Source organism: Brugia malayi, assembly GCF_000002995.4.
Source record: "Brugia malayi strain FR3 genome assembly, contig: Bm_v4_Chr3_scaffold_001, whole genome shotgun sequence".
Lineage (NCBI taxonomy): Eukaryota > Metazoa > Nematoda > Chromadorea > Rhabditida > Onchocercidae > Brugia > Brugia malayi.
The window spans coordinates 7,140,888-7,201,257 of NW_025062477.1; the positions used below are offsets into that span (position 1 = coordinate 7,140,888).

Below are 60,370 nucleotides of genomic sequence, written 5' to 3' on the forward strand. Positions count from 1 at the left end.
AGATCTGTCTATCTATTTTCTCTTCTCCAGTTATCGAGTTCGATAGCAGCTTAGATTTTATCTCAGCAAAAAAAAAAAAAAAAAAAATGAAAAAAAAAAAACAAAAGGTTCAGTAATAGCTATGTCCCCTATAAATGAAAAACCCCTTGTTCAGCAGCTTCAAATCAACCAGTCTAACCACCATAAGTTTGTTTCGTTATTAACCAAATGGCTTTCTCATTTTTCAATTTTCAATTTTAAGCTTAAAAAACTAGGACAAAAATGCCGCTCTATCCAAATGTTATTTACCAACCGGTAGAATTTTAAAATGATTCATCGCTTCTCGTTTCCACACACTTGTTTTGAATTTCCTTCTCAATTTTTAAATTAATAGCCACTCTATCTTTTGTTGGTAAAATTAATTCCCACTATTCAAATTCTGTATATTTATTCCCTTGCCAACGTGTCCATCTACAAAACAACAATAATAGATGAAATGCTTCAACCTACAGGAAGTTCCACAGTCCATAGTGATATTCACTGCAACAAAGCCAAAGTCATTGTAACAAAAATAAATTTGCACTGATGGAGCGCTTTGTGTAATTGTTGCGCTGTCGTCTCATCCCTTTTACTTACGTGCTTACGATTTGCATTAGGGGCGACAAACTGATAAATCGGTTGTCCATCTGGCGTTATTTATTTCAGAATCATCAACTTGTCGTATTTGACTTAGTGAGAAAACTTCCCGTTTGACATGCAATGCCAGTTGTACAGATAGATGTGTCCACTGCGAATGCAAGCAAACAGTCACATTTACGACCTGATGGAGCAATCGTTCCGGTGGTACAGGATGAGTCTCTCGAGCAGCACCAGTCAGTCAGGTAATCTGCTCAGAACCGGATAGTCAGTATTTCATCTATTATGTGTGTAGATGTTTCTTGCCAAAGTGCCGGGCAGTTTTGCTCGAAAAAAACCACTGAGTTATTCGGTAGGCTGTTGGAGAGGTCTAAATTGTATTCTTGTCTTCAATTTTTTCCTTTTTCTTAACGGTTCAATTTGATCTTCTGAATTGAGGGTGTTTTCAGCTGCTCTTATTGGTAGTAAAAATCTTCTTGTCAGTTCTCGAAAATATTTACAAATTTCAGCAGCAAGAGGACAGAACCTGGCAATGTAGTCGAGTCACATGATTCTTGCTATTCGAGCTGTTCGGAAGAATCGCATAGCTCGTCATCGCGAGAACCATTGGATAGTATCGCGAAGGGAATCGCACAGCTGAGCACATCTAGTACAGAATCTAATTCAGCAGATTCCGGATTTGAGCAGCAGCACCCTTCAAAACATAGATTTCTTCAGAATGTAGATTTCGTAACACGACTCGGATATTCTGTACAACAGTTGGAAACTGTCCTTGGAAAGCTTGGAATGAATGTCAGAAAGGTGGGTCGGAAAACCGAGGGAATTCAAGTTCGGTTAATTTTATCCTTTTATTCGCTTTCAACTTCATCTTTAGTTAATTTTATTCTAATTTTTCTTTCAACTCTTCCAACCGTTAATTATTAGTAGATGAATATATAGTTGAAATGTCTTATCTGATATTTCAATGCATATATTTCAGCGATGAATTTGTAAGTTTGTCCTTAGTTGAATAATAGTTAATTGAATAATAATAACTTATTAATATACCTAGTAATATTTGTTTAGATTGGTTGATATAAGAATATTTTGAATATTTCGATGTGAGAAGTAAATAGAAAATAGACAAATGTTTTTTTCTCAAATGTTTTAATTGCCAATATTTTATTGCATTGTTGTAAGAATAATTTCATATTTAATTCAATGATTTTCGGTGCTCTTTCTCACTCTTTGCTGCTTTCTATGAAAACATCTCGTTCCACAGTCTATTTATCATCCTAACTGACCTTCATTATATTGAATTATCATCGAGTTCATCTTTGAGAAGTAGATTTCTACTTACCTCCTATCCCTATGATATATGAAAATCCGTGTGGGCATCAATATGAAGATCAATTGAAATGCCAGATTGCACATGCACAAATCTATGCAAACTGCAACTCATGTTCGGGCGATGAGTATAACAAAGATTGTTGGGCATTAATATTTGATTACTTGAAATAACATTTTCTTGTAGAAAACAAGTTGTTTTCAGAACTAATTTGGAATGATGCTGATAAACGCATGCTCAAAAGAGATTCTGGTGCATTTGTTTTTTAAATAGCGGAATATATAATATGATAGGTGTGCAGTAATCACATTCCAATCAATTTTCTTAAAAAACAAAGTTTGAAAAAATATAGGACCATAATTATTTTAGCTCACTTCTAGATCAAATTCCAGGATCAAATACTTGATGAGCTGATCAAGTTTGGGCCTGGAATGGTGGATCAAGGTTCGAAAGTGGTTGAAAGTAAGTCACCAAACACACTCACCACAGAACTTCGCAGCATCGTTATCGATGGTTCTAATATCGCTATGACGTTTGTTTCACTTATCACTTGTTGGAAAATTGAATATTCTTTTTTGGCTTACATTTAAGTGTATTATTTATTATTAACATCTGAATCACTGAAACCAAGTACTTCTAACTGAATATTTTAAGAGCTTACGATTATATTGAAATACAGTCGAATATAAAATTATGAATGATACTAATGATCCATAACAGTAAAATTAATTCTTTGATAAGTGATTTTAATTTCCTTTTCCAGTACTGAGTCTCGAACCAGAACTTACCAATGACCTTCATTTGTAGTCCATATTGAATTACTGAAATCATATTTTCAGAGCAAATGTAGTCCATTGATTTGTCTAGATCTTAACATTGATCAGCTCATCCGTCATTCTTGTCCTGTCCAAAAGTGTCTTTGATCAGTGAAAATTGTAAATTATATTCTATAAAAATTTTTACAATAAAAAAAAAAAGAATAGTTAGAATTACATACAAATTAGTAATAATTTCTACTACTAATATTTTTGCTGACATTTTCTGAGTTTTGTGTATTAAAAAGATATTTAATATATTTATGAATTTTCAATGGTGCAGCAAAATGAAGTGTTAGAAATGTGACAGTTATGTTCGATCTTTTCTGCTAGCATTGATAATGTGAAAAATGCAGCTTGATTTACTTAATTAACTTTTTTCAAAATTAGAAAAACAGGATTATTGATAATATAGATCTCTGTGATAACAAATTTGTCACAGTTATCCTTGAGACTCACCAACGTACGAAAATAGATAAAAAATATTGCTTATTTAATTTGTTACTGATATTAATTGAAACGGTCACTGTTTTCATTTCTAATCAGTTCATTTGCCTTTCCTCGTCACTTTGTGTTGTTAAAAAATATGTCTCACAGTTTTGTCGCATTATAAATTTTTTTTCGATATAAGTAGCTTCGATTACGCTTTCCATAAGTTTTCCATTTACCAAATATTTATAAAATTAACTGAGTGAAGTCGATGAAATCATTTCATTCCCTCAGTTGATCAATTTTTGCCCTTTCAAGGCCATGGATTCAAGAGAGTTTCAGATACGGCCGCAAAGAGGTATTTTCTTGTCGTGGTATACGTGAATGTGTGCAGTTTTTCCGTAATCGCGGTCATACAGACGTAATTGTTTTCGTTCCTCAATTTCGGCGTGAAATAGCCCGTTCAGATTGTCCAATTACCGATCAATATATACTTTTCGAATTAGAAAAGGAAAATGTCTTAGTTAGTTTTAATTTTTTCTTTTTCGCTTTCGTAAAGGCAGCGGAGACCGTTAAGTTTAGAATTCAAAGTAAGGCGTTTATTTATTCGGAATCACATTTTCGTTCGCCACCTTTATTTATCTATTTCCACAACTTGTTATCAAAGGTTCATTCAATTTTTCATCATTTATTGCAAAGTTTCAACACTGGCTTAAAAAATTTTGGTAGAGGTTAGGAAAAATGATGATGATGATTTTAATATTACCGTTTTAGCTTCAGTGAATGTAGAAGTAATTTATAGATATGGACACCATCGCGTCGCATCAATGGTCGCCGAATTGTATGTCATGATGACCGGTATATCCTGAAAACAGCGGAAGAGAAGGATGCAGTAATAGTAAGTAATGATGAGTATCGAGATTTAATCAAGGAAAATCCACAATATCGAAAACTAGTCGATGAAAGGCTTTTAATGTATTCATTCGTTGATGGCAGGTATAGTTTTGTCCTATATATCTTCAGAAATTTCATTCTTTTTCAAATGCCTTTGCAAATGATCATTTTTATGGCCGAATAATAGTAATGATTTTGGATTTTTAATGGATAAAACTGTGAAATAAGATGATACCTATGATAGCGTTCACATCGTTGTTGCTGCACTTCTCGATTAACATTGACGAATGAGCTTTTTTAATTTTCTGGTTGACCTTTCTAATTACTCTAATTGTTTCGCTTCAGTTCATTTGTTTCAGAAGTTTAATTTTCGTATTCGTTTCATTTTCATAGCCTTACTTAGTATTTATGAAGCAAATGGGGCAAAGTATGACCTGTCTCATAAAATTTTCTGAGGACTTTTTGGCTTGTTTTGCAAGATTTATGCCACCCGATGACCCACTTGGAAGACATGGACCAAAGTTAACAAAGTTCTTAACGAAGGGAAATCGACAGTCTCAATCCCAAATTTGTCCATATGCGCGGCGATGCACTTACGGGAATAAATGCAAGTGAGATTTGGTGAAAGATTTCTATTGAACTGGACAGTGTTTTTAAAATTCTGCATAAGCTTGAAATTTTGAAAAAGTGACAACTTTCGAAGTTGAAAAGAAATGAAAGACATTTGAATTTTTCATATAAAAAAAACTTCACACTTCCCTATTACAAAATTTAAATAATACAATGATCTTTATCAGATATTATCATCCGGAAAGACCAAACGGTATTCGTGTTAGTGTTACGGATCGGTTGATGAAAGAAAAACGAAGGCAGTTCCATCCTATCTGTTTGTTCTTTTGTGATGGACCTTATTGATTTTAACTGTTTTCTAAATATTTTTTCTAAAAAAGGATTCAGTTTTTTAAGTTGATAACTTTTCAAGCATTAGAATTGGAATTTGAAGTTATTCATATGAAAAAAATCAGAGTTCAATGAGCGAATAACCTTCATATCTTTGAAATATTAATTAATGAATTAGTGTATTATGTTAGAAGTTAAGAATAGTTTGCACGTTTTCATGTATATTGTTTTGAATCTAATCCAGTGTGTACCACAATCATTTACAGATTTATCCCAACCAAAGACAATTCTTTGTCAATGTATGGATCATTCGACACAAAATTTGAATATACCAATTTCAGAGAAGATGATTGTATGTGAGAACGATAAGGTAAGTTGTTTTAACAACTTAGTATATTAACTTTTTATAGTTCAGTTTGAAACTAAAGTTAAATTTCAGAAGCTGATGCAGAACTCACCGAATCATCATGAGAAGGACGCGACACAATCTCTATCTCCTATACCGTCATCTCAACTTTCTGTTTTTAGCGTTCAACAAACCGCCATTCCATTTCTACCATTATCAGTTGATCGGATTCATCAAATTCGAGAACAGCACTGCTTCACCCCATCGAACGACCCTCGGAAAGTAACAAATTCGAAGCGTTCCCTACCTTTGACTCCTCTAATAAGATGTAATCACTCTGCAACAAATGTAACTCATTATTATACAACGGTACTTCCTTCACCCTATCCATGCATCAATTCATTAAATTCATATCGTATGTTCTTCTCTTCTTCTTTTCTTGATTAAAAAAACGCAATAAGCAACTGAAAGATTTGCAGAAAAGTAGAATAATTTTTTAGGTAGTGTTGAAATATTTTATATAGTTAAAAAATTCGTAGCGGTTTACGAAAAATTCAAAATATAAAGCTTTCTGAATTCCGTTACTCTTAACTTGTTCACAATGAGGGTGAATTTTAAAATTCTCTCTAACTTGTATTTTTTTGGCCGAATCATTTAGAATTAAGAACTGTTTAGAAGACTTATTTCAAAATTTACAATATATAAATTGAATCAAATAAAGATCTGATATAACTTACTGTCAACAAGATTAATAAAGATTTTGAATTTTAAGTTTGCTTACTTCCAGACAACGATCTATCTCCCGACTTATGCGGTTTATCGCTACCGCAGCATTTTGTACGAAATCCGGATACTTTAAGCGACGCATGTGAAACCCGAACCATCACACCTCCACATTTTCTTACTCCGTGTATAAACCTTCGAGACGAATCGAAATTTAGCTTGATAAGGCAATAATAATTCCCTCATTACACATGATCAGTCCTTAAAATGCTAATTCGGATTACTATGCATTTTCTCTGTGGAGCTTAGAAAAAAGCGATCTCCGAATGGTCATCGAGCTTTGAGTCTACATTTAAAGTAGTTTCGAGAAACTTAAAGTTTATTTTCAAGGACGAATTAGGATTGTATTATTTCCAGATCATCTGAACCAACTTGTCCAGAGGTAATAAACGAACGACATCGATTACAAAATATATTGTGTCAGCTGTTTCCGAAGCAGATCGTATTGACTGTAATGAAAGCGTTTCCGTATGAAAACAACCCACGAGAGCTTTGCTCATTGATCATAGCAGAACTTCAGAAAGATGATGGTGATAGATTACCAGACAACTTGCTGGCTATTCCGTAGAAGATAAAGCAAGCTTTGGTGCTTTTACAAAATAAATCTTAGTCTCCTATGCAAGTCTCTTACACTTTATGATGTAATTTTATGATATCCGAAAACTAATTTGAAGTATCTTTTTATATCTTTTCAAAATATAGTGATACAACTTCGGAAATAATTGTGATTATGGCTTTTGAAATTTATGAAGTTTTTGAGACTGATTCCTACAGGTCTAACACATGATGAATCAGAATAATTTGCAGGAAAATTTTTCCACTTGTTGATATCAAACAAACCGCTGAATATTGGAGAATAAAGATCTGTTGATAATAAGAAGACATCGTAATCTCTTCTGTCATGGATTTCTCCAATGGTCATTGTGAACAAGTTTTTATTTCTCCGTGATCATCATCGCCATTCCGGTGCTCTGTATAGTCGATTTCTTGACTGACTCACACCACATGACATTACGGCATTTGCCCGTTGTCTGCTTACGTCATTATCTTGTTAATATGACTAACTATTCCAATACACTAACGTTTCATTTGTTTCTATTTTGTGGGTTTAATCATAACTTATTCATCAATTAATCATTAAACATATTCTGCGTGAAACAGGTTGAAGGAAAGTTTACTGGCCCATCCATGCTTCATAAGTATCATTGAACTTGATCGTTAACTACCACTGCACTGCAAGCAACATTCACTACTGGTCATATCGCAACTAACTACTTCTACCACTTCAGTAAATCTGTGATGGTTGGTCAGCACTGAGACACTTTCTCTTAACTGCTCAAAGCACGACCAAACACATTGAAGTACCAATTTTTGTTTAATAATTGATGTTTAGTGCCACAGTTGTCACAGTTGAATCGGATATGCACAGATCTTTCTTCTAGGTTCACTCGAAATTGGCATTAAAATCTGTTTGTTACGCAAGTAACAAACAAAACCAAAAACAGATGAAATGACAAATTAATGGACAATATAGAATCTTGACATTGAAGGGGTAAGTTGAAGAAGGGAATTCCGATTTATTACCAATCACTTAATATGCAAGCAGACTCGCACGATTATATTTTTTTTTAAATATTAGAGAATAAACCTAACAAATAAAATTAAAGCTTTCAACGAAAACAATAAATTCCACAATTCTGAAAACCCGTAAGGAGAAAATGGATGCTTTCTCTTGCGACAAAAACAGAAAGACTTGGAAATGATAAAAACAAACTTCTGAAAAGAAAACATCGAAAACTAGTGTCAATTTTTTTCCCATCAGGTATCAGTTAATACTATTAATGAGAACGGATAACAGAAAAATAGCAATTTTGTCAACTGCTAGGTAATATTATTACTATCCATTGTAATTATTATATAAATAACAGAAAAGTTTTGATTTGAAGTTAGAAAGAAGTCTAGGCCTACCCATAGACACTGACAAATATCACTAATACAAAATAACGACCTAAGTGTTTCTGGGACCTAAATAATACATCTCTCATCCAAAAGATGGTAATTTTTGGTTTCCCTTTAGATTAAAAACGGAAGGAAAAGTAAATAACGAGGCTCTCGTATCTTAGATAAAGCAACGCTTAGGACGAATGAAAAAAAATCCGAACCCCACCACTAATCAATTAGGAAAGCGTACAAATATTTGATATATATCAGTTCCGAAATGCACAAAAAGAGATAAACTCTGGATAACAGCCAACCATTTCTTAAAGAGAGGACAAGCTATCCTCACTCTCCATATTCCTTTTTTTATGAAATTTTATTATGAAGAACTAAGTCAATACACGACGGAATTCATCAACTTCCCTGATGCTTGATGCATATCTACCGAAACTTTGGAACAACGAAACGACCTCATTCCTGAAACAATAAATGAATGAGATGTCAACGAAAGGAATCAACTATAACGGTTCTTCTCACATCATGCAATCAATAACCAAAAAAGTCTGAAAAAGAAAATGGTCATGACAATTTGTTCTCCAGAACCTTCATCTCTAAAATAAGTGAATCATGAAAAGTTCCTAGACAAAAAACTGAAGAGCGAGTGGTGAAGGTAAAAGTAGACTTAATGAAAAACCAGTATTGGAAAATTGTGCTAACGTCTATCCTCTGCAGTAGATTATAGTTTCTTTGAAAAAAAAAAAAAAAAACAGAAATCATAAAACAGCATAAAACCAAGTAAATAAAGTTTAAATAAACAATAAGAGCAATAAGACAATAAGAGTCTTACGAATCGCTTAAGAGAAATTATACCTTGTTAACTGGAAAGGTGGATGAACAATGCCATCTTGAGTTTTATAATGAGAAGTTGGTAAATCAGAAAATAATATTTTCAGTGCTGTGCCCATTCCATGTGTCTGCAGTTTTCCCCACAAACGACATTTATCACAGCCAACACAATCCATAATTCGTGAAATGTTGAAAAAATGTTGACGGAATTCTTCACGCAATTCCCGGGCCGTTGCTTCAACACCCTATAAATAAGGAGATAAAAACATCTAAACACAGTATCTAATTCAGAAGCTTTGCCCAATTAGTATAAAGAACTGAATTAGTTGAATCAAATTCAAAACACTCAAAAAAATCAAGAAATCCTAAGAAAAACAATGTAAGGGAAACAACAGCCTAGATTTTTACAGCAGAGTCCCATTTTTCTCTAAAACTTATATCAATATATTCAAAACCCACTGTGAACATTTCAGTCTCATCGAAAGGATCACTGAATTTTTTCAAAGCACTCATTAATTCTTCCACTGTTTTACGTGTTTCTGCATCTTCCTAGAATAAACAATTTTCAATGTTATTTATATTAATGAATCGTATTCTTTTTAGGAATTTTACAATAAATTTTTTTACAAATCTTTTTCTTTTTTTACAATACGCTTCAGGAAAAGGATTCAGTTTTACTTTTCAAAATCCAAGAAAACCTTTGGATTCCCAGTGTAAAATAATTCTTTGCGAAAATAAGGTGTTGCTTTTACGAGTGCTCTCAGTTCAAAAAGATAGACGAAATAAATATTTTTTAGCCTCTGTGGTCCTTCAGGTGTCCATTTTGTCCCGAAACGATTTTTGAAAAGCTCCGTATTTCTAAACCAAATTCCATCTCCAAAACCAACATGACCTAAATGGAAAGAAAAGTAAGAATTGCTTCAATTACAATTTTAATACAGATTAAACTGAAATTGTTATGCTTGTCTATGGTCACTCCTCATCAGATGGTCAACACCACAACATTATCTAAACTAGAGAATGATTACATAGATTAAATTCTTTTGTTTATTTCTATGCTTAAATAGTAAGTTACATGCTGAACGGACTAATTATCTCTTATAGTGTCCAAAGAACCATTTTCGCTCCCAAAATATAACGATTTTCAACAGACATTGTCACTATGTGTTTGAAAATGAAAGATGAACGAAATGAACAAAGAGACTTTTATAGTTAAAGATTTTTGCTATTTGACAGTTATAAAAATTTCACTTGATTTGAAACTGTTAGAAGCGATCGATATAGTAATCGCAGAATGCAGACCCGAAATCAAACGATAGAAAACACGTTTTTCAAAGCACATTCCTACAAAAATCTTTAAAGAGTTTTACACCAGCAACAAACGCAAATGTGATTAATTGTTGTCCATAAAACATAAGTTTACGTATGCAAAGAATTTCAAATACGATACCTGCAACAAAAACATTTGAACTCACCGAAGGAATTAGGATGAACAAGGAAATTTTTGTCAAATTTCATATTTGGTCTGAAAAAACAAAAGAATGTACCAAATTTCAATTACTACACGGAAGAAGCAGGCACTCAATGAGTGCAGTTATTTTTACTTCGAATTATTTATTGTGTAATTTGAATTATTGCTTTGTTGCGTGTATGAATGATCACTTGTGGAACTTTCTAAGGAACTGTCAAAATTGAGTGCTCAGTAAATATATTCAATGCTCAAATTATATAATTTTCCATCAACTGACAACTGGGAACAGTTTTATAATTACAACAGTATAAAAATATCCCAGCAGTAATTTTTTTGACTAACTTGAAACAGTTTTCTTGATAAATACAAGTCCACACTTTCTGTGCGCTATCGCCTTTGTAACCCGTATATCGTTCAGGATTTCTGGATAAGTCGACATAATGCATAGCTGCTGATCCTTCATCTGAAATAAATCGTATCATTCGATTGATAATTTCTCTGCGGGTAAAATTTTATCAGCAAATAGCACTCGACTAATCTCTGACACTGTACAATGAAAACGAAAGAAATTGTTCTACATATGGTGTTTCCTAACAAGAAAATTTATGTCGCTCCTTCAAAGTGTGAAAAATGGAAAAGCTTATACAAAGACACTAGATTTTCGAGAAGAATCCATTAGAGATCTTCACAAGTCTAATAAAGTAAACCTTCGAAGTCACAAAATTTATCTTCATTTTCATCGTGCCAGTCCATGTCATTCAGTTGTCGTCGATCACCTTCCGTTAAAGTTGTATCCAGCGGATCAAATGCATTACTTTCTTCTTTTTCACAGGTTGAATCAGTTCCACCAATCTGAGTTATAAGAGAATCATTTTTCAAAGAAGTTCGAATGAGTTCAGAACGAACCACTGATATGCTGGCTGGTTGTTTCAAGCCTGATGGAACTTCGTCATCACAATAACCAATGCCACATTCCTTGCTCAAGCACTGCCGATCATCTGGCCAAAATGGACATGTCTTTTCCATGTTAACCTAAAAAGACAAAATTTAATGATATAAAGCTCTTTTCCGATGCTACACTTAAAAATATAAACAAATACCTAACCAATAATATTATTATCCACGTTTCTTTCATTTATCCTTTTTTTTTTTTTTCATTTTCTTTGCTGCTCACATTTCAAGGAAACAAAACTGATGTGACATTCAAATGCACGTGAATAGTAACTCACTTTATAAAACCTGAAAAAATCACGAGTTAGGAGCTTCTGCAATATGGGAAAAACCTCATAGTTGTTGAAATCATCAATGCTCTCCGCTGTACATCTGGAATAAGTTTAAATATAAAATATCACGGAGGGTTATAGATACTTAACGTGGTTACAAACAGTATTTTAAGATACAAACTTTTCAAGCATATTTCAAGTTAATCAAAGCAAATTCTTTCGAATTACTTCACTTATTTGGCTAAATGAATCGAGAAGAGACTAACCGACAATCATCGATGATTCCTTGTAATTTACAGAAACATTCTCTATTAGGCTCAAACTGTGCCCAAACTTCACATCCCAACAAACATAATAGTAATAACACAAAAGTAACTGCGAATACCCCGGATGAAGAGATTTGTTTCGCGACAATCATTTATCAGTGATAGCGTTGAACTGTCGTTGTTTCACCCATACACAGAAAGAAAATACATATTATGCAGTTCGTATCACTGGCTTTGTTAATTGCACACGGAGATATGCAAAAGGTAAGCTAGACGAATTCGCAAAGAAAGTTCCTTAACTGATAAATGACAAATATATAGGGGATGGATGGAGAGAGGAGTAGAGAACACATTGAAGTAGCGTTGGCAATGGAAGTGAGGGAGCGAAAATGGTAGAGAACACGGTGGAACGATGAGAGGAAAGGAGAGAGAAAGGGAAAGGGAGGGTCGCAATGGTATCATCTGTCGAGAAAAATTGTAGTAACCCACTTTAAGAGTAAGTGTCGTGTATGTCGCAGAAACGATGAAAGATTTCAATGAGTTTCTTCAGTCCTGTCAATTTAAAACAAAACTGGAAGGATATCTTTATCAAAGCAGCAAATAACACTCTATACTCTACTAAAAGGTCAGTTAGGAACTTTTTTCTTTACACCGGATGACCTACTTGATCATCATTTACTAGCATCATCAACAAGTTGTACCAACTCATAAACATATTTCCTTCAGCTCCTATTTCTTTTACAATTTATATCAAACACCTCAACAATTTCTGCCATTTCCATCTTTTAGTCGTCTCTTCTTTTTCACACACCTGTCCCAGGTATGAAGAAAGGAATGATGACGCGTCAGTTACGGAATGGTAAAGTAAGTGGACAGGGCGGTACGCTTCATACAACAATGGTCCGGGGTAATTACAATGAGGTCTCAGGAAATTTAATCCGGATACGGTTTCAAGAGAAATCAGGTGGCAGTTCCTGAAGACTTAATCCGCAGAGATCAGCTCATCAGAATTAATCTGAATCTTTCTGTAAACTTGTACATTTGTTGTCTTTGAATATTTAAAACCAAGAAATCAATAAACTATGCTAAAGGAGCACACAGATAGAGAGGGAGTGAAGAAGGTTAGAGATAAATTTATCTTCATTGTGCACAATAGATTCACGTGTGGTAAGATAAACACAATGAAAGCAAATCATCCATAAAGACATCGGACGATTCAGTGAGTGAGAAGGGTAGAGTGTTGATCATAGCAGGTGGAGGAGGTATTCGAGAACAGGTCGACAGGTAAATTTATTTTAAGTCATGCCTTGAACTTCGATACACAGCAATACTTTCTGTATAGTTTTCATGAATTTTGGTACTAGGTGTTGTATCTCAAATAATTTTTCATTTAAACTGTGAAATAAAAATGGAAAGTAAAAAGCAAATTGAAAGTTAGTATTTAAAGCAATTATATCCTACCATGTCTGAAAAAAGAGTGGATAAGTATTAAATTCAAACATTTTTAAACTGTTACGAAGTACATGATCTCAAGCAGCATCTTTTTTTCTATGTTTAATCCTATTTTGTTTTCCTCTTTGTCAAAAAATTTTAATTTTTCGAGACTTTATTCCCAGTGAATTTCATTCACGAAATTGAAAAAGGAACGAATGTTTGTTTGATTTATTTTAGCATAAATCAATTAAGAAGAATTTACGTAAATTTACATGATATATCTTCCGCAGATAATGTATTCCAAATAAAGAAGGAATTTTTCTTAGGTCTAAAGAGGAACTAGTATTATTATTGGAAATTGGATTGAATAATTATAAATTGAATAACAACTCAATAACTAAATAATTATAGCCTATTTATGGAAACAGTTTCATCAATAATTTCTTAAATCTTTATTTTTGCTTTTTCCCTCTCTTCAATGTTAGAATAATTGAATGAAGTATGTTATTATTCCAGTGTTGCGTTTGTAAGAATTTTAATAATACCCTGTCTTGTACCTAATATTGTTTCACATTGGATTAGAAAAAAAAAATATCCTTCATTTCTTCGGTTAATCTTTATTTTTAGCTATTAAAAAATGGTTGTGGTATTAGTAATTAATGTAGCACTAAAAAAAATTCAAAAAAAAATTAGATTAAAAATTGCGCAACTATCAATACTATTGGCAATTATTAAAAGGCTTCCAGTGTTGCTACGCTCTTTTATCCTAAACGATTATCTCCAAAATCCCGCAGGTATATAGTTTTTCTAATCAGAACTAATGTATGGAACTTTTTTCTAGTATACAAGTTTTTCTAAACAAAGATAATGGTGGCGAATTTCTAAATTAGTAGCGCAAGATGTTGCAGCTTTTGTTAATTAATATTTCTTCAATATAAGTTGTTGGGTACGTTAATAAAATGAAATGATGATGATAAAGTGCTGTTTTGTTCTACCGGAAGGCTCTTTCAAAGTATCTTTCATTCGTTAATGCAAATACAGAGAATGGTTTTTCTCTTTTAAGAAATAATTTTGAATGCGTTGACATTTCAAAACGGTGGAGAAATTTGATCATTCTTGTTATCGACTTAATTATTTCTTTGATATAAATTGGCTTCGGAAAGGAAATAACATTCCTTATACATTCCTAGCCTTTTAGATTTAGTTAGATCCAAGAAATATACTTTTAGGATCCTTAGCATCTATAAGTATTGTTATCGTAATATTTCTTTAGTTGTGAGCATATTTCTTGACAAATTCAACTTTACTTACCTCATTTGGATCTTTATTAACAATCATCTGCCTCTCACTTTATTAAAATCCACAACGCACACTGCCCTTTCCGCAAATTGCCCTAGATAATATAAGGAGCTGTGTTCTTTATCTTTTACAAAGCACTTTCTTCCAAACAAAATTTCTGCATAACTATGCCATCTCGCGATAGACACATTTCTTCATTTAGTCCTTTATTTCTGGATAACAGGAAAACCAATCCGTAGATCAACTTAATATTCTAATTACTTCTAAATAATTCTAATTTATTAGTTTTCAAATTTTTATCGACTCCCAGTTTTCTGAAGAAAGCAAGTAGTTTTCGACAAATACTTCTCTCTAGTTTATTCATAGCTTCTTTGAGATATTATGCCGAATATCTGAGGCAAACTGTAAATCTAGTTTCATGTTGGAATCCATGAAATTATTTCTGAAATTAGAAGTGTCTTAATTTTTTAAGAATTGAAATAAATCCAATAAGTTGGTATTTTTCTTCATGGAACACTTCACTTGTTTGGTTTATTTCTGGAAATTCATTTTTCTTTCAACTATCAGAAAATCTGTTCAGACTAAAGCAGCCGTAAATGTACCGGTAACATTTGTCCTGAAATTGAAGTAACTTTTTGGTCAGAAGAGTAGATGATTTGGGTTAGTTAAATTCATTTGACTTATTTTAAGTTTGTAGAATTTGAATTGCACCTTTTACTTCTTGTCTACGAGCAACATCGACTCAAATGTCATTTATTTTCTTTATAAATGTGAGTCTATACAATATCAGTCGAATAATTGAAACAGCTAAGGAAAGAATGGTACTACTGAATAACGGTGAGAAAACTGCCACCGATCGTTTCTTTTTTATTAACTAATTAGAGAAGATTTCTAAAGATGTGGAAAGTGCGCTGGCTTAGCAGATTAGCAATGAAGACATTTACTATTTGAGATTTAGATAAAGGATTCACTGTTTCAAAGAATGGGATATAACAAAGGAACATTTAGTATGTAATAAATATTTTTTCGGTTTTTCGACAACATTTGTGTAACATATATGTCCAAATGTTCTTTTCAAACTCATAATGAAATTGAAATCATATTTTACTGAGTACTATACTTTATTATATGGCTGTTAACAATTGTTATATCAGCTGTAATTTTTAAAAATAGAAGGGTTTTTGTATGTGTTGTGATAAGTTTGGAAATATTTTCTTTGTCTATTCTATTAATTGAAATTCTTAAGTTAAGCTTGTGAATTAATTTTTTTTTTTAAATTAGTTTTTTCATTTTCATCACAGGTGGCATTCTTCTTTAAATCACAAAATCAAAATGTTTTGGATTTTTTATCTAATTTTTTTGAATTTTAATTTCCTTAAAAGTTTCGATCACTGTTTATTTCACTTTACAAGGATATATACATATGATAATGAACTATGCAAGAATTAAATAATAATTCGAGTTGAATAATGAAGTAAATAACAATGATAGCGATTCGTTATTCAAAGAATTTGACAATTTTTAAATTTAATAAATTTGCTTACTCCCTAAGTTTCGATAAACACTGTAAATTTCTGAAAATTTTATATGTAATGAGGCTACCGTCTGATGATATGAAATTCATGTAATTCATTCGTTTCAGAGCTCTTTTTAGACTGCAAACTAGAACCGAGTTTCTCGCATGTCGAATCTTAGTAGTAGTGCCTTTAATTTGCTGGTCATTCAGAGATCCCCGTGTTTCTTTACCTTCTTCACTCCAAGAACTATTCTTTCATTAATTTTAAAGAAAATATTTGAATTGCATCATAGACTGACGAAGAATTCAAATGTGTCATATTGAGACGTCTTAGATTGGTTAGACTGCATTCACTCCAAGGTTCTTTTGGGATTCCAGTTAACACCAAGAATTTTTTTAAATTAATTCATCTCTCCTCGATACTTAAGTAAATTCTCTATCATTGGGGAGAAATTCTCTTACATTCATTATACTATTAAAGCGAAACTTCATAAGTGCTTCTTCAATTCCCTTAGTTGATAACATAACATTATCAATGTAAAGGTTTTTTCTTATATATAAGACAGTTTCGCTTTAATAAGTTCCTAGATGATAGTTAAGAATAGCTAGTAATGACGTTATCACCCTTAATGGAACTCTTTTGTAATGATAAAAGATTATATTTCTTTGGTCACTTGTTCTTCAGTCAAGGAAATTGAGTACATTTGGTTTTAAATCTGGAAGAATAATCGATCCACTATACAAGACATCGTCAAAATTTTTATTCCGTTAAGGAAAGCTAATGCATCATAAACAATTTTTAATTTTGGTATGCTTTTTCACGAAATTATAATTTCACACGAGGAAATAATGTTATCAAACTCGTCCACTTCGTCTTATACTTTTCTGATTATTGGTTTATAATTGATCACAATTTATTTTATCGAATTTATGAATAAATATTCATTTTTCTGAAATAATTTAATTATGATTTTAAATGACCGAAGTATGAACCAAAGTTGTCATTCAACCTGTTTTTATTTCTCTTCATGGCCAAGAGACTTGTTATCTTAAATCCTTTCCAATGATGTTTCTTTGAAATTGTTTTTTCATTTGTTCATTGTAATTAGGCTGTTCCTGTATGCCTATGAATTCGAATTTCCAGAATTGAGTTATCATAAGTCAACCTTTCCGAGAACCAAGCAGATGCCACGTCATCCATTTCATTTGCTGAATGAAATCAGAGTGTATATACCGAGTTGTTTCCAATATGCTCCTTTATCATCTAATAGTTTCTGGCTTATTATAAATGGCAAATTGTGACAGTCTGACTTAACTATTTGTAATTTCTCTGTTAAACAATTTAACTTATATGTTTCAAGAGCTGTAATTTCTTATTCAACGGGGTTTCTATTACTTAATAATAGTAATAGATAGATGCAATTTTCCTTTTTGATTTCTTCTGATTTTAATCGATGTGCTAATTCTTTCGATATAGGTGATTGTGGGCAATGTCAGTAATGTTAAAACTCATTGAATTTCCTGCACGTTCTAATTTTAATTACTTAGATCTATTTGCATAAAAGATTTCCTAACTTTTTGGATCAGTTAGTTGAGTACTGAATTAATTATAATTGTTAAACTCATTTCATCTTTGTTTTATCCAGTACTTTGCACTGTATTTCACATGGCAAATAGTATTGTGTGTCGTTTGGAAACGTAAACGTTTTCTTCTATTACAAATATTTGTTGTTTGTCCTATTTGAAGACTAAATGAAGAAATAAATTTTCTCAAACATTCCACTCACTCTGTTTGGTGGAATAAATTTGACAGTCTGTTATCAGTCTCTGTCATAGCATTCAGTTGTACAATGTCACTTAATTTCAGTTCTTTCATTACAACTAAGGCATATGATGTTGTGACATGTTATTTCCGATTTTTATTAGCCTCTTTTTCTTACTAAGTGAATGACTCCTAGTTATCTTCTCTTTATTTGCACCAATTCCTTACAATTTAGTTATTGCATTGATTCTTTTTTTTTTTGTTAAGTACTTTTTTCTCTTTGAACATACTACAATCTTCCAAAACTTCGTCAATTGCTCTTAACTTTCGGAATATTCTTTTAATTGTTGCTTTCCAGTCCAGATCATTTAGTTTGATAGGTCGTGATTTCGCATAAAATTTTTTTTAACGGATGTCTTTCTGAATTTTTCAATTAAAACATTTTTAATGGTATCGTAATTTGAGGAGCAATATCGCAACCTCCTAGTCGAGTTTCTCCTTTTAGGCAGAACATTAAACAATTCATTTTTTGAATGTTTGGAGGTGGAATGCGACATCAAAACTGTTCCAGAATTGTCTCCTACATTCTTAGATCGCTCTAATTTCGTAACTGCAACTGTGGTAGGTTTACTGTCACTTATGAAGCCATTTTAGGTATTTGTTGTGTTGTGCGTTCTGCATTTAAGCGACGAATGCTAACTCATTTCTATATAGTTTTTTCTTGAGGAGTATCCAAAGCAAAACGAGAGTTTCACATTTAAATAATTTATTCATAAGCCATCAGTTGGAAACGAGGAAAGCGAGAAAGGTTGGTTTAAACCTAACTAATCTTCAATAAAAGTTTCCTTCAAGCATTTCTGCCAGTTTAAATGGACTAGTGAATTTCAGCACATTTCAAATTCTATAATTCATCTCGTTTATTATTATATCGGTGACACAAATCATTTCCAGCTTCTGCTTTGCATCGCTTCAACTCAAAATGAAACATCCTCCTCGCTTAATGTGGACATCTGTGACATTATAACATGCGTGTGCAATCCGGTTAATCCCCAGCAAAATTCCCATTGCTTCAGGCCCAACGGGAACAGTGAACATTCCTCAGATATTGGTCCAAATATGGATAATAGTAGTGAAGAGTTGCTTAGGATTACCACACAGCAAGGCCAGCTTATTGCTTCCCCACATAATAAAATGGCTGTGCAGAGTTAAGCATTGCTCAAAAAGCTTCAGTACTTGTAAAGCCGGTTCGGGACCAACTTTTGGTCCAAATATAGATAATGGAAATGCGAATATCAAAATCAGGTGAAGATAAATCAACTTTGAAGCAAAAAAGAATCGACAACCAAAATTGAACTCATTGTAGCGAAAAATTCGTAGTATGTATTATGACAAGAAAAGAGCCTCCTGTGATCTGAGTTGATTAAAATGAGATGTATTTTATAGCACTGGTATTTTACGACCAGTTTTTAAATCACATTGATTAACTCCAATGGCAAAAATGAATTCCTAAAAAGTTTTTTAAGAGGAGCAAACTTATGAGTGTACTTTTTGTGTTGTTTGAATGTATAGTAGTCATTTCTCGATACCTAACTCATTTCATGAATTTTATCTTTTTTTCTGGCTTTGTGTTTGTCCTCATTAGTATAGCATTTTACTCATGATTTTAAATATTCCAATTGCTCATTGCTACACTAAGTAAATGAAGCCGAAATAAAATTCCATATTATGATAATTTTGGACAGTGACAGGGACAATTCTGCACAGTTTAATCAACCTTTCTGCAGCTTAATATTTGTCTGATGTGAAGCACTTTTATCTCAACCATAAATTGCTACGATATTTCTTTGCTTTTCTTCTTTTGTAATGAATCTTTTCACAGTAAAAAAAATGCAATAACTGTTTCCGTAATTCACAATTGTTATTTTATTCATTTTGAGGTTTTTGAAGAAACTCAGTTTAAATCATAGACGGCTCGATCAATAAATCTGATCAACGCATTGTTGGTAGAGAAAATATGAACGGCCAGAAAGCGGACATCCTTTAGAAGAGCAGTTGATTGAGAAAGACACTGAAATTTGCTTTCCAGTTTTTTTCTCAGCTTAGAAAACATAAAATCATTTAAAATTCAATTTCTTCAAACATTAAAGAAACATTTTACTGAGCGAATAAAAAAAGAATAAAAACTTGTTACACATCCAGTTTGAACTACAATGCTTAAAATCTTTTGTTATCTGATAATGTCTAACATATGACTTCATGCAAGCCTTCTGGACGAATAGCTGGTACGAATACCGAAATATGTACATTTTCCAGAAAATAACTGTCAGTCTGTTCGCTGTATTCCATAAATTGTTTGTTTCACCTTTGTCCACACTTTTCTTCATTTAAACTTAACAATTTCGCTTTCCTAACAAACACGTTTTCTTAAAGAAAATTTGGAGGCATTTATTCTTTCCGCTCATTGTGTTACCATTTTAGAATGGTAGAAAATGAAATCTAACTGTCTTCATATCTACACTACCTTATTAAAATCACCTGATCAAAGTTTCTTCTTATTCCTAGTCTACCTAAATTCGTTCCCCTGGATTTTTAATCACCTCTCTCCCAAGCACTTTTGCAAAATTATAACTCCCTTGAGGAAAAAGAAACAAAAAACGACTGAATAGCAGAAGGAGAGAAAAGAACAGTTTCAGTCATTTCTCTTTTCCCATAAATCAAAGATAATTGCCACTTTAGACAAAAATTAGTTTAAAACAAAATCGATCTAAAACTTAATCAAAAACTGCCCACAGTTATCATAATGAATTTTATTATAACCTCATAACAGTTTAGCAAAGCAATTACAACATTTAAAATCATAAAATGTGATATTAACAAGGGCAAACATAAAGAAATGTAAAGGTAGAAGAAAAACGAACTAGATATCAAGAGAAACAGTTGCTGTATATCGATAAAAAATATGCAGATTTTAAGTGGAACAAAAAGATATGTTGGATCTGGAACAAAATACCGAAAAGTCAGAAAAGTAACTGGTGAATCTCTTAATATTATGAGCTCAAAAAATTATCGCAAAAAATATCATTTTCAATTCAAAATGCATTGCACTTTGAGTTCCAATTTAAAATAATGAAATCAAATTTTTTCTCTCGAGTAAAAGAAAAAGAGAATATGTGAGGCTAAAATAGTTTTGCAGCTAATTTAATAAAAAAAGAAAAAGTTGTTCAATTTTGGTTTAGAAAATTTTAAAAGGAAATAACATGTATATGGATATAAGTGAAAATTATACTCCAGTTAAAGCCCTGCAATAAATCACTTTCTTTCGGGAATTAACGAAAGAGATATAGTAAAGCAAAGGACAATCCGAAAGAGAAACAAAAACCTGCCTCAAATGAAATAATAAAACCCTGCAAAATTAAATAAACTGTCTTCTAACTAGGTTAAACGGAAGCTGTGTGACTCGTCTTTCTCAAATATCAAGGCTGATCTCTTAATATTATGAGCTCAAAAAATTATCGTAAAAAATTCGGAAATGGATAAGTGGGTAGGCCTGAAGGAAATAAGGATGACTGAAAATCATGATGGACACACTTTTAGAGATGAATAACTGATGGTTCGCCACTATAAGCTCCAGTAAAATAAAGATCGACATATGCTGAAAGTGGTGGAACTCTAACAAAGAAAGTTAATGATTAGGTGGTTATTCAGATGACATGTTCGTTTATAAATTGGAAAATCAGAATTACTGCGTAAGAGATTATAGGAAATTAATGTTATTTTTTTAATAAATAAAATTAACATATCTCTATTTTCACTATTGCAGTTTTGCGAAATTTTCTAAATCTTTTATAAAATTCTATTAAGTAAGTAAAATAAGTAATTGAACAACTATCATGCTATGTGCACTCAAGCAACATAATCAGCTCTTGAAACAGCAAGACTTCCCAATTTTATGATCATTAAGAAGATCGAAATTATTAGTGGTGTCCGACTGCATCGATTTTGCATTTCTCTCACCGTTCTGACGTTCTAGTAAATGCTCTGCGACAGCAGTAATTACTTTACGAATACCTTCACCATTCATTGCCGAGGTTTCGTGAAAAGCAGCACCAATTTGTTCGGCATATTGTGCTCCTTCATGATACTGTACCACTCGAGCACTTTCCAAATCTAATTTATTGCCAACAACAAATAAGGAGACAGGAACTGTCGAGCCACGTTCGACTTCTACAAAAACAAAAACTAAAAATATTAAAATGAAAAAAAATATTGGAATGAATTGAGAACATTCAACTTTACTTTCATAGTAAATATGTAAATCAGGAACAAAAGTCAGAAATTTTCTATTTTTAGAACTGCTTCGTACAAGTAAAACCAGTTTGCTGTACATAAGAAACCTAATCAATACAAAAGAATATCTTTCAATTTAATTCGAGATATGTATTTGGCTTTTCTTTAGCATTACCCAGTTATCTCCACAGACAAAACAATTAATAAGCACTAAAAAAAGAAATAAATAAACTCACCATTAACCCACTTCTTGATCTCTAAAAATGAATCGCGATCAGTTACATCGTAAACGATTACTGCTGCAACTGCGTTACGCAGATACATCGGAAGCTAGAAAACGATCAACAGTTTTAAATAACTGACTAAGAAAACAAAAAAAAAAATTCTATTTATTCTATATAATTTTCACTTCAAAATAATCTAAAACAATACATTTACCATGGATGCATAGCGTTCCTGCCCCGCTGTGTCCCATATTTGCAATTCGACGTTTTTACCATCCAAAAATCTTAAAAAATAATAAATTTCAGATTAAATTTTAAGATTTAAAAAGTTGGGCAATATGGAAATTTTAGTTATAAAAACTAATGAACTAGTATGTATGCTTTCACCAGAATTCTTTCATCAGAGAAGAACAAAGTCCAAATAAAAAGTTCAAATAATTCTACTTAATATATATTTGATTTACACAGTGCCACCTTTATAACCAAAAAGAACTTTAATGCACCGAAACATACACAATGACATATAAAACGATGTCCACCATCCCAAATCAGTTTTATCAAGCAGTAGTATTTACTTTAAGGAATACTTTATAACCTACAAAAACGAAGAAATAAAGCTAGCTCCTAGTGTCGGGCTGACTTTACTATAGAAACCTTGACCATCATGTCGAAGAATGATGCTCGTTTTCCCGACACCTGAAAATTTGAAATGTAATGAGTGCACAACAAATATAATGACAAATAAACGGTAATTTTGATCCCAGCAAAAATATAAAATTTAACAGCAAATAAGTGTTTGGTTTAAGTCCAAGAGTTTTCTTGACAAAATCAAACATTAATATGTTTATGAATTATTCTTATAAGAGGCTACTAATCTTCAATTTAAAAATCAAAAAGAAGCGATTAGAGGAAAACCGTATCCGTTCACTTACCGCTTCTGCCAACAAAAATGATTTTAGCTCTGAGATCTGGTCTTGCAATTTGAGAAAAAGCTGGTGACATTTAAGTGAGATAAATTTCTTCGATTCAATAATGTGAGATAAAAATCTTAAATAAAAAAGAAGCAAGAATTTTATAACATACAAGGGGATATAAAAAAAATTTATCCAGTCACTCAGAAGATAGAAGACTGGATAAACTTTTTGCTCTAAGGAAGATGCCATTTCACTTGAAGCTGACCAAAACCGCTTCTGGAGGGAAAAGAAAAAAACACGCTGAATACATTAAATGACAAATATTATTAAACTTTTTTCACTCCAGTAGTATATAACGGCAGAGTTCAAAGCAAAAAGCACAGTTGCATAAAAACATCTCTCGTTCTCCAAATCTCTATAAGTTTCATATTAATGACGTTTCACTTCATTTCACGCATTTCTCTAACATTTAGCATGAACTCCCACTCCAAATCTCTTCATGAAGAATTACTTCTGAAACACGGAAGTCGATTCCAAATTTCCTAATGATATACTAGTATAAAGACGAAAAAATAGAAAATAAAGACATAACTCTAAAATGGGACAGTTCGAAATTAGCATATTCTGAGCACCACGAAAGTGTGTGCTGTCACATATGTATAACGAACGCTGATATTTTCCTCTCTCTTCCGTTTTTGAACCCTAGAAATTTTAAAAGCATCATCCATAAGACCAACTTTCCAGCTTACACTTATTTACATAAAAACATCGATATCCACTGAAGTGGTAAGAGAAATCAAATCAGCAACCCATTTTCAAGAGAGATTGTATTTTTTTACATGAAGCAAAATCTCAAAATGTCGATAAGAGATTATGAGTGGAATTGCACAGTTACAATGTAATGCACAGAAAACCTTATATGATGTATACTTGAAACAGCATACAGCATTCTGTTTCATTTTTGATACAAATGAAAACATGCACGAATTTTAGAATTAATCATAGCTTCAAATAATTTTAAACAGCAGACTGCTTTTCAACTAATAAAAGACAGCACATACAATCGTGAATAATTTTCAAAACGCTTAAATATTGATCAAAATTATTTATAGAACCACTGTTTGATTCATCATCTAAAGCCTCAGTTGACAAGCATAATCCAACTTCTTTACTTACAGTGGTCCTATATAACAAATCAACATGATGACTTCAGTATTTACAAGGGCAAAAAAATTACTGAGAGGAAAGAAAGACAAAAAACGTGAGTCTCTCGCGTTCGAAAAATTCCTAATCGCCGTATCGGATACAGCCTATACAATACTTAACGAATTTTAAGAAGGGAATAAATATGGAAAATATCAACACAAAATGAAGGAACTTCATTTTATTATCGTCACGGAAAAGTAATTGCCAATATACCGGACATAACGAGCTTCATGAATTTGAACTCAAGCATCGGAAAATTCATTCACTTCACATGAAAAATTAATAAATTATAACGTTCCAATAATGTCACGATGAAAAATGAAAGGATAGATAATATTAACGAGTAATGCATGGATGACACTCATCAAATAACAACTCGATATAAGCAATTTGATACCACACAGCTAAAAAACTTCGGCTTATGCTAAAAACATCGATGACAAAAAATATGGAAAAAGTCAGCCTGTTTCACCTACAACTTCTAAAGACCAAATTTTATTAAATTTACACTTCCTACAAAAACATCATAAAAAACGCAATTTTTATCACTAGTAGACCAATTTTTGCTTCCGAGGATGAACTTTTGATCATATATTTTTGGAGATATAAAATGTACATCGAATTCTATAAATAAATCAGTTGATGAATTAATAAAATAAATGTTGAAAATTCAAGTTTAGATTTTTAAGACAAGCACTCCTGCCTTAAATATTTTTGAAACCATTCAAATCGCCCTATGTTTATACTCTTTCTCTTCACTTCCTAGTTTTCCTATGGATCGAGTACTCGGTGACGGTGTTGAATGTAGTGGAATTTCGTATGGACCTGAAATAAAGATATTCATATTACATTATATTTTTGCAATTTTACTTTCAGAAAGATGAAGGTTAATATTTTGAAAATCGAAGGGACAAAATAAGAAGCTCGGAAGAGCCACTTAAAAAAAAAAAAAACAAAAAAAAAAAAAACAAAAACAAATGGATGACACTACAAAAGGAAATGATTTCCATAGATGTGATGATGAAGCAAGTCGAGAAAACAATATACAAGGATGAAAGAGTCAACAGAAAATTGATGAAATGTCAATATGTAAAACAGGTGAAACATCTCAAAAATTTATTAAAAGCAATACTAGCAATCTCTACTGTATGCACAACAAGCTGTCAGTTTTGGAAGCAATTCAGTGATTTTAGAAAATATAAACGATTTAGGAGAAACGGGCATTCAATACATTAACATCTATGCAGTGCCCAAACTTTATGATCTGAAAACCTAGCAGCTGAAAAAGACGGTGGAAATCTAGTCTAGTCCTTTTGTCTTTATAGAGAGCAAATTATAAATTGACTGTTAGCAAATTATAAATTGACTGTTAGCAAGGCAAAAAGCAAAGTCAAGAAATGAATGCAGATGACACAAAGCAGTTAGAAACAGTTTGATAACCATGAGGTCCACATTTTCAGTCTCGATCCCTCATTGAAATCATTGTACGAAAAAAAAAAATAAAACCTATAGCGGTGAGCAAGCTTAAAGTAAAGGAGTAATTACTGAAAGTTGGGATAACACAATTACCACATAAATTAACTTTTTAATCTTTACTCTCAAAGACGAGTCAATATAAATTGAGTGAAAAAAAGAAAAATGGTAGTATAATTTGTTAGTAAATCAAAGATGGGAATGGCAAATAGCACGTGCAAAAATTTTTGATTTTTCAATAAAGGTTCCATACTTGATGATACGGCGTAATCCAAAGTTGCATATTCGTCTGAAAATCAAGATATATTATAGATTTTTCATTTTCTTTTAGTTTGAAATGAAATATGATGAAAGTAGAAGACAAAGTTCGTTACTTCATATAAAAGCAAGTATACAAAAGAAATATGTACGTGTAACTGAAGAACTTCTTAGCTGCTCACTCTTAGCGATAGGTACTGGTTCATCCGGTATCACTTTTACCGGCACTGTCTCAATTGTTGGTCTACGGTACATTGGATTGTTGAATTCTCGTGTTTCAATTTCATTATGAGTTAAAAGTTCTTTGACATTTGGATAATAACTGAAAGCTGATAACGGTTCAATCTGAATATAAGGATTGGAAATTTAAATTTATGGATCATAGTGAACGAAGAGAAACCTCCTGAAATTACTACACTTCGCTGCTGCATTTCCTGTAAATAATTTGTCAGAAAAGCTTACGTAAGAATTGGAAAATCAGGATCCCTTTCCTTTCTATATTTTCTTCGATAGAAAACTGTTCCAAACGATAACAAGATAACAGCAAATAACAATGTTAGCAGAGCAGGAAACACCCAACTGCTACTTTCAGCATATTCTTTCATTGCTGCATTACCTGTAAATAATTCTATATATTTCAATAATATTCATCCCAAAATTGCGGACGTTGTTGTTATCTTCCTCACAAGAATTCTATCAGTTCCACTTTTCTGGCTGCAATTTCTATGCTTCTTAAATATAAAGGTATAAAAAAAGGATCTGAACAAAATACAATGGGATAAAAATATGGACTGAGATCTAACAATCTCTATCATTCATTAATCACGGTTAAAAGGAGCACAAACTAACTCACGTATAATACGGCATGGTTTTGTATGCAGATCGCAGCATCCAATCACATTATCGCACATTTCATTTTCAGAACAGTTACAAAGTAAGCTGCAGTTATTGCCATAATAACCTTCTAAGCAAACTGTAAATTCAAAAAACACAAAAATTTGTGTAATGATAGAGTATAAAGTGATCGTAAGATCGTAGAAAATTGTTTATCCTAACTCACACGGAAGAACATTCGCTACAAAGTTTTGTTTGCTGTCCGGCATAGACAGTACGAATTTTACGAATACTTCGACATTCCGGTCTTTGAGAAAAGCCATCTCCGTATATTTTATGCAAGAAAAAAAAAAAAAAAAAAACTAATCAGTTAACAAGTCAATACAAATTAAACTTGGGTTTGAAAATTCAAAACGTATACAGCTACTTTACCTTCACAGGTCTCCTGTGGTGTTTCGTAGTATCCAGAACAGCATTTATAGACAGTTACCTTCTTTTTCGTTGGTAACGCTTTATACGAGATCTTTGTACCGTTACTGAAGAACATTTATTTTGTACAGAAATTATGAATTTTGGTCACTCATTTGTGTGATTAGCTTTTACTAACATTTGTTTCATTATTCAAGATCTGAGAATTATATTCTCAAATATATGGTGCTCATATTTCCAATGTACTATTAACTATATAATGAATCTAATAAACGAAATATTTTGCTTCTTAAAGTTGGTGGTCATTTTTAGCTCATTACAAACATTTGTAACCATATATCCACTATATACTCACCAACCTACCTGTACTTAAATTTTAAGCATGACAATCATTGCGGCCTAATAGAATTTTTTGATGTACAACATTTGTTATCAACAAAAGACCGATGTAATAAAAAGATTATGTGGAAAAGAATTCAAATCAAATTTTAGAAAAAGCTGCAAACTTACGTCTTCACTTTACAACGGAATCCTTGTGAGACATCCCAGCAAGCTTGCGTTGTATGTAGCATAACAGTTTGTTCATGCTTCTGCAAGCTCAATTCCTCAGCTCTAAAAAATTAAAAACTATGAAAGACTGCCAAATACTTAAAACAATGGTCCAGCTATAATCATTTGAATTGTGATGAATGAAAAGAAATGACATCCTGAAAATGACCTAAATGGTAAAATCCATTTATTGCAATTATAGGCAGAACCAAATCAAAAGTCTGCATAAAACTGTATAGTTCAAAGTAGTTTAATGTCATGTTTTGCTGACTGCTTATCCAGACACTAAGAAGAAATGAACTATAAGTTAGAAAGCATTAAAGGGCTTAAGAACTTAATCTTGATCTTGAAGTAATCTTATTTTTCCTCTTCATTATTAAAAGTTTGCAAACAATATATTGTGTTCTTTTCCACTGCGTTTTGGTTGAAGTTTGGGGAAATTTTTGACTGTTTGAAGTTTTGAAGGATATGTTTTTGAATACCTTGTCTCGTGGTTTTATACATTTAATTCAAATCATTCAGCTTAGTGACATGATATTCATTTCTATGAAACAGCTAAAATAGATCCGTAACATTTGTCGCCCTGTCAATCAACTGGTATTACTTGGAATAAACCAGAAAAATAAAAAAAGGATCCACAACTTATATTCAACTTTGTCTGCTAATGATTTTTAACAGTGCACATAAATGTCATCCAAGATAAGTCTAAATAATGATGACGATGTAACATTTGTCATATAAAGAAATGAGGAGGAAGAATAAATAAAAAGGAAACCGATTACGCACTGCTCTAGATAAAATGATAAGCAAAGAATAGGACAAAAGGATGTTGAACCGATTATTGATTTTAAAATGGCAGCACATCTAAAACACTAAGCAACATTGAGTAAATTTAAATGCATTTTTCAAAGGAAATATTACGAGCGAAGCATAAAAAAGCAAAACATATAGCAAATATTTAATGTATAGATTTAAACCAAAAAATGCGATGGTTAAATATTAGCAATAAAAAATTTAGTTAGATCATTTTCTATTGTTAAATGTTATTATACCTTACTGTCATTAATATAGAATTTTTCGGTGTCTGAGAACTCATACAGGAGCATTAAAATGCGAAATAGACTTGGCAGTCCACCTATATCCTTCACCGAACACTCACGTTAATGATGATGGAATGTAATTAGAAAAAATATGAAAGATTAACAGTACGAAACATTAAACACAACAGAAAAGTTTCCATAAGCACTCAAAATTCGCTTCCATGAAATGAAATAAAGTAAAGATGATACTGGAATATTAAAAAAAGGTTATTAGTTGAGATACATAATGTAAAGTGAATAAACTATGAACCGCTCATGTGCATTCCAACTCCGAAACAAAACATTAGATACTGTAATAGATATGTACGCAAAAATAACATATTTATTAAAGTTATATCTTTAGCAAACATGGTCTTATTCCATATTTTTTGTAAAGCTCTTTTGTTATTTGATGCAGCAGATACAAAGAAAAGAAATCTAAACATATGCATAATACCGCCTTTAAAAACAATCTTCCTAACCAGATATGCAAGCAAAATCGGTTTTATTAAATCACAGTCCATACTCATTACAGATCAATTAAAGAACGTTTTTTTCTCTAATTTTATCTTCAAACTTTAATTTCAAACCATATTTCAAATTTATGTCTAACATCCAAAAAAACTAGTAAGTGAAACAGTAAAATATGCCATTAATAGCCCTGGACCACAAATTCATAAATAACTTTAGATAACTGTTTTTATCCGTACTTCACTCAAAGGAATCAAAAAAAAATTCGTTTTTTTAAACAAAAAAATCAACTTTTTTTTTCCATTTTAAAACATCTAGAAATGCGTGAAAGTACATACATTTCTTCTACTGGACACACATTTTCTGCATTCATCACAGCACCATCCACAGAAGGTCCATTAATTAAGCACAAAATAAAGGTGGCTATAGAAACTAATGTCGTGGCCGTTCTCATCATCGATCAAACTGAAATAAAAAGTGATTTTTTACTACAATAATCTTTGTCAGTGACATATTCATTACTAATAGATGATGTGCAGCTATCAGTAATAAATAATGAAAGAGTAAAAATCTCACCAATAACTTTATGCAGCAAATTCATAAATTTAGGATCATAACTATCACATTATCAGCGATAAATGATGCTAGAATGAAGGAGTTACATTTAACAATCAAGTTGTATTTTCCTGATTATGAATAATAAATTCAGAAAACCATAGTCCTGCTTTGCTAAGTGCGACAAAAAAACAGGATAATTTGCAGGATAAAAAACAATCATAAACTACGCGAATAAAACCAATAATACATACATTTTCATACAAACAGAAATCGATAACTAAGATGTGAATTAGTTTAAAACTTTGTGACTTTCAACTGGTTAATATCATGCTTAATTACTAAGCAAATGAGAATTTGTTACCATGGTCATTCGGTTATAGTGAAAGCAAGTGGTAATGAAACTTAACTAAATAAGTTTAAGAAGTCCAATTTTCAATACTAATATGTTAACAACATGTTGTTTAAAAATCGTTCATATAATGTAGGTGAGAAAAATGTCTATTTTTTATATTTTTCTTACATTTTTTTTACAAAAAAAAAAAAAAAAAAAACTTACTTAATGATGAGAAAAAAGCTGAGATTCTTTTCAGTGGCTACAATAGGATGATGGCAGAATGGAATACAAAGCGATTGATTTCTACTTTGTCTTGTTCATCAATTGATGACACATCATCGGTAGCACACCTTTTACCTGTTTACCTCCCAAATTGAGAGAGCGCATGAGAGACAGGGAGAGAGACAGTTGCAAATGGGAAGAGAGGCATCGAAATGGTGAAAAAGGGAACGGAGCGACACAATTACGAAAAATATTTCACAAAGATAGTATTTATGGAATATATGACTCATCTTATAACCTGTACTGATTCATCTTATAAATGAATACTTTAATCTTCGTGAATTCACTTCTGTGACGAGCTTATTCCATGTAGTCTTGTACTTCGTGACCAATCAGTGTCATCTTTTGTTCCCCTAAACTGAGTTTTCACAGTAATTAAGTACATTCATAAAACCTGATAAGAATCTTGATTACAAGTACTTACTTCTTGTTACTTACTGTGGCAACTGATGTGCTGTCTAGCAACTGACGTGTCATAGAGGAACGTACGTCAAGAATATTAACAGTGACATGCAAAATAATAAGATGACCAAAGCTGCTAAGGTTTACCAGTTTTTTAGCTATTCAAGAATGCTACACTGAGGAGATACCTCACAATTACTCCCAATCTCTGCTATGGTAGTCACACGTGATTACTTGTCTTCCCATCTCCCTTAATACGCTATCTTACAAATTTTACTATTCTATGTTTTTCCTCGAATTGCTATGCTATTTTCTTCAACAATCAATTCCTCTGACAAAGGTCAGAAGGGTGACACGTTTGGAGACTTTTAGTATTGTGAGGAGCGAAACGAAGAGATTTAAATCATTAGTAGTGACATAGAACAGTATTGCTGACTGATAAGAATGTTTGTTAAGTTGTCTCCTAGGGCACTTTGAAAAGAAAAATTGGAAGCATTGAAAAAAGTATCAAGCAGTTCCTCACAATTAACAATAAGAATTTTGTTTATGCATTGAATAGTTTCCTCCTAAACAATGAAGAAAAACTAAAAAATGAAAGAATTTTCAATTTATTTGCATAGCGAAGAGATTGGAACATTACATTAGTCATTGTAAGCATGAAATCTGAGCAAATGACTTGCTAAATTCCTCCTTAGTAAACATTATAAATACCAATAAAATTAAAATTGATAAAGATGAAAACAGTGCTATGGAATAATTAATTATTGATACAACATATGTAAAGGTGATAGTCACCGGATTTATGGATGATAATTATCGGATTTACACTTGTCCAAGAACCAATAAATCTTTTTTCACACTTTCCACTAAAAAAAAGTTTTGTCTGCTTTTTATACTTAAATGTGTCGAAATGATTATTTAAATGATATTGATTAGGAAAAGAATAAAGCAAATAATTATCGAACAAATACAAACTTGTTAAGAAGCACTGATAAAGCAAGCTTTTAGGGAGCAAATGTTGATATGCATCTTGCTTTTAGGTCCATCGCAAGCATTCTCCTGTGCAAAGCTCACACTAACGACTCATGGAGAGGATAAATACGAGAGGAATTGACGGTGAAGGATGAAGGACAGAGTGACCCGACCATTCCGAAATGGGTTATTTCCTGGACAATTACGAAACGTTAACTGAATGACAGTTTGCTCATTTCTTGCATCCGTCTTTTGAAAAGGACGGTTTCAGCGAGGGATTAATATAAAACATCGGAAATATAAACCGATCAATAGGTGCACTTCACTTAGACGTTCAACTTCTTTGTTTACTTTTGATAAAGCTAAATATAAACAGCTAGCGTTGATGGTGTTCAGCTTTCTTGATGGTACTTACTTGGTACATGAATATATTTGTTTATTTTCTAACACAGATTTGTGTTAATATAAATGGTTAAAAATAATTATTTTCGGGATTTTTCTATTTCCGCCTCAAATGAGTCTCATAAATCAGCGACAGTTCTTCCAAAATTGTATTTTTTTCAATTCCAACTTATCAATTGAAATTGCCTACAATTTCGAAGCAGATAAAGTTGACTAAAACAAGTTTGAAGGGAAATTTATGTGCAATAAAGAGTTACTGGAAAAAATAAACTTTAACTCATAAATCATACTACAATGACTAATCAATTTTGGTGCATTTGGCACTTTTCGTAATTTATTTTTGCTAATTAAGGAATTTTAGAAGGAGAGAATATAGATAATGGAATACAATAAGAATGAAAATTACATGAGGGAATCAGAAAAGTCACAAGGAATGGCAATAATAACATTTCCAACCAATATTGAAAGTACAGGAATTTGAAGCACTTCAAAACATCGATGCAAAAAACGCCAACGTCCACCTTGACTGAAAATCGATAGCATCTTTTGTTTATGTTCAAGTTGGAGATGGAAACAGAAATAGAACAGTGTATCATTTAGCGCTTAGTCAATGAAGCGAACAGTAATTTTATGATTACTCACAAGAATAATTGCAAATGATTTTTGAAATAGTTTAGATTTCTGAAATTATTCAAGATATGATGTTGCAGTTATCATGCAATTATGTAAGAAAAGCATTTGACCTTTCAATTGGCCTTCATTCATCTTACCTCTTTCATTCTCGAGAAAAAGAAAGAAATGAAATGGAAAAAGAAATTCGTTATCAGTACCAACCGGAATACTGAATTTCGAAAGTGAAGTGAACTTCGAGGAGATAGACAGTAATTAATCGAATCTTTTTAGTGATGTCGAAATAGTTGAGTAATTCAAAAAATGTGAAATTAGAATGACGACGCCAATTATTATTTATATGTAAATGTTAAAGAGGAAGAGATGAGGAATTCATTATGGGTCAAGGAAATCAGAGGTATAAGGTAAGAAGTGCTTTGGTTCAGAATCTTTTTACTCAACAAAATAATAAGCACAGGAAGTCGAGGTTATAATGAACAATTAGTTGGGCAATTTAACATAAAATTTATAAACAATTAACTCATGAGTATTTTGTATATAGATTCCACACACTTTGTATATGGATATCGAACTTTAACTCTAAGGAATTTACTGCTTATTCGCTCTCCTCTTTTGATCTAAATCAATTCTAGGACAATCCATGCAATCCTAAACTTCGTGAAAAGCAATTTGGCTTGCAATCAGAGACTCTTTGTTTACTGAAGCTGTCCTAGGCCGATACTTATTAGAAGTATATATCTTTCTCAATTTCATTGAACTCTGAACTTCGAACCATCCCTTAACTTTTCGCTTGAAAAAAACCTTTTTTTGATGAATCCAACTGTGTCATGTGTGAAATCATTTGTATTATATGATGATCTTCTGTGAAGGACATTGTAGAAAATCGAGTTTCTTTATTTTTTATTTTCCTCAATTTATGGATTTCTGAGAACTACTCGTAATATAGTGCTATTGCAAGAATGTTCCGTTTTCTGAATGCCTGTGTATAATAAATGCACTAAACATGAAAAAAATGGCACATTCTGACATTAAATTCATTGCTCACTAAGCTAAAATCACAACGCAAGTAATTAATCTGTGTTAAACTTACTTCCTTACTCATTAGTAAGACAGACTTGTACAGGAACTCTAATAATTTTCTTGCAATTTCTTATTATTCACCACAGAATACTTTCAATTCAAAGTGAATTAAAAGAGCTAACGCCTAGATATAAATATATTAGCAAAATTTGCAAAAATTAATCATTTAAAGTGTCTAAAAAAAGTACTCTATGAGTGTCAACCACTTGTTATTCTTTGCCATCTCGAGAAGTAAAGAGCTACTTATATAATGCTACACAAAAGTGGTGATCAATTGAAAATACATCTCTGGTGGGTGATATAGTTGACGAAGATGAAAATGTTTCTGATCTGCATGGTCTGTAATCAAAAAATTATAGTGGAGTAAATTACTAGGCGTGATCTGAATAAGCGGACGTAAAAAGCAATACAAAAATTGCTTGGAAGAAAGAGGGAGGACAAAGCTTTTCTGTATCCATTAAAATTAAACCTGCGAAATAATTTACTGATAAGTTAACAGTATAACTCAAGAAAATTTTAAGTTGAGGGAACAGAGAGAAAAATAATCGACTGATTTAGATAAACACTCAACAAATTTCTCGAATAAGCGAACATAAATCCATGTGAATTCTGGTGCTACATCAAAATAAACAACAGAAAGGAGAAAAAAGAAAAGAAATTAACTAGTTGAGCTCTGAATTTCAGTGACAGAAAATACCTGTGATTCATTAAGGCGATGCTTCTTGCGCTTTACTGCAGTTACTATATGATGTAGAATTATACTTACTTTTAAAATGTTTGCTATTTGTTGACAAAGATTTCATTCTAAACATTTGAAAATAATGAAGTAATCCTGTAGATTACATAAACTGGCAGACTCGTACTGATTCAAAAATTGTAAAAAATGTAAGAAAAAAGTTATTTAAAAATTAAGCTGATAAAAGTACAAGCTTTTACCAATAAAATTGTTCCTTTCCTTTGGTAAATAATACAGTTTTAAAATTTCCAAAACTTGTGATATCGCATACTGAATAGCAAAACTTCTGAAAGTGGAATAAATTTTGATCTCGAAATTTAATTCCAACATTCTTCATGGAGCGTCACAAATAACAAAAGGGAGTAAAACGATTATCAGTAGACAACCAGAAGCAAACTGATTTCTCATGCTCCCCATATTATGCTCTCTCGTGTGGGAAAATACCTTGACAGAAATAATTTATTTTATTTTGAAAATATTTTCCTATCATATAAATAGAAGAAAGAAATTCCTAAAGAAGGAGTCGAGTCAAATGGTTTTGTTTCAAACATATTTTGACTCAGTCCAGTTAATCTTTGTTTTAAGGAGAGATAGAATGTCAGGACACTAGCAAATAAAACTTACAACAATTCATTTTGTTATTGAAGCTAAAACAATTCATTTTATCATTTCGAATTCCGAATACAGGTGCGGATATGCTTGTCTTATTGGGGAAGCCGAATAGAATAAGCAAAATCACTTTTTCAACCAAATTCCAATTTTCTGTCACTTCGCCTCTGAGTATTCGCTTTCATTAAATTTTTCATCATTAATTATTAATTTGTAAGTTAAAGTAATCCATCAAGTTCTCTTTATAATTCTCTACAATGAAAAATTTAGAAAAAACTTCTTTTATAAAGAAAACGATCAAAATTCGGAAAGTGAAAACACAAAGCAAGATAAAGCAAAGAAAGAAATAGAGAAAAAAGAAATTCAATGTTTTCAGGAACTTATGATTTCATAACCTCATAATTTCAAATGTTTGAATTTGATTTTTACTGTCTAAAAACAAAGATTGGAGGAAATAAGAAATGACAATAAGCGTTGTTTTCTAAAAATATAACTCCATTTAATTTGAGAGCTATCACACTGAGATAAGACTTACTTTTAAAATCTCATTAAATTTCAAAAAATTGGAGAAGTAACAAAAAGTTATGGAAATGAAAGTAAAAATTCGACGTTGAGTGTATTATTTAAGAGCATAATTACAATAACACTTATATTTAAATATAAATTAAATATGCATATCCTTTACATCTCCGCACAAGTGTATTTATAAAATTGCAAACAGTTTTTAATGTTATCTATTCTTGCTCGTCCTACCTGACCAAATGTTTTCAGTTATTTATGAGTTCAAAACATATAAAATTTTTTAGAGGTAGTTTACCACTTAGCCAAATTGATGCTAATTTTTCTTGATCATTAAAATTTTATTTCTCTGTAAGCAAAGGATCGTACATTAATCCAATGATAACTGAGTTTCAAGTTCTACGGAAATAATGAAATGAAATGTAAACTTTATTTAAAATAAAGAACATAATTTGCTCTATCTGAGGCATTTATAGAAAGTCAAAAAACTGATGAAAAGCAAATAAAATACAATAATTTATTGATTACTGTAATCAAAACCGATCAATATTTTCCACTATTAGAAAATCTTATACAGTCATCACTTTAATATAGATACGATTGTGAAATTTAGTTTAAAATTTCGAATAGCAAAAAGATCAGATTTTCATAAACTGTTGAGAAAAGTTTCTGCAAAGATAGTGAAAGTAGCAGAAGAGAAATGAAATGGAAAGAGCCTCCTCGTTGGTTTAAATAAATGTTAGGGCACTGATAATTTGTTAGGCTTTAATGCTTATCGCCGCTCCACAACTGCGATAAATATGCTAACTGTCGATAACAGTTTTTATATTTGGCACAGCAGACTTCCACACAGACATATGTATAGAACAATAGACGAAGATTCAGTCAGTTTCATTTTATCAAAGATGTCAAACTCGAAGAGCCTAGATCTTAGGTGAATAGTTGCATCTATCGGTGATAGAAGGCCTAACAGTGAATAATGAAAAAAACTGTAATATCGTTCTCCTCCATAACTACTGAAATCATAGGGAATTCATTTCTTCATTGGCTATCCTCTTTAACAAGAGTCATTAGCACATGGTAATTTTATCGAGGTAAATACCTTACCGACTAAAACCGGTACTGAAGACTTGTCTATTCCGATAAAATTATATACGATATAATGAATAAGAGAACATGCTAGATAGTCGAATTATTTCATATAAATCAACAATAATTAATAAGTTTATTGCAAAACATTGCATATTTGTAATCATAAATTGCGGTCTTACAATAATATAAAAGACACTGATAAAGAATGTTTCAGGAATTGTTACCTTTGAAGATTTCCAGGAGAAAGGAAGGAATTGAGTCCATCAAAACACGGTGAAATAGTGTAATTCAGTTTTAATGTAGTAGTAAAATACTTTCAAAATGGGAATTTAAAAATTCATGCTATGCGGAAGGTAGCAATATTAATTTTCAAAAAGGAAAAAATTCCTCTCATTTATCTTGGAAAAATTGCCCAATGTTTATATACCGGAAAAGACGCCGAAAGTAAACAATAATAAAAACTAAGAAATGAGCAAATAAAATTTACTATAACATCAATAAGCTTATAAAATTTTTAGTGCAATGCATATTCATTCAGAAAGCTTATAAGGTTTTCAGTTCAAAGTTTATTCATTCCAGTGAACTTTTAGTAGTGGTTACTTTATAATTTAGTTGTTCCTTTATAATTCCATAATCATAAACACCTAAAATAAAATAAATGGATCAAATTTAAAAAAAAAATTAACTTTGATTTCTAATTAAAAATGAAAAGACAATCTAAAAAAGTTCCTTAAACACCACAACTTACCTTTTATGGAATTTTCGAGATTCTTTCCATTATCAAATGATGGATCAATTTCTGCATAGAAATCATCAAACTTGGCATAGTCGTCTAAATAAAAGTTGCAAGGTAAATATACTTTTATAGAACTTAAAATAAATAAGGAAGAAAAAACAAAAGTAAAAAGTTATGTTACCTAATAGCAAGACTAATCAATGAGCGCAGAAACTACGCCAATTTCATTCCAACTAGTATTTTCAGTCACTGAAACAAATTCAAATCCAAATATTATACTTTGAAGCCGATCAGATTGCTCCTTGTTCGCCAGATGTTCAAATTTGTTATTCTTTCCTGCAAGCTGATCGTTCGTTGCTATTCTTGCACTCTTTCTATAAAGCGGATTGTTGAATCCATTCTTCGTTGAGATTGGTTCACTATTTGTCACCGTCGGATGATAACTAAAATTATAATTGCTTCGTTATCTTCTTTTTAATGACTTGCGGTTATTCAGTAATACCAAATAGCTTTAGCAAATTCGGTTAGGTAAAGTGATTTATTCAGGAGTTGACTTCCAGTAAACAGAGTGAATACCCTTGAAAATCTAGTGTCAATACACTTATTCTATGCTAACTCATTTTTTAAGTTAACACTAGATAATGTAGAATTGAAAAGAAGGAAAGGAAAGGTTAATGTGACAGGATTGTAATAGGAAAATTATTGAATTTGGAATATGATAAAAATATTCCGGTATAGATGCAAATGTTTTCATTTTTTGACAAACAGAAGGATAATCGTAAACTCACGTGATAATAGGAATAGTAGGACCACGTTCCTTTACATATTTTCGTCGATAGTAAAAAACAAGAATTAGGAGAATAATCATTATCACATATAGGCCACTAACAATTGAGCTCATAATTACCACTGTAGTGCGCTCTTTCGGTAGATGCTTCAGCTCTTAATTTTTATTAAGAAATATAAATATTAAGTGAAACTGAAATAATATATCTTAGCTTACAGTAACGGCATTTGAAAGTTTTTATACAGTAATATAAATTTTAAATAGATAAACAAAAAAGGTAAAGACTATGATGAAGTAAATTTTTCACTTGAGATTCAATTCCAAATATTACAAGTAGCATTGGGCACCTTATCATAACATTCGTTAAGAGAAATTTGCTTTACCACTGTTTTAGCTTGAAGAGTAAACATTCTAGAAAGGATTACGTTTAGTTACATTAATTTCCTAAATTTTTTGCTCCGTCTTTTCATGCCTCCTCGCATGATCCTTTCAACGAATAGAAAAAAACTTCATACTGGTAGGATCACAGGAAAGATCGTTCTTCTTGCAACAACCGATCACCGGGTTGCAAATATCTTCACCACAGTCGCAAACATGCGCACACTGTTCTCCCCAAAAACCTTCAGGACAGACTGCAAAAGATAATTATTAAATAACTTTTTTTTTCACATTTTAAAGAGATCTATTAAAGAAATGTACTTAAAATTGGTATTTGGCTTGAAAAACATATTTACATATCATAAAGAAATATCTGATCAAATCAAAAAAAGGTTATCAAAACTTACTTTGATCACATTTCGGCCCAGTGAATCCTGGATGACAGACACAATCACCCGTTGTTGCTTGGCATCTCGAGTTTTCCATTTCACAAGAACATCGGAAAACGCAATCTGGACCCCACGAACCTTCAGGACAATACTGATTACACAGATCGCCCATAAGACCTACAGAAATGCTGTTTAGTAAGAAATAAACAGATGAAAAATCCTAATAATTCCAGTATTTCTATCAATAACTTAAAAGCTACCGGCAGCACAATGACAAATACCATTGACTGGATTGCATAACTTGCGATCACTTGCACATCTGCATTCATTTAGGCAATCTGCACCCCATTGATCCATCCCACAGGCTATAAAACATGATTAATGTGACTTAAAACAATAACCAAAGATGTCTCCGACAATCATGCAATATATAAGTAGAGTTACTAACCGAATTTTACAATAATGCAAGTTCAGCATTACATGATTATTTCCGTCAGTAATGCAATAAAAAGATTAGAAATATATCAAGCAATCCAGGAATGCCATTTCAATTTTCGGATTGTTAGATCAAGCACGAGAATCACTCATTAATTTAAAAGTTTGTTTTCTTAAAAGTAGGCATACACTAACTTAATTCACACTTTTCTCCCATGAAGCCAGGTGCACAATGACATTCACCGTCTATCGGATCACATTCACCCTTATTCTTGCATTTGTTGCATGTTTGAGAACAATTCATGCCCCACTTACCGGTCGGACATTCTGAAATAAGCTTTTCAGGTTAATTCTGGTCAAGTCTGAAATCTATAAGATGCATAGAGCGAAAAAAGGAAGTGATAGCAGTTTAGGAGCATAAACTATATACTCAGAGAGTTCCTTTCTCGATTTACAAAATTCTGTATGTTTCACTATTGACCCCTAATACAACATTAGCTGAAAGAAAGTAGTTCTTTTGCACCTGCAATATAAAAGACGGAAGTAATCCCAAATACCTAGATCACATCTCGCACCCGTGAAACCGTGGTAACACTGGCAGCTACCATCGATGCTGTCGCACTCCGCACTTTCCGCACAATTACAATGATTCATGCACTTGTCACCCCACGTTTTAAATGGACAACTTTGCTCACAGAGTACACCACTTCGTCCGGGTGGACACTGTAAACACTCGCCAGTAAATGGATTACATCCATGTTTACAGGCGCACCTCTGCGCACATTTCTCTCCGTAGTAACCAAAAGGACATTCTAAAAAGTATGAGCGAATTAATGATTCAAAATAAAAAAATGACAGAGTTGTTCAGAATTTCAAAGCGATAAACCAAATGGAATTCCAAATTGGCATGCTGGTTAGTAGAGATCAAAGTGATTGGAATGATCTAAACAGGAACATTTTACTTGCTACTTATCACAACAATTGAAAAACAAGATTGTCAAATAAATCAAGTAAAATTTCTTGCAGATCACCACATCCAGACCAATAACTGTTGTACTTATTTTCTTAGTGTAACTAGTCCTCACTGAAACTTTCCTCGGCAATTCATTCAAAGACTGTTTCCAAGAAAAGAAAAAAAAAAAAGAAACAATGTTTAAAACAGAAATTAAAATGAAAGCTCTGAATTAAAAATAAAAAATTGAAATAAAATTTCTGTCCTAAAAAAGCAGTCAGAAAAGGTAAATATTAAAATTTTTGCTCAATATTGGACAGTGAAAGGAAGCCCTCACTTCTGTCACATAAACGGCCAGCATAACCTGGACGACAATCACACTTCCCGGAATCACCCATACAAATTCCATGAACACATGGACATGAATCCAAGCAATTCTCTTTTTCTTCCAAAGGACATAACACTGAGCAATCCGGTCCTGAAAACGATATAATTATTCAAAACCATTTACGAATTAAACTTTAATTTATTTGATATCCTCACATTCTATCACTTCTCAATTTTTTCAAAATTTAAGGATTAAAAACCAACCCGCCCATCCATCTGCGCAACTGCATTCGCCATTTATTGGATCGCATGTGGCGCCATTCCAACATCGGCATTCTTGCGAGCAGTTAATACCATAAAAATCCTAAAAGTTTAATGTACTTGCAGATTCAAAAATGAATTAAACGCTGACTCAAATTGCTCTAAAATGATCTGTTGGTAAAGATAATTTAAAATGACTGAACTGAATCATCTGATACCCTATCGATACTAGCAATATGCATTAATACTAATAATCAATAGTTATTATTCCTTTCATGCATTCAGTGAATAATTAATGAAAAATTAAACTCTAACTTTGCTGCACGGCACATCACAACTTTTTCCGGTCCATCCAGCCGGACAAATGCATGCACCAGTTAACGGATTGCAACCGGCACCATTTTTGCAACTGCATACCCGACATTCTGTATTACCATGACCACCCCAACAAGGCAGATTACACTGTGGTCCTCGCCAACCTGAAATTACTTTACCTTTTATCATAACATTATATTTTTATCAGACAAGTCTAGGTTAAAACCCAATCAATAACACAAACTAGTAGTAGAGGAACTCTGTGTATGTAACATACCAGCGGTGCACTTACAGGTACCAAAACGATGATCGCATGATGCACCATTTTTGCAATTGCATTTCGATTTACAGTCCATACCAAATAAACCTTCAGGACATTTTTCATCACAACTGAAAACATAGGGATTTCTACAAAATGAGCTTGTGCATCTATAATGCCAAAATGATAACTCAATATTTGTAAAAATAATTCAATCAAAACATTTCAATGGCTAAAAAACATGGAAATTTAAAGTTTTGTGATATCGAAATGGACTTGCATGCTTTACCGAATTCCTTGATATCCAGCAGCGCAAATGCATTTTCCAGTTACCGGATTACATTGGGAACCGGTATTTAGGTTACACTCGCATTTTTTCTTGCAATTTTCACCATAATACGATGTCGGACATGGAGAATTACAGCCTGCTCCCGTATAACCAGCACGACAATTGCAGGAACCAATAATTGGATGGCATCTTAAATTAAAATTGAAGTGAAAATATATGAACGGGTAAATAAAATTATAATAAACTCCAGAAAATAAAAGAAAATAAAAATCAGTAGAGAAAAAGAAAGAAGCGAAAAATTGCGCTGATAAACTTAATCTTACAGTTTCGTATTGTTTGGGTTGCATGCACATTCATTTTCACAGTTTGGTCCAAAACGATCAAATGGACAAACTGTAATTTCAAAAAGCAATTGTGCTAGAAGTGGAAATATTGACAAATTAAGAAGGTTTGATTAGTACAAAAAGAAAAATTAGCAGGAAAACAATTAATTTCTCAGGAACTAACCAAAAGAAATGTGGATTAAAATAAATGGAAGTGACTTAAATTTAAAAATAAGGAAAGGTAACACTTTTGAACAATACTTTTGTGATCGCAGCGTTCTCCATGAAATCCTTCTAGACAAATGCATTTCCCACTAATCGGATGGCAACGGGCTTCGTTTACACACTTGCATTTTTGCGCACAATGAAATGAGAATAATTGATGTATGTTAATTAGAAATATGTTAATTAATTGGGAACAGTAATTCAGAGAAATTAATTTAGTATCAAATTATTTTACTATTCGTAACAATTTTCCAGATGAGCGCTAATGGAAATAATTTGAGTTAAATAGTTTTCAGAAGTATCAACTTACGATGACTATTAATTCTGTTCCGTTTGAGAAACATATAACAAAAGAGAAGAAAAGAAAGGGTTGAAAGTTGACGAATCAGATCAACTGACACTGTGTTTACACTATGGAAATAGTAGCAGCTTTAGTTATTCTAGTGAATGATACTTTTTTTCCAAATGTGCCTTCCGGACATGGCTCTTCGCAGTGTTTTCCAGTAAAACCAACACAATGACAATTCCCAGTTACAGGATCACATTCATTTCCATTGTAACAGAAACAGTTTGATGCACAGTCAATACCATAATAACCTTTTTTACATTTGTTTTCACAAAATCGACCCTAAATTCAAAAAGTAATTTTATTTTTTGCATAAATTGAACTATTGACTTAAGTTTTAGCCCAGAATTTCCTGAAAACTAAAATGAAGTTAGATAAAAAACAAGTTAAATTTGATATTAGAACACTTCAATTCTATTTAATCTTTGCAATTACACTGCTATTTCTGAGCCTTTCAAATCAGTAAAATTTACAACAAATAATCACCGAAAATCCTGCAGTGCACATGCAACTGCCATCTTTTTTGTTGCAATATGCGCCATTTTGGCATTTACAGTCATGTATACAGTCAGGTCCATGCTTTCCCTTAATTAAATAGGCTTTATAAAATGTGTGATATCTCATTAAATAGACTGATTTTAAGAAATCATGCAAATTTTATTAAAAATTTGAAATCATTAAGCAGTTCCATATAAATTGAATTAAGTTTCATGAAATTAAACTTTATGAATCATTCATTTGGTCTTTTCATTTTATTAAACTCCAAACTTCTGCATTCATATCATTAAAAAGTTTTACAAAAAATAAAAAACTCTCACTTCCTCACATTCCTCAAGACACAGTGGACCAGAAAATCCAGAAGGACACTTGCATGAGCCATCAACTGAGCTGCAACTACCATTATTTTGACATAAACACAGGAATGCGCAACTTGGACCCCAACGTTTATCATTACATGGTTCCTCGCAGTGTTCACCATGAAAACCTGAAAATCTTAAATGTAAAATTTGTTGATGGCAACTGACATTAATTCAATTCATTATTGATATAATTCTAATTTTGTTAATTATTTCATTTGAAGCTTGGTAGTTGTCATAGAGGAAAAAATTAACATAACAAATACCAGAAGGGCAATGGCAGATGCCGGTAATAGGATCGCAAGAAGCTCCGCGATTACATTCACATTTCAAAGAACAGGATGGACCCCAGAATCCTGATGGGCAGGCTGCAAAGCGAATCATGGTGAGTGTGATGAAAGCAGCAATAAATATAATAAAGTTTTATATTTCAAAAAATATCGTAGATTGAAATCTCAAATTCAGAATTCCCATCTTTTTTTTATAGATGAAATTTTTTAGAATTCAAACCTATCGAGCATGTAGGACCACCAAAACCAGAATTACATGTACAATTATTTGGTGCTGTACAGATACCTTTATAGCATGGTGGATCACATATAGCTACAATAATCACTGTTACACACATAATTGAGAGACACAAAAGTATTTGATATGTGATTTCCTAAGCAATGTGATACGTAATCTAAAATAGTGATACGTGCTCTATACCAATGCGACGTCACCAGTAAGCGACTGACTCTCTTGACATAAGATTCATCAGGTAGAAGAGCAAGGCTTATCAGATTCGACTTCATCAGAAAGTGTGGATACTTCACGTAGATTAATTATGATCATCAGTACTTTACTTGATCCTCGTATTTTCCCATATTTGTTTTTCATTATTTTGTTATTGCAATATCTTTTGAGAATTCTTAAAGAGAAAAAATAATATTATTCTTTAAGGAAACTTACGAATGCACGTGTTATTGGTAGTTTTTTTATAGCCATCACAACATCGTTTTACATATTCTACTACAATTCTTGGCACATGTCGATGAGATATTTTTTCATCATACCTAATTAATTAGAACAAAAATATTTGAATGCCTATTCAGATTTAATTAGAACAGTCTTGTTAACCCAAAATATTCCTATTTGTAAATTGGAAAAAAAAATTACAACAATTGTATGATTTGTGATAGGAAAATTTTGGAATGTCATAAAAAATTAAATATAATTTGAACTGTGATTTGCACTTATCCAATCTTTAAATGTCGCTGGTTTTTGAAAATATTTTATTCTTTAGATTGAAAGAAAAGTCATGACAGAAGCCTTCAAATTTATAAAAAATTTTAAGCCAAATGTCCAACTGATCTTTAAATTTGCAACATTATATCTTTAAGGTTCAAGTCCATGTTGTCTCATAATTTAGAAAAACTTAAAATAATTGTCTTCATTTTTTCATTATTCTTAAAATTCGATGTTTTGGTAAATTTATGAGAAATTAAAAGAAGTATCCGAATTGAACTATTTATTTAGTAAATTTAAGTAATCCACAGATAATATTTACCTAATATCATTACAATTGAAACCTTTGTTAGTATCACCACACCAAACTTTCGTCCTGTGTGGTATCTTGTGAACATATTCCTCCAATTGAAGTAATTCTTTTCTAGAATTGTTTTCACAATCATTTTTTTCTCTTTCAGGAAAATCACGTGCATTAAGTAAGCGGAAAATATTCCTAATCCAAAAAATATATCTATCTGCATGTAAATTGAAAGAAAAATTTTCAATAATTCAATGTTTTATGGTGTCCAAGGCACAAAAAGCAAACATATGTATTAAAGAAATGAATTTGAAGGATTTTCAACGATCACACATAAATAGATTAATAAATTGACGGAAAATTTGAGAAGTTAACTTACTCTACAGGTACTACGCATACATTATCTCCAGTTGGTTCATTACAGTGAACCAGTTTGGTGAAACTTGCTACAGCAATAGGGAATAATTTAAGTAAGTAATGCATGGCCTGATTACTGAAAACAAACAACGTGAAATATTTATAAGTTGTAGAAATTTGCAAAAATATCGAACGGATCAAGTCAAAACAATAATGAATTACAATTACTTATAGTAATGATAAGGGCTTATCTGCTTCTTAAATTAATTGTTGGTTCAACCCAATGCCGATAAAATTATTTCAATTAAATGACACATAATAAAATCCATTATCAATATCAATTTGTTTTTGTGAAACAAAGTGTATCGCTTCTATTGATCTACTTATTCATGAGTTTTAGCCTTTTAAAATATTCTGATAAAGGAATGAAAGCTAGAGCCCATAAACTTCTCGTCAATAAGAACAAAAATGCAATGAATGGGCAAATGTCACAAGTTCCTTTTCCGTCATTTAATTATGGTTCTGCTCTAATTTATGGTGCAGTCTGAACGGAGCTAGATTATCAATGTCTTCAAGAAGCATTTCCGGAAATGAATTATTCCAACAGAATGCAACAAATTCATCAGCAGAGTGATACTGAGTTACAATAGAATTGGAGTAAATAAATTGAAGGCAATTGTGAAACGGAAAGGATACAATTTTTTATTTGTTGGGCGGATCAAATTGGGACAGGCACGAATTTAATCGCTCTGTTCATTCTCGTTGTCTTTGCTACCCTTAGTTAGGTGAAAGGTTATTATTCTTAGTCAAGTGAAAATCTTTGAATAATTCTTCAGAAAATAAAAGTAAGATGTGACAAATTTCTAATGAGAAAATATTCTGATCAAAGCACGAGTTTTACTAATTTTTCTTCTGATTTATTCCACTTATCTAATAAAAATAAATGCATCCAATACATGTGCATTGTCATGCAATTTCCCACACAAAAAGTAAAATCATTTATTCGTAAAAACACCATAATATTGCGAAGAGTTATTTTCCCATTACCCTCCATTATTATTAAAATAGTGGATATAAGCGATGCGAACTATTTTAATATAAATTCAGTTAAAAGTATTAATGAATAGAGAATAATTGGAAGATAATTGATTCCTTTTACAGTAATTCTAATTTCCTTTTTAAATCACAGATACAATGAAGATGAAATTTAATTTCAGGACAGTGTACTGATTCGATGATGACACCACATAATCACATTGACTAGATGATATTCTATAATGATACTATAAATGCATCGCATAATGTTTTTTCACTGGCAACCAAGGATTTTAAAAGAAGTGAAACTATAAGACAGAAACTATTTGCCGAATTACCGGATTGTTCGCATTCAGTTCGGTGGGAAAAATTTCTCCGAGTGCTGATTCATTGTTCAATTTAACATCAATGAAATTAGCAGAAAAAAAGTATTTCAGTTGTTTTCTGCGGTTATGAGACAATAAGTGGATCTTCAATTCCGACTTCTCAGTTCCATTCAACATCAGATCTTTTCTTTCCAAATTAGCTTTGACAAATTCATTACCAGCAAATCATGAAACTGTAAAAGTAGCGTCCAATGAATAGTAGTAACGATTTTTTTCTACAGCAAACTGGTATTTCAGTTCTTTTCTGCTGTTTTTATAAGGGCTTCGAGATCTTCGTTCTTTATTTGTCAGTGAATGGAACAATGAGTCGATCTTCAATCATTATGAATAGCGCCTTTACAATGCAGTCTGCAATGTACCAAAGATTGCTGCACAATTTGCATATTGTTAATGTGGCAGGCAGTCTGTAGCATGCACAACATCTACGTACAAATCCTTTTATCTCATTTCCTTTTTGAATTGCATTTTTTTTCAGTCACTCATTATATTACAATCACTGATTATATTATCATAGCAAACTGATAGATCACAACTCAAAAATGCTTCAGTAGAATAGCAAACTCTCACTTCATCAATTTAAAAATTATTCAACAATGTGAACCAATGCGTTTTTTAGACAAAAAAGGAAATGTAAGTTGACCAAGTTCGTTAATATTAAATTTGAGATATATGACTATAGATGAATTATTTCAAAACAAAATCAATATATTTAAGAGAATTCTCCTAAATAAATTCAACCTAGTCTTATCTGGTCCTGAATAGTACTACACTCACACACTTATTTCTAAAAAACCATGAAAGTTCTTCCAACGAGTTTTATCCAAATTTTGAGAAACCGTAAATTTCCAACAGTTGTATAAACGAAAAAACGAAAAATATTCAAAGAAATAAATGATACTCATCCGAATCAACGATGGACATGAAAATTACAGATAAACACAGTTTGCTATTCCAAAAAAGCGCAACTGGATGAGCAACAGTGTGGAAAATCAGTTGAACTCCCTCTCCGGTTAGTGCTTCTCATTCCAGTTCAAATCAAAAATGACTGACTGCCTCATATTCTGCAAACTAAATAAAGCTACAATTAAACCCCTATACCAGTAATAAGGATACAGATGAAAACCACATGATTTTTAGGCTGTAGTAAGACGATTAACACTACGTCAAAATCCCTATATATTTTTTCTTCATTCCACATTTAGGAACTCATTAAAAATTTTTGAAAAAAAAAAAAAAAAACCCCAACAATTTTCTTAGAAAAAAAACAAAAATATCAAATGTTTGCAAAATGTATACTGCATTTTCCCCTATTTTAATGTATTTTTTTTAGAATTTGATAGAAATAAAGTGATTGAATGGACAAAAAAACTGATAAACCAATAACCTAAAATTTTCTCGAGATACCGGAAAAAATGCGCAACAAATCGCATGAATCAAAAAAGGAGCGAAACTGAAAGCTTTTTTGCTCAAAATTAGAGAAACACAACAAAAACTTGAAATTTTATGCAGATTTGAAATTACATGCACAGAAAATCTTTTCAGTTAAGTTGCTTCTTCAAATCTTTTCAAGCAGTTATTTCAAATAAACTTAAAGGAAGACTGAATCATGATTACCAATCAGTATATTATCTACAAAAAAAGAAAAAAAAAAAGACTTCAAAGCATGCAACACCAATAAAATTCAAAGCTAAAACATGAATGACTCACGTGGTTGCAATATTCTACGCTCAGAACATCAAACACCTTCACATTATATTCATCCAACAATCCACTTAATATCATGAATAGTTTGGTTTATCAAAAAAAAAAACACTTTTTTTTCTTGTGTTAAATGTAAATAGTAGCACGAGATGTTTCCACGGCAATTGTAAAAAAATATTCATGAATAAATTTAAATTCTTTATTCCCAATCAATTTACTTAATAGCTTCATCAGTTGTTGTTTTGAAACACTTATGATCCGTTCAACTGAATTTATTACAGCAGTACTCATTGAAGAGATATGAAGTGGAATTCCTTTTTCTGTAGTAAAAAGTAATGCTGGCTTGTTCTACATATTTTCACATTTTATTATTTTATAATGTACTACCATATTAAGCTCTCTGCTATATTATTTGTTTTCTTTTATAATTCATTAAACATAAAGTCTACTATATTTCCATGACGATTTTTAGCACCACATGTAATACTGCTGCTTTTTATAGTGTTATATCAATATAGAGTGAATTGATAATTAACATCAAAATTAACATCATCCTTTCCTACCCCTCATATATATCCGAAACTTTTTTCGTAGTTTCGATCCTATCAAAATTCAAGGATTATTTACCTCTTTTAATATTGTTGAGAGTTTTCCAAATTTCATAATATGCCTCTAACTTTAAATGCCTACTAATTATTATGCATTTTGAATCGTGCAAAGTCAATTAGCCATGAGTTAGGAAGGTTAGGAAAGGTGTAAAGATGAAAATAAAAGCTTTGACAAGTGTAGATGTGCAAAGTAAAGAAAAGGAAGTATATAGACTGATACATTTCACTATTCTATATTGGTTTAATCAACATAAACATAACACAACAGTTTCAAGTCCCGCATAATGAAATCTTCTAATTTTCAACGCAGTTTTTAACAACTCTCTAGAAATCAGTAATCAGAAAGCAAAATGACTCAGAGAGCGGCTAGTAATTTAGAGCATCATCTGATAAAATAAAAGACAAATTAAAAAGTTCAGAAATCTTGTTGAGATCGAACCGATTTGGATAGGTAATATGAAATGCCAATCACTGAAAAAAACTGATTTTGCACCCCGATAAATTATAATAGTAAACATAAAACCAACTTTTGTTTGTAGAAATAATTTACTATACTTTAGGTCAACGTCTCTATCGGATTAATGCTAAAGAGAAAAGCTATTATTGACTTTTAAAGAGAAATAAAATTTCAACTTTTTCCTATGGTCACATATTTGAAACGAACCTGAACTGTGGGTGCTTGTGCGGTACGTCGCATTGATGGAGTCCGCCGCCACAACGTAGATTCCCTACTACTACGCTGCGTGTATTCGCCATCAGCAAGAACTTGTCGTGGAACCGACGAACCATGGAATTCAATTTCGAACTAAAAAGCTATTATTGACTTGAGTGATTTACACTGAGTGATTTACTATCACCAGAAAAAAACTACTGACCTTAGTTGCACAAACGAAGCAAGCAGTAACAAGTTTAGCAATTTCATTCATCAAATTCTTCGTCTCTTGTATCACTGAATCAACCTGCACAGAAAAAGTTATTCGTCTAGGGAAGTAACTTCAATTAAATATGTCTTACCAAGTATGATCAAATAATCTCAAAAGACAATCTAAACTACTAAAATCAAAAGGCGAAAAAAAAAAAATAGACCAGATGGTTTAATCAGTGACTGTTTAATGATCCAATTATGTAACTAAATATTCAGGACCGTTAGAAAAAATGATCGAAATCTAAATACTGTTGAAAGCAAATGCACTTTTATTATTGTGATAATTGGCTAACAGTAATAACATATATAAGTTACTTTGGAAAATGTTGCTGGTTTACCAACTGTTGGACTTTTTACAAGTACTTGCAGCTGCTGACAATGTATAGGTATCTTTTCCAGAATTGTTGAAAGATCGTTTTTCTCAGCACTTCCAGGTACCTGAAGTCATGAATTATAATATGCTGAAAGGATAATACAGTACTTATTAAAAACAATATTATCGAGATTATTATTAATATTATTACTATTACCATTATTATTATTAATTACTATTTTACTACAACTTATTATTATTATTATTACTATCATTATCTATTATCATTGTTATTATTATTACGTTGATTTCCCTCCAAAAATTAATAAAACCAAAACAATACCTCATAAGAAAATTCTCGGACCGTTTTATACATTTTGTTAGCTTGTTCTGCAAAAAATTCTGCCTGTGTGAAAAGGTCATGTGTTGTTTTCAGTGGTCCGTCGCCTCGAGTGAAAAGATACATATTGTAAGCCATTGATGACATTGCTTTGGCACGCTTCACAATATCATTTTCCGCATATTCATCCCATTTTTCTGCTTCTGCATCAACTTCGGAAGTCAGGAGTTTCATCTCCAAGCCAACTTTCGCAATTTTTTGTTGATCCTGAAAGCGGTTGAAATTTAGCATTGAAATCCTGAATACCATTGGGATATTCTTCTAATGAGCTGTATTTTTTATTCTCATTAATTAAGAATAGCTAAAATGATCGAAGCTATTAGGACAATGAAACTTCTGATGGTGGCTGCTCCAATTAGTATAACTTAATAAGCTATTTTATTTCTTATTTCTAGCTTACTCGATTCCAAGTTTACCATTATAAATCGGCACTATTTAAATTCTTTTATGAAAAATATTGAATGGATTAACTGTGTTTTGCGTCATATGCGTCATATTCTATTCTCATATAGATCGATTGTTTGGAGCAACTTACTTCCACATCAAGCGTAATCGGCTTCGTTGGCTTTTGGGTCGTCCCATGTTTCTGAAAACGAATCAATCACCTGTAAAATGCGATCAATCAATGCGAGCTGGTTGAAGCAACCATTTCTCGAACAATTTTCAGCTCAACTTTAACAGCAGCATTGGTCTTTCGGTTAGGCAAGAGCTTAGCCAACATTAAGGTTTACCTATCAACCAAAATAAAAACACTTCCTGTAGTATATACCTAATCAACAACTTATGAATCACCATATATTAACGATTCTTTTTATTAGACAATATTTAGTAGGCTAGTGGTAGTTAGCTGTATGTATAGTAGCGGCCTGCCCAAAAATTGTAATAGTTTTAATTATTACAAATATGGAACGAACGCCATACAAAGGAGTGTTACTCAACTCTATAGTACCGAAGATAGTTGTCTGATTCAATTTTTTAGCTTTTCTGTTCAAACCCTAATAGATCAAACACAATACTTTTATTCCAATATTTTTGATTATATATTTTAGTCATTTTTACATGCACCACATAAATCATAGCATACAGTAATTTAAGCGCAGAAAACACGACTATGAAAGGATTTGGGGAAATAGCTAAACTACACATAGCTAAAAGTTAGAACAGATTAAACGTCACCTTTCCGGATTGAGAAGTTCCAGATCACGTTATATAAAAGTTTCAGATGCAGTAAGATCACAACTGTTGATCTCAGTTTTTGGATTCAATTTTTTTATCTCGTATTCAGTACCAGACGTTAACAATCATGTTTCGAGCATTCGAACCAATAGTAATAAGTTTTTCAAAATTTTTGAAAATAAAGAATTCGAAGTCTGATACAGCTAACAATCATACCACCAAATAATCACAAAGCTCATGCAAATCACTTCACAATACTTATCAATACCAGTATCTATCAGACCTTGATGATAAAACATTTACAGCTCTCATAAAATTCTGACGGGAGGGGAGGAGGGGGAGAGGAAAGAGAAGAGATGAAAATTTAATGATTAATGATTAAGTGATTCATAAAGGCAGCAATCTAATGATTAATGATTAAGTGACAACGAACTGTTAGATATGCGCACAAACAGATACTGCCTTTCTCCTTCTTAAAGAGGATTTATAACAGGATTAAATGTGCATACAACAATCCTTACGTGAAAGGAAAAAATTTTCAGTACTAGAATTGGATATTTAAAGGGAAAAGAACTTGTAAAATGAAATATTCCATAATCTTCATATAAATTTGAAATCTAAAATATCTAAAAAGTAAACAACTAAATAATGGCAGAAATATAAACACTTAAACAGAAATGAGAAATCTGCAGATTTAAGTTTCAAAATCCGCAGATTTTTCATTCCTATTCAAATGCTTGGTCTAATTTTAAATCTGTAAATTAAGAGAAGTTTAATGTTTTAAAATAATAAAATAGTGTAAAGTGAAATTAAAGAACAAGTGAAAGAGTAAGTGACAACCACAATAAGCACCCGATGCAAATTTGATAAAAAACATAATCATAATCACTGATATGTTAACAAAATTTGATAAACATACAATTTTCACAACGATGCACAAAAAAGGTAAAAACTCATGCAGAACCAAAAGTTTGTTGACAAGACCATCACACACCAGAAAATAAAATCCAAAAATCCTGCAGACCAAATTTCACTTTTAAAATAACTACAACTATAACTTTTTTAAAGCCACTTAATAGTACTTTATTCTATGTTCAGGAAGAGGTGGAGGTAGTGGATCACGAATATGCACCTCACTCACTTCATCCTGTAAAGCATCTAGCATGTACTGATAATTAGCACCCACGATAAAAGACTTGTTTGTGTTTGATACTGAAATACTCGACGAACAACTAGTGTTTTCAAAGAGTTGACAGAATTGTTCTGGTGGTTCTGTAGCACCCTTCAAATGTCTGATAAGCACTAAACCATCAGAGTAAAGTTGGCCTTCTAATTGTGGATGAGAGGATGTTACACATTTTGGAAAGGAAAGATTAGATGAACGGTCGGAAGATGGTGATGAAGTGGCAGACAAAAATGGTATACAGTCATTTCGATGGCTACCTATAGTCGACTGACTTACCCCTGGCCTAGGCAGCGACATATAAGCTTGTTTCTCCGCTGCTAAACGACCGCTTGCTGCTGCATCTGTTTCTTTGGCTAATCTCGACAAATCATTAACACACTGTGCCCATGTGTCACAAAAAACTTCCACATTCTCTCGTGCTATACGTGATGATGGATGTATACACAACGTGCGACCAGCCAACAATGTCTTCAAATCATAATTATTTAAACGATTGAATCCTTCGAGATATTTTGCATTTGCGAAGAAATGCATCCCAACTGAAGTATAAAATAATTCTAATTTTTAAAATAGTATTGTGGAAATAGATTAAAACGAACCAGCGGAGCAAGAGATCGTAAGTTCCGTTCTGCGTGGCCTGTAGCAACATGTAAACCATCCGTTAACGATACATGATGTAACAGTCGACACACCCAAATTAAAATTCATTATGCAAGCTTCTCAGGCAACACAATTATGTAAATCTAATTTATTTATAGAAAGAAACTAAAACAGTCTAAGACCAGTGCGTCGAGATGTTATAGCCTAACAGATACTTATGTTAAATAAATTTCGTAGCTATGATCATTTTAGAGCGACGATTTAATAATCAGAATAAGTGACTTCCTAGTCAAAAGACAAATGAGATAAACATGAAAGTTACTTCCTGTATATGTTCTGAATGCTCTCGAAATTCTTCAAAAAATTTTTCAACACCATCAATATCACCCGACACAGAACATGCTTTTATGGATGACAAAATTACTTGGTCTTCATTGGTACGTAATACTTCCGACATCTAAAAAACAATAAAGGAAATAATATATATAATATTATGTATGACAATAAAATTAATGAAAATTTGAACTAAAAATACTTGCTTGTTCCATTGCCACAATTTGCAGCTGTTTCTTCAGGTCCTTCAGTCTTCGAGTAAGCCTCTCAACACTTACTTCGATACTTTCATTCCTTAGAGGTTCATCAGCAACCTAATTTGATCATATTAAAATAATGCTTAAAGCACTTAAAAACATTTAGGAAAATGATAAATACTGAAGTACTAAAAAAGACTAGAAAACAACATAAGACCGTATGTAACCATATTTTCTTTATTCGCATGAAGCCAATTCATATAACATAATTGGTTAAAATGTTAATGGTATATACGGTATATACGATTATCTGCCAAAAAATTTGAGATTGAGATCCTTAAACGAACTATTTGACAAACCATTTGACAATGAAAATAACTTACATCAGGCTGTATAAGATTTGTCAATTCAAAACGACATTCTTCCAAGAAATCCAAAATCTGCTCCCGATGATGATGCGGTGTATAGGCTGAGTCGGTAAAATCCTGAGTCATTTCACATAAAGAATCCAGAGCGCTTATTAATCGTTCCCTTGTACCAGTTCCAATATTACATGTCATTCTTACCATTTCCAACATTTCCTAAAAAGAAGAACAGAAAACTTTTATCACCTTCAAAATATGATGACTGAAATCAAAGCGTTTGTGAATAAAATATTAACATTTACAAAGAAAATCATTAACTTCGGAAATATATAATCGACTGTTATAGCTAAAAAACAGTAAATACCATTAACCGCCTAATAGCTGCATTGGCAGTTAGTTGCATTCCAATATCTAAAACTTCTTCACTAGAGGGTGATGTAAAATGTGATGCATCAAAGTGCAATACACCATCAGAAACGCAAAGTGCGATCAACTGAAGGGCCAAACGCATCTGAAAATAACTTATACAAACATTCGTTATTATATCCACACCACGTACATTAAAATATTCCTAAAGCTTTACCAATAATCACAGCATTTCGGACTTAAATTTTTTTTTTTTTTGTTTTAATACCATGAAAATTAGACATTTCAAAAAAGAACCTGCTGAAAAACTCCATTTCGACACTGCCGTGCACTATCGCTATCTGGATGTCTTAAAAGCGTTTTATTTGAAGTTAACAGCAGCATCGTCAACCGTTCCAGCATCGTACGAGCTACAACCATTTGTCCACGCCGTTTCTCACTTTTTAAATCATTCTGCCGATCACCTGAGCGATGAGCCAAATCAACCATATCACCACCAAATTCGGTAAAAATTTTTACAAAATCTGTGAAATTAGTTGTATTTTCTAATTTCACCAGTGAATATGCTATCTGTAATAAATCAAACATAAAAAAAAAAAAAAAAATAGAACTGCATCTCTCACTAATATTTCGCAATTTCAAGATAAGAAAGCTTGGAATTTTGCTTCTCCAAAATCTTTGAAAAGATATCGAATTTCTACAAAAATAATGTTAGAGTGATATTTCGGAAAAATCTAATATTGGACATGAAAATTAAAGTCTAAGTTTCCACCTTATCTTCAGATCTAAGAATATGTTTGACAAGAACACGATCTGCTAACAAAAGAACTCGTGTTACAGAAGTTAGGAGCTGTCGTGCAGCTCGCACAAGAACAGATTTATCAATAGCAATACCCGAATCATCCGTTAAACAACCATTTAAATTTGCTATTGAAGCTCCTGCAAGCTGATCATAAATTCAGTATGCAACCATGTTCCAATAAATTTTAAAGTTATTCTGCTTATCGTTAAATGCTTTTAAAATAAAATGAAAGATTCCATTATTGTGCAATATTTCTAAATGCCATCTAAGCAATAGGTATATTAAAAAAGAAATCTACCAGTGAAAAATTCAAGACAAACACTAACTGTTAGCTAGGCAAAAAGTTCTTTAAATTGCTACCTGCGAGTCGGGCTTCGTGACATGCATCATACATTTCCGGTTGTACATCTGGATTTTCATCGGCAATCGTTTCGCCGACCACTACAAAACGTTCAATAGCTGCTTCTACTGCTGATCCTATCTAAAAAACATAAAATTATCTTCTGAAATAAAAAAATTATACAAAAATCACTGTATCGAATTAAAAATGTAGACAAACTGAAAGGGGTATTGATGAGCTATGAGCTATTTAATCCCTGGATTCAAATTTTTCATTGAAACAGTCTCTCATATATTGTCAACAGGACTTCATTTTGGAATCACAGTATAGGGCTAAAGAAATCATCTACTTTCAGAGCTGAGCGAACAGCTTTCTCGGATCGTTTTTTACCACTTGACAAATAACCCTCCTTGAAATTCACGAGCGTTGTTATCTGAAAAAAACACCCCTTTAGCAATTTCGAAAAGGAGAAAACAAACAGCTGTCTACATGATAATTTTAGATTGTATTTTACAATGAATACATGCTGGAATGGAAAAGATCAAAGTACTAACAGGCTTGGAGAATGTTCAAATCACTTACAATTTTGGTCATTAATGTATTATGTTAGCTTCTTTAAGGAAGGATTACCTATAGAAAATAAGACTTAAATACTCTTTGCTTCTGCAATTTACTATTAACTAGCAATTATCATTTTTTGAATTTAAGTATTGCAGCAATGAAGTAATACATTTACCTTAACCGAAATTCATAAACTATCCTAATTAGGATGGTGTAATAATTTAAGGAAATCCTTCAGAACCCGTGAATCAGTTGATAGAAATAGCAGCCGTTCTGTTAAGTAGATAATATTATAGTAAATGAACTTGTACCTGAGTAACAAGCGGGACAAGAGTCTGCTCTATTGATTTCGTTTTGATTTCAAGGCTATGTGGATCGAAAGCACATGATGTATTTACTGCACCATTTACCAGCGTACTATTCATGGTTCTTGACTTTGTTCACAAACGCACCAGCTTCCAACGCCACTTTGAACGTTACATATGTCACCTAGCTAAGGCTTACTAGATGCATACATATACAACAGTCAAACCTTGCTACTGAAAGTAATGAATAATATTAGACTCACAGGAAAAATCACACGAGAAACTCTCCTACGATTTTTCTGTGATTCTCCTCTCTGCTCTAGTTTTGGATAAAAAAATCCAAAGTCATAAGTTACAAATCGAAAGTAACAAATGAATGTCATACTAAACGGAGTCAAGATAGACATTTTCCAGTTTTGAATAAGAAAACCCACAAGTAATATACTGCTGATTACACCAGAGAAAAATTGAGCATTGAACTGACCACAATTAGAGAAGAATTAAACATCAAATTACAATGTAACTGATAATCCATATTAATTCCCCCTCTCCCCTCCATTTGGGACATAATTCATTCAGTTATATAATAACTTTGCTTTCGTACACAACAAAAAATAAATGAACAAATAAGGAAATAAATGGATTGCATAGAACAGTCTCTCGGGATGATATGAAAGGTGACCCCGAGATGACCCCAAGGTATCACAAATATCAACAGTTGTTCAGCACCATTTACTGGATGAGAATAAAAGGGAGGGAAGCTATGTCTATCTATCTTCTTCGTTCTTTCCGCTTCCTTTTTTTCTTTTCAGCTCTCTCATCCAATAATTCGTTTCTCAGATGGAACTAACACACCTTTCTTTCTCTTACAAATCGAAAAAATTCGACGAATTCTCTAAGGTTTCTTCTGGTCACTCAGCTATTGTGACCTTCCAATGACCGATAACTTGTAATCTTATTGGTCACAGCTATACTTTGTATTTGAACAATAGATGTTGCGTAGAGTGGACTCACTAAAAAACATTAGTATGTATCGTAAGGGTATGACCTTTCACCGCAGTTATGCTCCTCTGAACTGCTGTAAGATTAAAGTCCTCTGAAAATGTCCTATCCAGTGTACTATTAAAGGGAGATAAAATTCTATTCAGGAGCAGCCATCTCTCAATCTCATAAACGACATCTCTTCTACAAGTAATTTAAGTGACAGTTATATATTTCTGTCATTTGTTAATACTTTTTTAAATACCCACACAGACCGATTTATTCCAACGTTTACTTTTGAAATTACTGCACATTTTACGGCATATAACTTTTTTTTTCTCATCCTTATTAGTCAGCCATGATAATCACTACTTACAAATATCTGAACAATGTTTCATAAGATGCGGTCTTATCGTTTGTTCTTCTTTGAATTCATTAAGAGAAGAGTGTAGGAATTTCACGGAAGCAAAATGAAATATTCCTAAATTAATTGACCAAAAAACTATTATCATTTTATCTGGACAAATCCTATCTAATATTCATGGGACATAATAATAAGCGATGGGAAAGTGGTAAAATGCTAAGGTACTGTACTGCTAGCAAGTAAGAACTGAATATGGTTTAAAATTCTTCTACCAAACAAATCAGTTACAAATGAAATAATTTAAAGAAGTAATCGGCTTGGATGGGATCAGTAACTCATTCGAGATAAGATACTTTTTCTTCAGCTAATCAGTGCACATTTCAGGAATAATCCTGGTAAATAATGATCTTCTCGGTCTTCTCAGTTAACAGTATGATCGCCGATTTCTCCATTCAGTAATTCTTGAATTGACTTTCAATACAAATTTAGAAACGTTTGGTAGAATATATCTGTCATATTCTATTAAAATATTAGAGAAAATAAGTGTTTTAAAACAAGTATTTTTTTATAGAGAGAAATCGATGGAATGTTTACAACAATGTTTAGTTTTGTTTTTGCTGAAGAGAATATATGAAAGGAAGTGCACATAAAAGTTCGTCATCAACAATATATTAGAACATTTTAGGAAAAAAGTAGAAACAGATGGAATTATTTCGAAGGTGATACGATTTAGTATGGCGAATATCATTTGAAATTATGCAAGCTAAAATAGTAGAGATAAAAACAAGTGGAATGAAAGCAAATGATCCCACAAACATTCAGTCATCGACTAGAATGATAATTCAATTCGAAGCATTAACAATCGAAGTGATAGTAGCAACCATTTGCTTTATCATTAATGCTTTCACTGTTAACATCATTAGTGGAAGGAGTACTAATAGTTGTAGTAAACAAAGCAGATGATGAATTTGTGTCCTCGCCTTCCGGTCGAGTTAATTACTATAAGAACGAATTAATTTATATATATATATATATATTAAAAACAATAGAATTAATAACGTTAATCTGAAATTGATGTAATGGGTGGTATCAATTACATTGATGGTATGGAATTGTGTCTGTGACAATCTTTTTTTTTCATCCAAACCAAGCTTTTCACCTCCTCTAAATTACAAGTGACAATTGGGAAAGGACTTGAAACTAACGATAAAAAGAATAAAATGAGATTAATTTCCCAGCATATAATTTGTTGAATCCTTCCTAATTCTTTTCTTCCATATTCTTTAAATCTTTTCGTTCATCTGAACAGTTGCGTTTTACTTCTATTGCTCGAAAATTGCAACCATTGTTATCTATTATCTTGCACTTTTTACCTAAATATTATCAAACAAAGGCCTGGTGACTCGATCGTCAGCAAATGTTATTCTGTATTTTTATTTACAGCAATATCGCAAT

General features: G+C 32.0%; 7 protein-coding genes across 11 annotated transcripts; 2 read left to right on the forward strand and 5 right to left on the reverse strand.

Moving 5' to 3' along the window:
• Positions 1-738: 738 nt before the first annotated feature.
• Positions 739-6,677, forward strand: Bma-rege-1 (Uncharacterized protein; the record flags this gene model as incomplete). The annotated part of the gene is made up of 11 exons (XM_001901024.2): positions 739-860; positions 1,125-1,416; positions 2,335-2,474; positions 3,529-3,709; positions 3,989-4,182; positions 4,560-4,691; positions 4,878-4,966; positions 5,247-5,350; positions 5,420-5,741; positions 6,114-6,234; positions 6,467-6,677. 11 exons carry the CDS (start codon positions 739-741, stop codon positions 6,675-6,677), a joined length of 1,908 nt encoding a protein of 635 aa, XP_001901059.2.
• A 1,759-nt stretch (positions 6,678-8,436) lies between these two features.
• Bma-ero-1 (Uncharacterized protein) lies at positions 8,437-12,005 on the reverse strand (the record flags this gene model as incomplete). Of its 3 annotated transcripts, XM_043080254.1 has the most annotated exons (11): positions 8,437-8,524; positions 8,918-9,138; positions 9,353-9,442; positions 9,592-9,785; positions 10,145-10,237; positions 10,369-10,418; positions 10,707-10,827; positions 11,072-11,216; positions 11,271-11,396; positions 11,594-11,687; positions 11,854-12,005. In XM_043080254.1, 11 exons carry the CDS (start codon positions 12,003-12,005, stop codon positions 8,437-8,439), a joined length of 1,374 nt encoding a protein of 457 aa, XP_042936188.1. The 3 variants fall into 3 exon arrangements, with proteins under 3 accessions (XP_042936188.1, XP_001901061.1, XP_042936189.1); XM_001901026.1 differs by having other exon boundaries at positions 11,072-11,396; XM_043080255.1 differs by lacking the exons at positions 11,271-11,396; positions 11,594-11,687; positions 11,854-12,005 and having other exon boundaries at positions 11,072-11,117.
• A 5,763-nt stretch (positions 12,006-17,768) lies between these two features.
• Bm1021 (Uncharacterized protein) lies at positions 17,769-19,073 on the forward strand (the record flags this gene model as incomplete). Its single annotated transcript, XM_043080256.1, has 3 exons — positions 17,769-17,800; positions 18,591-18,672; positions 18,816-19,073. The coding sequence occupies 3 exons, from the start codon at positions 17,769-17,771 to the stop codon at positions 19,071-19,073; spliced, it is 372 nt and encodes a 123-aa protein (XP_042936190.1).
• A 2,381-nt stretch (positions 19,074-21,454) lies between these two features.
• Bm12841 (Uncharacterized protein) lies at positions 21,455-23,377 on the reverse strand (the record flags this gene model as incomplete). 2 transcript variants are annotated; one of them, XM_001901027.2, is made up of 6 exons in its annotated part: positions 21,455-21,516; positions 21,933-22,088; positions 22,388-22,481; positions 22,590-22,659; positions 22,975-23,071; positions 23,308-23,377. In XM_001901027.2, the coding sequence occupies 6 exons, from the start codon at positions 23,375-23,377 to the stop codon at positions 21,455-21,457; spliced, it is 549 nt and encodes a 182-aa protein (XP_001901062.2). The 2 variants fall into 2 exon arrangements, with proteins under 2 accessions (XP_001901062.2, XP_042936191.1); XM_043080257.1 differs by lacking the exons at positions 22,975-23,071; positions 23,308-23,377 and having other exon boundaries at positions 22,590-22,592.
• A 1,842-nt stretch (positions 23,378-25,219) lies between these two features.
• Bm12842 (Uncharacterized protein) lies at positions 25,220-30,045 on the reverse strand (the record flags this gene model as incomplete). 2 transcript variants are annotated; one of them, XM_043080258.1, is made up of 8 exons in its annotated part: positions 25,220-25,320; positions 26,222-26,257; positions 26,409-26,548; positions 26,689-26,842; positions 27,080-27,199; positions 27,493-27,596; positions 28,000-28,101; positions 29,927-30,045. In XM_043080258.1, 8 exons carry the CDS (start codon positions 30,043-30,045, stop codon positions 25,220-25,222), a joined length of 876 nt encoding a protein of 291 aa, XP_042936192.1. The 2 variants fall into 2 exon arrangements, with proteins under 2 accessions (XP_042936192.1, XP_001901063.1); XM_001901028.1 differs by having other exon boundaries at positions 26,379-26,548.
• A 7,729-nt stretch (positions 30,046-37,774) lies between these two features.
• On the reverse strand, positions 37,775-46,097 carry Bma-ced-1 (Uncharacterized protein; the record flags this gene model as incomplete). Its single annotated transcript, XM_043080259.1, has 23 exons — positions 37,775-37,848; positions 37,953-38,036; positions 38,220-38,383; positions 38,729-38,882; positions 39,243-39,359; positions 39,513-39,671; positions 39,755-39,859; positions 40,125-40,256; positions 40,487-40,741; positions 41,219-41,359; positions 41,473-41,572; positions 41,785-41,948; positions 42,062-42,174; positions 42,333-42,521; positions 42,656-42,725; positions 43,361-43,508; positions 43,713-43,811; positions 44,045-44,211; positions 44,350-44,451; positions 44,594-44,686; positions 45,038-45,141; positions 45,636-45,737; positions 45,994-46,097. 23 exons carry the CDS (start codon positions 46,095-46,097, stop codon positions 37,775-37,777), a joined length of 2,940 nt encoding a protein of 979 aa, XP_042936193.1.
• Positions 46,098-50,169: 4,072 nt separating this feature from the next.
• Positions 50,170-57,690, reverse strand: Bma-ctn-1 (Uncharacterized protein; the record flags this gene model as incomplete). The annotated part of the gene is made up of 17 exons (XM_043080260.1): positions 50,170-50,172; positions 50,366-50,506; positions 50,577-50,660; positions 50,942-51,064; positions 51,283-51,546; positions 51,875-51,925; positions 53,978-54,169; positions 54,301-54,391; positions 54,613-54,758; positions 54,841-54,948; positions 55,215-55,412; positions 55,561-55,707; positions 55,860-56,132; positions 56,335-56,501; positions 56,725-56,845; positions 57,054-57,137; positions 57,577-57,690. The coding sequence occupies 17 exons, from the start codon at positions 57,688-57,690 to the stop codon at positions 50,170-50,172; spliced, it is 2,307 nt and encodes a 768-aa protein (XP_042936194.1).
• Between the last annotated feature and the right edge of the window lie 2,680 nt (positions 57,691-60,370).